The sequence below is a fragment of the Ciona intestinalis genome, chromosome 12, assembly GCF_000224145.3.
Source record: "Ciona intestinalis chromosome 12, KH, whole genome shotgun sequence".
Classification (NCBI taxonomy): Eukaryota; Metazoa; Chordata; class Ascidiacea; order Phlebobranchia; family Cionidae; genus Ciona; species Ciona intestinalis.
Genome location: NC_020177.2, coordinates 1,792,181 through 1,862,504, shown reverse-complemented (window position 1 = coordinate 1,862,504; position 70,324 = coordinate 1,792,181). Strand labels below are relative to the sequence as shown.

General features: G+C 34.5%; 7 protein-coding genes and 2 long non-coding RNA genes across 18 annotated transcripts in view; 7 read left to right on the top strand and 2 right to left on the bottom strand.

The window, feature by feature from the left end:
* LOC100175818 (bile acid-CoA:amino acid N-acyltransferase) overlaps positions 1-5,013 on the top strand; it is a 15,935-nt gene extending 10,922 nt beyond the window's left edge. Inside the window, exons 1-7 of one of the 3 annotated variants that reach the window (XM_018814333.2) lie at positions 421-626; positions 1,320-1,441; positions 1,726-1,824; positions 2,159-2,246; positions 2,444-2,544; positions 3,168-3,420; positions 3,764-5,013. In XM_018814333.2, coding sequence (XP_018669878.1) covers positions 2,482-2,544; positions 3,168-3,420; positions 3,764-4,578 — 1,131 coding nt within the window. In that variant the 5' untranslated portion in view covers positions 421-626; positions 1,320-1,441; positions 1,726-1,824; positions 2,159-2,246; positions 2,444-2,481 and the 3' untranslated portion in view covers positions 4,579-5,013. Of the gene's footprint in view, positions 44-356; positions 627-1,319; positions 1,442-1,725; positions 1,825-2,158; positions 2,247-2,443; positions 2,545-3,167; positions 3,421-3,763 lie in introns of those variants that run through there. The other 2 variants (XM_026837150.1, XR_003396457.1) reach the window with 2 other exon arrangements.
* Positions 4,972-8,410, top strand: LOC100184394 (bile acid-CoA:amino acid N-acyltransferase). 2 transcript variants are annotated; one of them, XM_002129170.4, is made up of 5 exons: positions 4,972-5,097; positions 5,344-5,442; positions 5,689-5,789; positions 6,197-6,443; positions 7,342-8,410. In XM_002129170.4, exons 1-5 carry the CDS (start codon positions 5,028-5,030, stop codon positions 8,157-8,159), a joined length of 1,335 nt encoding a protein of 444 aa, XP_002129206.1. In that variant the 5' UTR covers positions 4,972-5,027; the 3' UTR covers positions 8,160-8,410. The 2 variants fall into 2 exon arrangements, with proteins under 2 accessions (XP_002129206.1, XP_018669879.1); XM_018814334.2 differs by lacking the exons at positions 4,972-5,097; positions 5,344-5,442 and adding an exon at positions 6,043-6,097.
* An 81-nt stretch (positions 8,411-8,491) lies between these two features.
* LOC100182847 (bile acid-CoA:amino acid N-acyltransferase) lies at positions 8,492-15,838 on the top strand. 5 transcript variants are annotated; one of them, XM_026837149.1, is made up of 6 exons: positions 8,492-8,609; positions 9,094-9,192; positions 9,251-9,351; positions 9,402-9,648; positions 13,712-13,819; positions 14,427-15,838. In XM_026837149.1, exons 1-6 carry the CDS (start codon positions 8,531-8,533, stop codon positions 15,131-15,133), a joined length of 1,341 nt encoding a protein of 446 aa, XP_026692950.1. In that variant the 5' UTR covers positions 8,492-8,530; the 3' UTR covers positions 15,134-15,838. The 5 variants fall into 5 exon arrangements, with proteins under 5 accessions (XP_026692950.1, XP_018669875.1, XP_002129181.1 ...); XM_018814330.2 differs by lacking the exon at positions 13,712-13,819 and adding an exon at positions 9,868-10,439 and having other exon boundaries at positions 14,882-15,838; XM_002129221.4 differs by lacking the exons at positions 8,492-8,609; positions 9,094-9,192; positions 9,251-9,351; positions 9,402-9,648 and adding exons at positions 10,830-11,757; positions 11,941-12,039; positions 12,447-12,547; positions 13,017-13,263.
* A 541-nt stretch (positions 15,839-16,379) lies between these two features.
* On the top strand, positions 16,380-22,541 carry LOC100175018. Its single transcript, XM_002128943.5, has 10 exons — positions 16,380-16,516; positions 17,209-17,307; positions 17,863-17,963; positions 18,448-18,673; positions 19,068-19,828; positions 20,521-20,638; positions 20,692-20,787; positions 20,847-20,947; positions 21,000-21,234; positions 21,604-22,541. The coding sequence occupies exons 1-10, from the start codon at positions 16,381-16,383 to the stop codon at positions 22,416-22,418; spliced, it is 2,688 nt and encodes an 895-aa protein (XP_002128979.2). The 5' UTR covers position 16,380; the 3' UTR covers positions 22,419-22,541.
* A 2,386-nt stretch (positions 22,542-24,927) lies between these two features.
* Positions 24,928-54,055, top strand: LOC100186790 (histone acetyltransferase KAT6A). Its single transcript, XM_018814321.2, has 26 exons — positions 24,928-25,434; positions 25,876-26,013; positions 26,446-26,667; positions 26,888-26,998; positions 27,227-27,412; positions 34,337-34,445; positions 34,897-35,009; positions 38,130-38,211; positions 38,769-38,915; positions 40,176-40,284; positions 40,731-40,861; positions 41,330-41,415; positions 41,532-41,656; positions 41,972-42,134; positions 42,753-42,893; positions 43,334-43,427; positions 43,626-43,793; positions 44,267-44,366; positions 45,214-45,370; positions 46,082-46,603; positions 47,131-47,251; positions 47,933-50,193; positions 50,837-50,942; positions 51,078-51,742; positions 52,052-52,493; positions 52,577-54,055. Exons 1-26 carry the CDS (start codon positions 25,345-25,347, stop codon positions 53,650-53,652), a joined length of 7,665 nt encoding a protein of 2,554 aa, XP_018669866.1. The 5' UTR covers positions 24,928-25,344; the 3' UTR covers positions 53,653-54,055.
* Positions 48,927-56,232, bottom strand: LOC113474731. Its single transcript, XR_003396420.1, has 3 exons — positions 55,926-56,232; positions 54,949-54,955; positions 48,927-48,938 (listed from the first exon to the last, which is right to left on the bottom strand). It is a non-coding gene; the product is annotated as an uncharacterized LOC113474731 (long non-coding RNA).
* On the top strand, positions 54,816-67,845 carry LOC113474730. The gene is made up of 3 exons (XR_003396419.1): positions 54,816-54,826; positions 62,878-62,886; positions 67,071-67,845. It is a non-coding gene; the product is annotated as an uncharacterized LOC113474730 (long non-coding RNA).
* LOC100177357 (S-adenosylmethionine synthase) lies at positions 56,259-62,809 on the top strand. Of its 3 annotated transcripts, none has more exons than XM_018814336.2 (10): positions 56,264-56,459; positions 57,085-57,162; positions 57,241-57,363; positions 57,866-58,122; positions 58,247-58,372; positions 58,665-58,757; positions 59,701-59,770; positions 61,205-61,317; positions 61,661-61,794; positions 62,129-62,809. In XM_018814336.2, exons 1-10 carry the CDS (start codon positions 56,360-56,362, stop codon positions 62,307-62,309), a joined length of 1,275 nt encoding a protein of 424 aa, XP_018669881.1. In that variant the 5' UTR covers positions 56,264-56,359; the 3' UTR covers positions 62,310-62,809. The 3 variants fall into 3 exon arrangements, with proteins under 3 accessions (XP_009860450.1, XP_018669881.1, XP_026692795.1); XM_026836994.1 differs by having other exon boundaries at positions 59,701-59,782; positions 61,217-61,317; XM_009862148.3 differs by lacking the exons at positions 61,205-61,317; positions 61,661-61,794; positions 62,129-62,809 and adding exons at positions 59,943-60,076; positions 60,401-60,754 and having other exon boundaries at positions 56,259-56,459; positions 59,701-59,883.
* Positions 63,113-65,580, bottom strand: zf(cchc)-16 (zinc finger protein). The gene is given in 5 exon segments (NM_001078557.1): positions 63,113-63,915; positions 64,282-64,426; positions 64,655-64,770; positions 65,114-65,233; positions 65,475-65,580. Coding segments are annotated over 4 exon segments (669 nt in total). The 5' UTR covers positions 65,214-65,233; positions 65,475-65,580; the 3' UTR covers positions 63,113-63,607.
* Positions 67,846-70,324: the final 2,479 nt, after the last annotated feature.

The following is a 70,324-nucleotide window of genomic DNA, read 5'->3' as shown; positions in this document are numbered from 1 at the left end:
ATTAAAATAAAATTCTCTGTATGGACGAGCATCTACCGCCAGTGTAAGTTTTTACTATTATCTATTTTTGTCGTATGTGCATGCAACATGTGTGTATCGGGGTGCGCATGACCGGTAAGGCGCCGTAGCACTGTTGGTTAGAGCGCCTGCCTTGAAGAGATAATGGATTCAAGGCTCGTCGTTGCTACCATTGTGGCCTTGTGGGCGTATGTGTCCTTGAGCAAGACAGTTAATGGCAATTGCTCTAATCCAGTGGACACTAATGGGTTGTCTAAATTATCAGCCACACATAAAAAAATAAAAAAACTCACAAAAAAATAATCACCCACAAAGTAACATTCATAGTAACTCATTAGGCTGGCGCAAGGTCTATAAAATAGAAGGATGGTATTTAACGACTGCTATGTCCTTTTCCGGCTTCACGAGGACAATGTAAGTTCATTCCTTTCTCTGGTGGCCAGTGCTTCGTCAACATAATTTGCTGCAAACATGTGACATGAAGGAATGCTAATGTTGTATGGCAACACTTATACTCGCGTCATCTGTTTTGCATTGGATACGGATACGAAACCCATGATGCCAAACGTTTGTTCAATTCCGGCCTTTATGCATATAGATACGTACAGGTACAATGGATATTTTCCAAGTGGGCCTTTATGCATAGTATTTTTAAGCCACCAGGATTTAGTTTAGGCAGTAGGAATATCTTCTAATTTTTTATTATAAAATGTCATAAATGAAAAATGATTTTAATTGTTGTTAACTTTATTGTATTAAAAAAATGAAAACTGTTTAAGAATTGGTATTTTTGTGGGAAAATTAAAAAGTATGTTCAGAAAATGTTTTTGTTTCAGTTAAAATCTTTTAACTCCACTTAAAAATACTAGGCTGAAAATTAAGGAGCAACATTCCTTTATTAGTTGCATCATGCAACTTGCATGGTGGGAATTTAGAATGCCAGTTTATGTTTGTTTTTTCTTTGACTCCTAGTTTGTAAAATTTAAAATAAAGCACTTCAAGCCATTTAAAACTGCCACACTATGTAGGTGTTCAAACCAGCACCCGATTCTCCCAACCTAAAATGTTGAGTCACCAGATCTTTTTATTGTCTGCTTTGTGGTTAAACATTGACAAGGTTTGAGTTTAATGATTGTCTGCATAAAAGTATGTTAGCTAAAAGAGACTGTGGTTAAAAGCCACGAAGCAATATGTTATGTTAATAATTATAACCTAAGAATTTTGTCAATAAGAATGTTTAAACTGGAAGATTATGTTAATTAAACTAAAAATTTTGCTCCAATAAAGTGTTTTATTTGCAGGTTGCAATTTGTTTAGAGAAGTAGTGTAAATACAACGTATAACATGTGTGAAGATGGTGCAAAGTTCACTGTGAGTGAGGTGAATAGCATGTCTGACAAGCCCATTGTGATGTCACTATCAGGTTTGTCTCACTTCACTCTTTCTCACTCCTTTTAACAGAGCAATTATAAAATTAGTAAATGAATGAATGTAACTTACTTTATCCTTGCATGTATAAATGTGTATAACTAAACGTTTTTCTTCTATGTCTGACTTGACCATTGACAAACAACATCTATTAACTTGTATTAATAAACATTATAAACTGCATATAAAATTACAACAATTTTAAAACAGCAATACACATGGTATTAACCATGGTTTTTAATTTATGTATTTAGTATTTACTAACTTTGTGCTATGCAGGGCTTCCATCAAACAAAAAAGTGACGATTCATTCTTCATTAACAAGTGATAATAATATTGTTTTCGAATGTGTCGTCACATATTTATCAAACGAAAAAGGTAATATATTTATACTAAACACTATTAAAGGATTATTTTATAAGCCTAAATTTTGTAGCTAAGTGTTAAAGCTCGTACCAATTCTTGCACTGTAACGTTATTCCTATGACTTTGGATTTATTTGTCAAATAGTGTTTGGTAAAACTGGGCATTGATAGCAGGAGCAGGATTAGACTAAGCTGTTTTCAATATAAAACTTCAACAATAAAAGTTAAGTTTTGTATACGCCTTAAATTGACTGTAGTGTAGCCTCATCGCGTGGATGGTCTTGTGGGCCCGCTGTATAGCAGCCGTTTAAGCGTTAAATCCTTAACATGTTATTTGTATCTGCTAGATTTTAAGAAAAACCTGCATTTATGCTGTCACTGTGGCTTGGTGGTTATATCACCTGATACCTGGCTCGACACGCAATGCTGCCACCGGTATGGTTGTTATTGATACAACCTTAGTGAATCAGTATTTTGGGTACAGTGATAAGAGGCTTGTCTGGTAACATGGTGGTAGTGCACTTAAAAGAGCTACTATTTTGGATCTGAGTGTTCATAATATAGTTTATTAATTTATTATAGTTTCCCAGACTGCATAAAATTTCTTCAGCAAACCCCTAATTAAATTTCAGGATGCATTGAGATAGAAAAGGACTCTGCTATTGGTGGAATGTACACGGGTGTTGAGCCAATGGGATTGTTCTGGGCAATGGAATCTTCCCCCCTTAATAGAGTAAGTAAGAAACTATACCACTTATACCTCAATCTGTAATCCTTGTTGTTGTCTTAGGGCAAAATATGTTATGCCTGAGTTGGCCACCAGCAAAAACAAATAGATGTTTTTTTTTCTTACAAGTTTACACAGTGTGATTAAAAAATCTTCCATACATGTTAATGTTGTTGTTTGTTAAATACAGAAGATGCCTCCAAATACATAATAATTAAACTTGTTAGGGAACTATTGATCCAAGTACAAATAAATACAATTTGATCTATTTTTTTTGTTTTAAATGGGACCAAGTGTAAAACCATGGGTTAAAAAACACTGACATTTTTGTTACTGCCAAAAGCCCCATAAGAACGGTTGATATAATTTATTGTATGTCTTTTCAGTAACTGAGAGTTATGCAAAGAATGGGTAGTACTAGTATAAAACAACACTTGTTATGACATGCATAAGTTACCTAAGTTAATATAAGTGATTTATTAATGAGCCAAGTGGTACACCTGCTGTATAATATATATAAATCCAACAAAATAAGAGAAAATTATTTTATATAACAACAGTTTGAGGCCTGCATTAGTTTTATGTTGAGTTGAGCACAGTTTTCAATTTTTATCAATTTTAAATTTCAGAGACCTCATAACCGGCTTACCAAACTAAACGTTGAAACTCCACAAGTTTATTTCCTTACTGTTTATGATAATGAGATTCATAATTTGACAACCTTTCATCAAATAAAAAAAGAAAAAAACCTAAAGAAGCTCGCTTCTACTCACATCAAGCGATGGTTCATGGCAGCGGGAACAAAGAGAATCACTCTCACTGTAGAAAAGCATGGAATCCATGGTACTCTTTTCATTCCTCCTGGTCAAGGACCTTTTCCAGGTAACGCGTCATGGTTGTAAGTTTGAATTCTAATTCAAGATGGTAGCTTATAAAACATTTCTTTACCAAAACAGTTCATTTTGCCAAGATTCTGTAATAATAACTTTTTGTTTTTATCTTTAGTCCTGTAATGTTTCATCTGTTTGAATAGCCATAAAATAATTACCAAGAACTTTTCGATGAGGTAGTTGTTGCTTTTTATTGTAGTCTAAGTTTTGAAAAGTCAGGGCAAATTGCAACATACGTTCAAAAGGGTTTATTGTATTGTTTAAGGGTTAGGTATAAATGAAAAATAACTGAAATAGTATTGTAATTTCACTAACTTGTAAACACATTTTACTAGGAATTATTGTCATGTTTGGTGTTGTTCGTGCAACTTTAGAGTATAAGGCTTCACTCTTTGCTAGTCATGGGTTTGCTGCGCTTGCTCTGGCCTTTGTTGATGCCAATGGTTTGCCAAAGTTTGACTACGGAAATCTCGGTAATAATGTGGAATTGCAGTTCGAATACTTTGAAATGGCTGTCAAGTTTATGAGCAATCATAAGGATGTGAATTCCAAGAATTTAGCTGTATTTGGCTCATCTATGAGTGGACCAATTGCATTGGCTATTGGCACACACTTACGTGGAATTACGTGTGTTGTTTGGGTAAACAGTACCATTATTCTTCAATCTATAAGCCTAATGTATAAAGGAAAGAAATTACTTTCTACTGCGACCTATGATATGGAGAAATGGGAGGAAGAAAAAATGTACCGTCTTATGTTACGTAGAACACAACAAACACCTGATGATATTATGAACCAAACATTCAAAGATAGTTTAATCAAATTCTATGAAAAAAAGGATGTTGCTTTCTTGTTCGTTGCTGGGTTAGAGGATGCAAATGTTCCATCAGAATATCACATTAACCAAGCAGAGAATTTGTTGAAGTTGGCCAACCACCCAAACTATAAGATTGTACGTTGTATGGGAACTGGGCATCTTATTGAACCACCGTACACAATATGCAACAAATCTCATGGCAGTTTTGGGACACCTTACTTTTCAAACTTTGGTGGCTCAAAGATTCCACACTGTAGGAACCAGGAAAATGTTTGGAAGGGTATATTGCAGTTTCTTCAGCAGAATTTGACGAAACCTTTGAACAAATTATAAATTATTGACTTCAAAATGCCTGTTTATATTTAGAAAGTTCAATCATTCTTATTTTGTAACTAATTCACATGGTAATTCACAAGACACAATTTTCCAACTATACAAGGATAAAGCGAGGTATATGCATTCGCCCAGTCTATTGCATGATCTTATTAAGTGATGAATTGTTTCAAAACTTTTGTAACTTAGTTTTAACTATTATTTAATACAAAAAGTAAAACAAACCACTGTAATTGTCTAATCAAATAAGACCGTACTGTTAGCTCAGCATCAGCACTTAAAAGATTAAAAAGATTTTATAATATTACTATCTTCCTAGATTTTTATGTGAACTTCCATTTGTTTGGGTGTTTTGTTGATTAAGTTGTAAAATTTTGGTGCAAAATTGTTTTTTTATGCATTAGAAAATAATTTCACATTAATATTTTTAAAAGACGTGTAGAATAATTATGGTTGTTAAGCTTCAGGTTAAGGAAACCAACTGCAGCTTTGATGTACCAATTCGTATATCTGTGTCAGGTAATAAAAAGCATTTTTAATTTTCCATATTTAACAATAGAATTTGTCACCTGTTTACCTGCTTATCCAATCATTTATCTCTAGTTTGTTTTCTTGCAATCTGAAATTATATCATACTTCTAACGCCTGCCTTTCTGTGTTGGTGATAGAATATATTGTAGTATATTTTCTGATTTATTAGAAATTTAAGTCATGTATTACGTATTATATTTGTAATTTTGTAGTATGTTTATGTTTGTTCCCCAGGTCTACAATCACAGCAAAAGGTGACTTTACACTCATACACAACTGTGGAAAGTGGTGCCATATTCGAATGTGTTGCTGTATATGCTGCCAACTGCGAAGGTTAATTTAAACAAAACAGAATTTTAATCTTCCTTATTGCTCACAATAAAACATGATGCAACCCCTACAGAACTTAAAAAATAATGTAGATTATAAATTTGTTTTACTATTTCACTATAAAAATTTGTTAAAAACATATACCAGTCTAATTTAGTTTTATCACATTTAAGACAACTACCTACAAAGTTTAAATACAAACTCTTGCATAAGTTAACAATGGATTAAATGCAACTACAAATATTGCAGGTGTAATTGACACTTCTTGTGATGAAGCCAGTGGTGGATGTTATACTGGTGTTGATGGAATGGGATTGTTCTGGTCCATGACCTCATCATCTTTGAACAGGGTACCGCAATTTTTTCAAGTTTGGCTGATAATTTAGGCAACCCATTAGTGACCACTGGTTTGGAGCAATTGTTATTGACACATACACCTACAATGGTAGCAGCGGGGAGCCCCGAACCCATTACCTCTGGGTTAAGAAGCAGGCACGCTAACCACTTTGCCTAGGCGTATTAATTCTTATACTTGATCTGTGTAAGTAGGTCTTATTTGAGTACAATAAAAAACCTGTGGCAACAAAACTTGACTTATCTTAGATTTATGTGAAACCTAAATGAGACATGTCAACTATGCAGAAGCATGTTAATCCAGGTAATAAAGGTTAATATTTTTGCTGTATTTTATAATTTAAACTTCTATTGCACATTTATTTCAGAATAAAATTTGTTAATTATTTTTAAAAAATTTCAGAGTGTTTATCCACGTTTTATAAAATTGGATGTCACAACTCCTCTAGTGGTGAAATTGAATGTATATGAAGAGTTGATCTTCACATTGGAGGAGCTGGACTCGAGAAGGAAGAATTTAAAGAAGCTCGCTTCAACTCACATCAAGCGATGGTTCATGGCAGCGGGAACAAAGAGGATCACTCTCACTGTAGAAAAACATGGAATTCATGGGACTCTTTTCATTCCTCCTGGTCAAGGACCTTTTCCAGGTAACTTTTCTGTTTCCTTTTTAGGACTTAAAAAAAAACAACAAATTAAATTTTACTATATGAAACTGTAAGAACTGTATTAGGTAGTGAATCTATCTTTGTTACTCACTGAAAATAACAAAAGCCATATCTATATCCGCAAGAACTTGTATTAATATAAAATGGTAACGGGTTAAAGGAGAAATGAAGTCAAATTTCATAATTAGTGTACAGACAATCTTTATTGATTATAATCTACAATTCTAAGAAATTAAGTAGTAAATTGTGACTGCTCGTCATGTGTGTGTGCGCCAAAGCATACCCGAGTGCCTTTTTCATACTGTTGTCGGTATAATGACTGCGTCTTGTGTTTATTCGCTCTCTTAGTTTAACGCTCGCAATAAAACATGATGCAACCCTTACAGAATATACTTTTGTAATATAACAAGATTAGCTTAAATGCTATTGTTTATTTCATATAAAAAGTTATTCAATCTTAATGCATTACAATGAAAACAAGCTTTCAACCATTTTTGAATTCAGATGTACGGTAATTATAAATTAAGCAAGCAAATTATAGCCCAACTTAAAAGCGACATAAAAAAATGATGTATCCGCTTCTAGAACTACTCAAAGCCTTATCTGTGCAAATATAAGTGATCATAACGCTAAAACGGCATCATTTTAATAGGAAAAAGGGAAATGTAGGTCAGTAAACACTATTTGTACACCAATTATAAAATTTGACTTCAGTGAGACTGTTTGTTGGGTGTAGCAGTTCATACATAAAAGTAGTGTAAACATAATTGAATAGGAAAATAGATATATGTTGTTTCAAATAGGCATTATTTCTTTAAAATGTATTGATGTGTGTGCTATTTACTTTGTTCATATTTAATATAAAATATATTTTTCTTAGCGGTTGTGACCATATTTGGAGGTCATCCTGGCACCTTCGAGTTCAAAGCAGCTTTGCTTGCAAGACATGGTTTTGTAACGATGGCTCTTGCCTTTTTCGGATCTCCAGGCTTGGCCCAAATCAAGCAACCTGTCGATGACTGGGATTTTGATTTAGACTACTTTGATAAAGCATTTGATTTTTTATCGAGCCTATCATCTGTAGACAGCAGTAGAGGCTTTGGTGTAATTTGTATCTCTTTCAGCACTATGCTTGTAATGGCTGCGGCGTCTTGTGTTGACAGAATAAGATGCGTTGTGTGGATAAATGGTTTTATTCATGTTAATTGTATGAGGATTACATACAAAGGTAAAAAGTTTGGTCGCTGTGGGGATAAATATCCCTTCAATTACGATTACCAATCAATGATTACGAATGATGGCTTAAGCACTCGTAAGTTTTTTCCATATTTCAGTAACCCATTTGATAGCTCAGAATCTTTGCCCGATTTTTTCCGTCGCAAAGATGTTTCATATCTTTTTATCGTTGGGCTGGCAGATGAAAGTGTTATAGCTGAAACATGGGCGAACCAAGCAGAACAGTTGTTTCAAATGACCGGCCACCCAAGTTATAAAATCCTGCGATACCCAGGAGCAGGTCACCTGATTGAGCCCCCCTATTCCCCCCTTAATGCTGTGACATTTCAAAAGTCATACAAAGGACCTATAAACTGGGGAGGCAAGAAATTACCACACTGTAGAGCACAGGAGCACTCATGGATCGAACAGATCAAATTCTTGAAGGAAAATCTTCCAGCCAAACTTTATTCTAAGATGTAATACTCTTTATTAATCTAACAACATTTTTTATGGTATTTATTATTGTTATTTTTAGAAATGTAATGGTTTTATCATAGCAATGTGAACTATACAATTAGACTTTTCTAACTCAAAAACCAAAACTCAAATTGTTTGTTATTTTATAATTACTCTGCTTTTATGTTGCTTTTTATAATGAACCTCTGTATGTTTAATTTAACTAATGATTCTTACAATAACAAGGCACTGCACGTTTATTCAAACGTTGTTTTGCATTTCTAAGTGTTTTTGAGGTGCAGTTTTGATAATTTTATGCATTTATTTTTTGTATTAAATATATGCATCAATTTTACAGTTGTTAGGAAATTTTTGTTTTTTGTATTTTTTATACCATGTCTGCTATGGTAGCTGAAATACATGTTGACAAGAAAAATAGTCTTTCTGATGAAAAAGTCAAGATTTCTGTGACAGGTAAGCCCTTGATGATTGGTTTTGCAGATGGGCAACGCAGTGAAAAACCATTTTCATGTAATAATATTTTAACATTTATCTTCCTATACACATTATACAGTTAAAGTATTTTATGTTTTTTTACTGAAAAGTAAATCAAATTTAATATGTTTAAACTGTTTGTAACTGAATGAAGACCAAACATAAATATAGATTGAGATAAATAGTTAAATGAACTTTGCTTTATTGAAAAACAATCAACACAAAAGCATATGCACTGTATAATAAACATAGGTGTTAAGCATAATGAAATTGTATAAGAACAGAACTTTAATATACCTGGAAATAAAAATATTAAAAACAACAACACATTTCATTGAGTGAGGGACACTGAAACTTGTCAAAATTAGGCCACTCAAAAAAGTTAGGTATGAAATTGCAAACTTGATGTGCATGATGCCAGTTGTTCCGTCTAGCAATAAAATTAATATTTGTTTCTTTTCAGGATTAAATCCATTTCAAAAAGTCACTTTGCATTCTTACGCAACAATTGATAATGGAAGTTGTTTTGATTGTGTGGTTATCTACCAAGCAGATGGAAATGGTATTTTAGTCACAAAATTAGGCATCCAATTTTTTGAGCTAAGTTGAGCATTTTATAGGAAGAATTGATGTGTCCAGTAGTGAAGCTTGCGGTGGGTTTTACTCTGGTGTTGAAGAAATGGGATTATTTTGGGGAATGAAGCAATCTTTGCATAATGAGGTAGAACATATTTTCTAATCTTTATCACTTTTTATTCCTTTTTTTACTAGCGCAAGCATGCACGGTTTAGTAAATTGGACATCACAACTCCTCTAGTGGTGAAATTGAACGTATATGAAGAGTTGATCTTCACATTGGAGGAGCTGGACTCGAGAAGGAAGAATTTAAAGAAGCTCGCTTCAACTCACATCAAGCGATGGTTCATGGCAGCGGGAACAAAGAGGATCACTCTCACTGTAGAAAAACATGGGATCCATGGAACTCTTTTCATTCCTCCTGGTCAAGGACCTTTTCCAGGTAGTAAAACCGAAAACAATAAAGATTTTTTTCTACATGAGGTTTTGGTTTCATGTATAAACATACTGTTATTATATATGTTAACCTTTTTTTATTTTATACTTACAAATGGTTGTGATAAAATAATGAAACTACCGCCAAAAGTATTAATTACTTGTGCCTAATATTTTATTATAAGTGTATAAGCAATTTTACTTAACATAAACAAATTTGTTACAGCTGTCGTCACCTTGTTTGGTGGTGTACCGGGCACTATGGAATACAAAGCAGCAATTCTGTCTTCTCATGGTTTTGTCACTTTTGCCCTGGCATATTATGGATCACCTGGATTGCAAACTTCATTGGATTTGACTGAAAACGGCCTTGACTTGTCTTATTTTGATAAAGTTTTTGATTTTCTGTCATCATTACCCTCAGTAGATTCTAGCAGAGGTTTTGGGTTGATTTGTATTTCATTCAGCACGTTTATCTGTCTTGCTGCAGCTGCATGGTTGAGTAGAATTAGCTGCGTAGTTTGGATAAATGGCTTCTTGCACACCACCATGCTAGACTTGGTCTACAAAGAGAAAAAAATATGTTCTTTTCCACTAAATCTGTTGCGCTATTCTGATATAAACATTGGAGAAGATAACATCTGGAAAGGTCGGGATTTATATACCGTATTTCATGATCCATTTGATCCCAATGCTAAAGCAAGCTTAAGTGGGTTTTACCGTCGCAAAGATGTTTCGTATTTATTTATAAGCGGCTTGTCTGATGAAAATGTACCCTCAGAGTTAATGGCAAACCAGGCTGAAAAACTCTTCAAACTGGCTGGCCATCCAAGTTATAAAATCCTTCGATACCCAGGCGCAGGTCACCTGATTGAGCCCCCCTATACCCCCCATAATGCTGTGACAGCTCAAAAGGGTCAGTCATCGATAATGGATTGGGGAGGCAAGACATTACCACACTGTAGAGCACAGGAGCACTCATGGATCGAACAGATCAAATTCTTGAAGAAAAACCTTGCTGGTAAACCTACATCCAAGATGTAACATTTATTTCAAAAATATAATTACTCTGCAGCATCATATATTCGATTAATTTAAACCTAGTTTCATAGATGTATGTTCTAAAGTTTTGTAATTTTCAAGCATATCATTATTTTTTTTTTATTTAGAATACTTTAAGAATACCAATGCTGTTTTTAAGTATGTTGCTTATAGCAAGACCAACAAAAATGTAGCAAATGAAAAAGCATCTTAAGAGATATTAAATTTTATTACCTAATTTTATAAAATTGCTTGTTGCCATTTTGTTATTTTAATTATTTTCTATTTGTGATATCATTGTGTTGCCGCCAATTAAAAGTGTCAAGCAAAGAAAAATGATGGCACCCAACTTTAAATACAATCTATTTTGTATTTATTATCGTACCAAACCGGTTATTTTCAAGTAAAAAACGTATTATTTGCAACATTACTAATGTAAGTGAAAGTCGTTACATCTGCTTAATATCGGGATAAGCAAATTTGGGCACTTATAAATGTGCATAAGTAAAATATAAGTATGCGTTGTTAAGTAAAAACATATTATTTGCCACATTACCAATGTAAGTTGAAGTCATCTACCATTGGAAATTATACTAAAAATATGTTTGGTATTCTTTAATAAGATGCACTACCTTTTAAGCTGTTATATCTGCTTAATATCGGGATAAGTGTTTTTGTTCTAAAATAAAAATGTTAGCTATTCTTTGAACGCTGTTTCTCCTTTGTAATTTATAGTTCCTAATTGAATCTTAAGTTATTCGCTAAGGATAACCCATTGTTGCATTTTGAATTATTGTAGTATCAAGGCTATATACTTACTGTAGCATAGCTAATGTGAATGTTATTGTTGCAATGATTTCAGATAAAACTGTTTTTGCATTTCTTTTTTGTGCAATCTGTAATGGTTTGAAATTAAGTCTGCTTATGAAGCTTTTCTTTATACAAATGCTAACTAAATCAAATTCTGCAGAGTTAAGGTTTTAAATAAATTAAAATATGTTTAAACACTCTGTTAAAATCAATATCAATGAGACGGATAGCATCTCTGACCAACCAATCACTATATCTGTTGCAGGTAAGAAAACAAATGTTGTATGCAAACATTTCATGGGGTAGGACACTTAATGGTCATTGATCTAACCAAACTGTAAATTTTGAGTTGTCTAAGTTAACAGCAATACACTAAAATGGAAGAAAATAAAAACAAATTCCAATAACCCATAAAGTTGTACTATGGTTAATAGTTACTCATCATCAGGTTTACGTCCACTGCAGAAGGTAACCTTACATTCTCATACAACAATTGATAATGGGAACTCATTTGAATGTGTTGCAGTTTATAAGTCAGATCATCAAGGTTTGTTTTTTTATATTTATCTAATGTTGTAAAAACATAATGTTAAAGCAAACATTATGTTTAATGATTGAAATGTATGTTGTTGTTGCCTTTTACAGGTAATTAATAAAAATCTGTAGTATTCAAAATATGTGATTTTGTAAAAAATAATCTTCTACAAAGTAACATACTTGGTAACTCGGCTGTCACGAGGTGTATAAAACGGATGAACCATGTTTAACTACTGTCACTTTCTGGCCACGCGAGGATAAAGGAAGTTACATTCATTCAATTCAGGTTGCGTGGTTATTTGCTCTGGGTAGGGTTATAGGGTTATCAGTAGAGTATATTTACTTTTTTTAATTTGTTATATATTTCGGCCACCTTTAATGCATAATAAGATTTTAGCCAATTGTTTGTTTTTTTAGGAAGCATAAATCTATCAACTGATGAATCCATTGGAGGGAGCTACAGAGGTGTTGAGCCAATGGGATTAATTTGGGCAATGAAGGAATCACCTATGAATAAAGTTGGTTTGCATATTTTTGTAAAAATTTCTCTCTTTTTAAAACTGTTTTCCCGAGTTTAAAACAAGTATGAATAAAACTTACTTTATTCTTGCGTGGCCGGAAATGACAGTAGTTATCACATGGGTTTAACACTTCGTGCAAGCTTGCCTTGAACCCATTACCTCTGGTTTACAGGCAGGCGCGCTAACCACTTTGCCACCCGCCAGACTTATAAAAAACAGACGGATTGCTTTTTTAGATTATGTAAGTTTTTCCACTTAAGTAGCAACCAAATAAAAAGGCCTAAATGATTCATGAAACATATCCAGCATTGTGTGATTTCCATTGTAATTTTATGTTAAAATGTATGCATAAAACTTAGTGTTGTAAAACTTAGTTTTCGTATTTATGTAGATATAGCAAATTCTTTTTTCTTTTTTAACAATACACTTATGCTTGAGCAATATAACCATAATCCATCAAATATAGCATGCCCATGCACGATTCGTCAAAATGGACATCACAACTCCTCTAGTGGTGATGTTGAACGTATATGAAGAGTTGATCTTCACATTGGAGGAGTTGGACTCGAGAAGGAAGAATTTAAAGAAGCTCGCTTCAACTCACATCAAGCGATGGTTCATGGCAGCGGGAACAAAGAGAATCACTCTCACTGTAGAAAAACATGGAATTCATGGGACTCTTTTCATTCCTCCTGGTCAAGGACCTTTTCCAGGTATATACCACTTGTTAACTGGTGTAAATCTCAATTTTAACTGTAACCAACACAGTTCTACTGAAAGGTATTACAGATGCTGGTAGTGGACAATACTTTAGTGCAGGTGTTATGTCTGCATTGGGCACAATGTTTATAACCGCATACTTTCATGTTAAACTAGATACTTTATGTTTTGAGATTTTTCGCACTTTTTGTATCTTGTTATGCATACTCAACATAGGCGACAGTTCAAAGAGCGCAACAGGTTCAATCCAAAAACATTCCTTATAGATCAGTCTTAAACTAAAAAAAAAAAAAAAAACATTGTAGAATTACGCTGGTGATACCATTTACCGCATGTGACCTATTTTATAGCATTTAAATTTGGACTTTAGGTTGAACTTTATAAATTTGGACTTTAAGTCTTTTTTTAATTTTTTAATTTATGTATTACTTCAATTTACAGCTGTGCTCACATTGTTTGGTAGTTACCCAGGAACAATGGAATTCAAAGCAGCTCTTCTTTCATCCTACGGTTTTGTAACACTTGCTCTAGCTTTTTATGGAGTACCAGGTGTGAATATAAAAATTCATATTGGTATTTAGATTGCAAATTAACTTTTACTTATAATGCAGGAAAAATATTCTAATAATAACAGTGCAGTTCATCATAATTTCAGATTTTGGTGTGTTTAACCTAAGTTATTTGAATGAATGTAAATTGCCTTATCCACGCGTGGCCGGTAAATGGCAGGCAGTATAACGTGGATGTTCGTTTCATACACCCCATGCCAGGCTACAAGTTACCACGAACTTTATGGGTGATTGTTTTTTGGAGGGCTTTTCGTTGTGTTTTTTATGTATTATGGACGACAATTAAGACCACCCATTAGTGACCACTGGGTTTCAGAAAATGTCAAGACCCCACAATAGTAGAAGCGCCGAGGTTTGAACCCCTCTGGGTTGGAGGTGTGCATTTTACAATGTTGCAAACCAAATATAGCATTAAATGTGTTTGGTGTGGTAAGAGGATAGAGCATTGCCTCTTAATCATAAGATACCGGTTTCAGTCCGATGCATGTTGGCCTTTGTGTTTTTTCTTTCATTCAGATATCCAAGTGTAAATTATAATAATAAAATACAATCTACGAATCATAATATATATTTTAATATTTCTTTAGGTCTTCCAAGCTTGGAAAGTTTCCATAGCTGGAAAGTTGACTTGGGGTATTTCGAAAAAGCTTTTGAATATTTGTCCAACATTCAGGAAGTCGATGACACAAAGGGTTTTGGTGTAATTTGCATTTCTTTTAGTACACAAATTATGCTTGCTGCTGCCTCTTTCTTGCCAAAAATTAGATGTGTGGTTTGGATAAATGGGACTATTCATACCAGTTATATAAATCTAATGTATAAAGGACAGGAAATGCCAATTTCTCAAGCTCATTCGGAGCCGGGAAATTTTATATTGAATGGAGTTGTGAAAGGTAGACAGTTGTTTTTAACATTCCAAGACCCTTTTTGCCCAGAAGCAGTCGCTGGTCTTACAGATTTCTACAAGAGAAAAGGTATCTCTTACTTGTTTGTTGTTGGTCTTAGTGATGAAAGTTTACATTCTGAATTGTGGGCAAATCAGGCTGAAAAACTCTTCAAACTGGCTGGCCATCCAAGTTATAAAATCCTTCGATACCCAGGCGCAGGTCACCTGATTGAGCCCCCCTATACCCCCCATATTGCCGTGACAGCTCAAAAGGGTCAAACAGTAAAAATGGATTGGGGAGGCAAGACATTACCACACTGTAGAGCACAGGAGCACTCATGGATTGAACAGATCAAATTCCTGAAGGAAAATCTTCTGAATCAATTATTTCAAGGTCACAAACTATAATCAAAAATGTAACTTTGCTTAGAACCTGATTTTGAAACAACTGTTTTAAATAATTAGTTAGGCTATAATTCATATGTAGGAATCTACCTTAAAATTTTAAAACAACATATATTCTTTGTGTTTTGAACCTGCTTTTAAAAGATTCCTGCTAGAGTTTAAATTCATATTTTTGTTGCCAAACTTTTTTGTCTGTTTTTGTTGATTGTAAATAATTTTAGTTTATTATTTTATTTTACAACATATGTAACATAATATATGCAACGCGTGTTTAATAGACATGATTTTTTTATTTATATATGCATTTTCTACTGTTGTTTTGGTGCTGATAATCTGTTAATATTAAACATCATTTTTAAATTTGTTTTTTTGTGTGTTTATTAGGATAACCTTGTATATTGATTTTATTATAATGTCTCTAAATGAAAATGAGCTATTTTGAACCATTTAGCATTAAAAAGTATAAACTGTTCTATTGAAAAAATGATTATTTAAACATTAGTATGTCAGAATCATTATAAATAATATTGCATTTATTATGACTTTTTTTTATTTCTTCAATTTTTTACCATTATTATTCTTAATTTATACTTTTTTCATACTTACTTGTTTAGTTAGGTTGTTTTGTTTAGGAAGCCTAATGTTTGATATTGCATTGAAAATTTATTGCATTGATTTCATATAACTACCTATTTCAATTTTTAACAGGCAATGTGGTTAAGGTTAGGTAATAACTGCACAACAGCTTTCTGCTCTAACTATGGAAATGACTAGAATTTGAACTGTAAGTTTATTGCATTAGTGGTTGAACTTGATTTTTGTTAGTTACGTTTTCGTAACACCAGATCTTTACTGTAAGTTTAATATAAAATTGTTTAGCCTTTTTATTGAAAAAGCAATCCTTGAAAATGGGTAAAACTTACAAATGATAAGGGAGAGTAATTTACTTGTAAATAGTTGTGTGCTTTTTCGTTGGAAAATGTTTAAAAAGCAAAACATTTAATACAACGTAATAACTAGGTACTACCAGGAGCCAAGTAACGAATGATTATAGCCCAAACCCGATAGTCAATAATGAGTTGTCCAAATTGACAGCCATACCAAAAGAAACAGAATAATACAATTACCCATACCGTAGTGTAATTCATAAGCCGCATAAGATGTATAAAATAGCACATCTGTGTTAACTTTGTAAAGTCACCATTGCGCATATCACTTGCTGAACAGACTTTTCATATTCATGTTTAAGAATGCTAAGAAAGTTGTATACAATTAAACTTAGCAACACGAGATTGTTCTGCTGCTCCACTATTTGCAGATCAGCTACAATCAATGTAACGCCAAATCCAAGTATTTCTGATGAAAAAATCAAGATTTCTATTCAAGGTAGATTGTTACGCTACATTGTTTAAATGTAATACAGACCATTTTTTCACTTGTATAAAAGACTATTGTCTGTTATGCATAAGTTTTAGCTTGTACAAATGTCACAGTGGTTGGTGCACCTGCCTTTATCCCAGGGCTACTGGTTCGAGGCATGATGTTGCTAGCTTTGTGGGCATGTAAATCATTGGGCGAAAGCTTAACAGCAAATAAACGAATGTAACTTGCTTTATTCTTGCCTGACCAGAAAACAAAAGTCGTTATAACACAGTTGATATGTTTCATACACCTCATGTTAGGTTTTGAGAATGCTACTTTGTTGTTTGGTTTTGGGGATTTTTTCTTTATGTGGCTGATAAATGACAAACCATTAGTGACAACTGGGTTGAAGCAATTGTCATTAGGTGTTTACCCAAAGACACTTACCCCAACAATTGTAGCAACGTCAGGTCTTAAACCCACTACCTCTCTGGGTTAAAAGCAGACACGCTAACCACTTTGCCACGGTGCCAAAATTGGTCTAACCAAGTGGTCTCTTTGGTTCTTTAAATTTTTGTTTCGACAGAATGTTACAAACTGTGTCCCAACATTTTAAAGTTCTGCTTTCCTATAGTGGGTGTATTGCAAATAATGATAAACTGCAATATCGTTTTAGGCACCAATACCCAGTTAAAACAAACTGCTGCATTTTGTAGGTTTGACTCCATCTGAAGATGTTTCATTACACGCTTTCACCCGTGTAACGAAAAAATGTTTTTATGAAAGTTTTGCTCAATACAAAGTCCCATCTTCAGGTAATTGATGTTTGATGTTAGCTAACCGCAGCTATTTTATTCTTTTTAAACACATAGCTTTTGTATTGAAGTAATTTTCCTTATCACTAGTAATAATCTTGGACTAGTAAACAATGCTTGGATTGTTTGAATTGCATCAGGATAACACTTCCCAATTATTGCAGCATTTCAATTTAAAAATAAACATCATTTAGGACTGGCGGGTTCTTGTAGTTATACTTATTAAAATGGTTGACAATACATGCAAGACATTAAAGATTGATTACTATAAACATTGGCTTGTACAAACATTGGTAAACAACTTACTATAAATAGGCAAGGTACATTATGCCCATCCGCAGTGGCGACCCCCCTTTTAACAAAAAAAAATTAATAAATTTTTTTTTTAATGAAACCCCCTCCTTATTATTGTTTTGCTTTTCCACTGCTCATACTAGAATTATGACCCAAACAAGGGTTAATTTAAATGTATATAAAAAATAGGAATGATGTTTTTTGATTCTATAGTAAACCTAAAATCAACTTTTGTATCAACAAAAAGATTGTTTTCACCAGGTATAGTTGATTTAACAAAAGATGCATCAGTGGATGGAATGTATACAGGTGTTGAACCAATGGGGTTGATTTGGTCAATGGAGGGAAGAGCTGACAGAGAGGTTAGTCACACATTTATATATATAGTAGCGTAGGAAAAGATAGGACACCTTTACTTTCTTTTTCCTTGTTCCATTTGGTAGTAAATATAGAACATTTAAAGAATTATACAACTATATCCACTATCCTCACAACTCCCATAGACTGTTGTTAATTGTTTAAAACACCATCAGGATATTTGGATTTATGTGCTAAAGGTCTGGTCACTCTGGTGTTCCATCTTACCCGACAGTACCACATTTTAACAGTTCATTCTTATGTGGACTTCTGTATGCAATATTAAATTTGTGCAACATTGAACACATTGGGCATGTCAGTTGAGTTTAGCTAATTACTAAACACTATTTTGTAACAATCACCAATAGTGTTTTGTCGCTAAAAATATTCTAAATCTTCGCTAGCGTAAGCGTAGAGACAACTATAAGTTATTAGTATTATTATTATTATTATTATGATCAATTTTAACTATGAATTTAAAATTTCTAGGAAGACATTGTTCGTCTAATTCACAGAGATGTGACCACACCACAAGAAGTATGCTTGAGGGTATATGATGGACCACTAGATAGACTCAGAGAAAAACAGGACAAAGTAATTGCTGAAACAACTGTTGAACGTCTGTATATGACACCTGGTGTGAAAAGAATGGATGTTCGAGATAATGGATTGGTAGCAACTTTGTTTCTTCCACCTGGAGATGGACCTTTTCCAGGTAGAATTAATTTGCTTGGTGTTGTATTGCTTGTTACAACTTTTTCAATCTATTTCTTTTATACATGTTTCTGGTTAAACTTGCAGCATAGCCTTTTTTCCGAAGTGATTATATTTCTTTACTCGTAAATAAAAAATAGCAGGTTTAAAGCTTGTTGCAGCTACCATTTTTAGCTCGTGTGTTTTTGGACATCCAAAAAAGGGTTTGGTCCAAAACAGGCCCCACCAATGGGTTGCCCAAGGCGCCAGCCGTACTAATAAAGGAACAATTACCAACAAACATACTTGATAACTCATAATGGAAAATGTTTTCCTTAAAATAGAATAAATTAAACTCTCGGATGCACCTATTCATGCTGACAAATAGGTTATATTTATTGATTTTAAATTCCTAGGTGTCATAACTTTGTTTGGGGGATATCCTGGCATTGCTGAGTTCAAGGCAGCTTTACTTGCAACAAGGGGATTTGCATCTCTTGCTTTGGCTTACTTTGGAACGGAACATTTGTCAAAGCAATTTGCACAGCCACTTGAACTACAGTACTTCTCCAATGCAGTTGAGTTTTTACGAAATCATGATTCTGTGGTGAAAAAGGGTGTTGGAATCTTGGCCATATGTAAAGGAGCACAGCTTGCTGTAGCAATGGCAGCTTGTTTGGATCATATAAGATGTGTGGTTTCAATCAACAACACTCTAACTAATGTCATGGGTTCTTTAACATACAAAGGCCAAGTGTGGCAACCACTGCCCTTTAATGTAACCAAACCATGCAAAATGCTTAATTTAAGAGACTATTGCAAGTTACCTGATGGTTCTAAATTAGATGATGCACAAGGTTTTCTTCCATTCCACAAAAGAAAGAATGTGTCGTATCTTTTAATTGGAGGAATGGATGATAAATGTATTCCAAATGAAATGTGTTTAAACGAAGCACAAAGATTGTTAGCAGAGGAAAACCATCCGGATTACGAAATAACTCGATACTCCAATGCTGGACATCTGTTTGAACCACCATATGCCGTTCATTCACCATACACATTCCAACAAGGATTTCCTTTTAACACTTTTTTAAATTGGGGTGGTGAAAAAGTTAATCACTGTAAAGCACAAGAGGACTCCTGGCCAAAGCAACTTCATTTTCTAAAAACTAGATTATCATGAGTAGAAGTTAGATATTGGAAAAATTGCTGTAATGCCTAATATAAAGGTTTAGTTTAAATAAATAAACAGTAGTTCTGTTTTGCTAATTGGGCATCAGTTACCTGTGTGTTATCTTTGAACAAAAACTGTTAACAAAAATTAACATTAACTTGTTTATGATATATTCAACAGCAATTTATTTGTGTTAGGCAGGTTAACAACGAGTTACAAGAATTCATATTGTCGGCAAATCTAAGCTGTATTAAAAACAATAGCCTTAGGTTTTCCCAACTTTAACTTCTGTCTGTTTATTTAAATCATAACCACATAAATATATGTTGCATTGCATCAAATTTTTTTGGATATTGCTACAGTTTTTCTATGCTGACATTTTTTTACTTGTGGTGTTACTACAACACTTTCTGCTAAAAAGTGAGTAGCACCTCAATAATTAAGTTAATTACAAGTGGAAATTCAGCAACAATATGATAGAATTTTAGCCAATTACAATAACATAAGTTTAATTTTTATCTTTACATTACTTTGCATGGTCAGACAAATTTAATGTATTTTGTTTTCTCATTTTTTTATTCCACTGTTTAAGCATTTACAACTATTATTTTAATATAACTTAAATATTTACAAAATCCATTTAAAATTTTATAAACATATATATATATATATATGTTAGTTTTATGCAGAAATAGGTTTTCTTAAACTTAACCATTTCTGTGGCTAATTTAATGGAAGTTTCCACATCTTCTGGTTTTTCAATCTCAACAGAGCCAAGTTTGGTTGATGAAAAGATTAAAATTAATATTTCAGGTGATATATTTGTCTATACATATAAATATTTTGAACTAACCTTTATCTTTAAGATCTTCCAGCGAACATAATCATCACATTGCATTCAAGAACCAGAACTCAGAAATTGGAATTCGATTGTCTTGCTCAATATATGACAGATAAGAATGGTATCATACTACTTATAATATATCCATGAGAAATTGTTAATTGCGTGTAAATGATGTAGGTTGTATTGACTTGAACAAGGATCCTTCAGTTGGCGGATACTATGATGGGGTTAAACCAATGGGATTTATTTGGGCCATGAAGCATTCACCGAAAAACAAGGTATTTAATTATTTCACATGTTACATTGTATAAACACACGCATTTTTTACAGTCAGTTGGGGGTAGAATGGTTCTTTTTGATGTCACAAAACCTATCATCGTAACAATCAATATATATGACCGACCAATTGAGGATCTTATGGAACTTGAACGTTTAAACATGGAAAGTTTACTTGAGTTCAAAGTAACCCGCGTGTACATGGCTCCTAGTGTAAAAAGAATAGTGATTAGGGAAAATGGAATTCATGGAACTTTGTTTTTACCACCAGGAGATGGACCCTTTCCAGGTTATAAACTTTATATATCTAATATATGACTATCTATTAAAACTTACTTTATCCTCGCGTGGCCATAAACCACAGTTGTTATAACTCAAGTGTTCCGTTTCATACACCTTGTGCCAGCTTACCAGTTACCATGTGTCTTACTTTGTGGGTGATTATTTTTCTGAATTTTTCTATTTATGTATGGCTAATAATATGGACAACCAGTTAGTGACCACTGGGTTGGAGCATTTGCCGCTAAAGGTCTGCAAAAATACCTGTACCTAGAACGGTAGCTGTGAAGAGGCTTAAATCCATTACCTATGGGTTACAGGCAGGCGTGCCAACCACTTTTCCACGGTGCCAGTATTAACTAAACCAAACATTCTGTAGGTATTATTACTATGATGGGTGGTATTCCTGGTACTTTGGAATTCAAAGCAGCATTATTTGCTTCTCATGGATTTGCTTCACTTGCTTTGGTTTATTGTGGAGTTGATGGATTTCCAACACCATTAGAGACAATGGATATGCAATATTTTCAAAAAGCTGTTAATTTTATGTTAAATCACAAAAAGGTGGATGCTCCTCATGGCATTGGTGTTGTAGGCATTTGTAAAGGTGCACAGATTGCTTATTGCATGGCTGACTGTTTGAGTGGTATTAGATGTGTTGTGGGAGTCAACGGCGCTCCTTTTTCTTTACATTCACCTCATTCACATTGTGGCCGTCATTGGCCCGCATCTAAATTTGTTCAGTCCTCCTCATTTAACACAGAAGAGTATATAAATAAAGACAGATTTGTAATTGGTAGAAAGATTTATCCTTTTGTAAAAAGTCAAGATGATCCGGAATTATTATCTCGCTTGTTTGATATTCACAAACGCCCCCACATTTCTTACTTGGTGATTGCTTCTTTAGATGATCAAAACATAACTGCAGAATATTTTGCCAATCTTTGTGAAAAATTATTTAAATCAACCAGACATCCTGATTACAAAATCTTGCGTTATCCTGGTACAGGTCATTTACTTGACCCTCCCTATTCTGCTCCGTGCATTGTCGCAAAGTTTGAATTGATGAATGCAGTGTGTGCTTGGGGTGGAACTACTAAGCCACATGCAAAAGCCCAAGAAGACAGCTGGAATGAAATAATGTCATTCCTTCGTTTAAAACTTTGTAACCCTTACTTAAGAAGTCATTTGTAAACATGATGATCAGCAATACTTATATATATTTCATAATAATAATTTCTGCCACTGACAATAACAACTTTCTTTGTTGCGAATCTTTAATGTACATTTAATAAAATACTAACCTTTATTGTATAATTTTCCGTTTCCATAACTGTTTACAGTTAATTTGTAAATACATTATTGAGAAAGTTAGGTTAAAAGATTAAAGATCTGATAAGTCAAATCTAAAAAATGGGGATACGGGATGACAGTACAGGTTTGGCAGGAGTCAGGACCTTGTAGAATTTAGCCTACTTGTTTAGGATTTTTTTATGTTAGATCATTGTTTTCCAATCGTATTTTTCATCTAGAACACCCCATTTTCGACCTCGATTCGCATATCTTGGTACAACTACCCTGATTTACTCTTAGCAATAAACTTGCTGAAACAAAAACCAAAAAAACCTTGTCGATTCCGCATCAGGTCAAGTAATGTAAGAAAACTAGCTATGCAAACAAGTGAACACAGTGCGAGTTTTAAACATATAGGATGTAGTTTAAGTTAAGGATTTCAAGGAAAGTTTTAGCAATGTCATTTACATTATAGGGAAATAGTTTAGCAATGTTATTTACATTATAGATTACTAGATTACATGCATTTTGTTCTGGTGAATAACTTAGATGATTCCCGGCCGAAATTAGAAAGGTTTTTGACTTCTTAGGGATATGTTGTTTTTGTAATGTTATGATACCGCCATTGCCATTTCCGTTTCCTTAAAGTGTCATTTCTGTCAGAAATCATCCTTCGAAAAATTTCTGTCGGAAAATCAAATATTGAATGATTAGTGGTATCCTCTGTCCTTCTTTGTGGTGGGACATGAACTAAGCACAATGTCACTGTTTGCCACGGTTACTGGGTAGAGTAAATGTAACTAATTTAAACATCAAAGTTGTCTGTCTTCTTTACAAGAGCTGTTAAATCTTTCAGCGGTGCTGTTGCTAATTTCGAAATCAAATAAAAATCAAATCCTACTTACAGTGCGACATGACGCACTGGATTAATTAGGTTGGAAAATGCTTAATTTTTTGACGGTAATGTATCATGTTACAACGAAAATGTTTACAATTCGTTTCCCATCAGAAGAGGCAGTTTTTCGCAGTGCCTTCGGTATACGATCTATTACAGGTAAAAACTATAAGTGGGGAAATACATAAAATGTTTCAACTGGATTTTCAAAGCACAATATGATTTTGTGTTATAAGGTGTAGCCCTAATATTTATTCTCGCTATTAACCAAACTTTTAAAGTGTCTCATCTTACCCCGTCTAATTGGTAAATAGCACTGGTTGTGCGAATCGCCCATTGGCTCGTGGTGTGTTTGCAGTTTTTTACCTGTTCAAAAACTATTGTTTCTTTTTTATATAGGCTATCTTTTTTAATATTTTAAAATAGTAATCAGCTTTGACGCGAATTTTATAAAGTCGTGATATTACTGTCGAATAATGCTGTAACACTATTTTTCCGATTATCATTAAATGGGGGTTCGTAAAAAAGAAAAAAGTCTCATTTGACAAAGTGTCCCATCTTCCCCCATCCTACTATATTAATAAAGGTATGGTATATTTCTTTTTCATTGTATCAATCAAAAGTCGTTACATACATATATTTTTTTAACATGAGGCAATATGTGCTTTATTACCCTATCTTGTCCGATGTCGTAATATATTTGTTCCGATATGTATATATTTGTACCGGGCGCTATTGCGCTTGCACCGAGACGCTCGCAGTACAGGTCGGAAAGTCGGACCAAATACAATGACCACCCGGTCCAAATTTATTACGACTCTCCGTTGAAAACGTTCCGGACACGACATTTAAATTTGGGGCATTGTACCCACTTGACCCCAGAGGTACCAATTCTAAAATAAAAATTTAAAAAATCGAAAAAAATATTAACTGTAGTAGGGTGGGAGAAGATGGGACACATTTTCATTATATTTTCTCGTCTCATTTGGTAGAAAACAAAGTAAACCCGCTTTCCTACGATTCCGATAAATTGTTTTTAACACGATCACGGTATTTGGATATTATGTGCTAAAGATGTTTTATCTTCCCCCACCACACTATATAAAAAATAATATTCGTCTTAAAAAAGTATTTATAGCATTTTCTACCAACCCAGCTTTGAAATATGTATAGCAGTACGAAATACCTAAAAACCAGCGACGCCAACAATACAGATGGTAAAAATCAGAGTCGGACTTAATACCGTGCAAAATTTGTTTATTAATATTTTTTTCCCGGAACCTTTTTCGGTAAGTACGTATTTATTAGAGCTTGTATTGTATTTGTTTTATTATTGTAAAGAAATGCATGTTACTCATGACATTCCCACTGAATACTCCCCTTTCAAGACAATTCATTCCGCAGAATATCACCATTTGTGGGCAACACTGTTACGAATTTCTTTTATCGCTTTGGACGATTTTTCTGTTTTGTGATTTGTTTGCAAGAAATGGCGGCGGTTTTTGGTAGATAAGGATGAAAGTGAAGATGATAGGAAAGTGGAAAAGAGATTGATTTTATAATTTACTTTAACGTATAAGGGTAAACCAGGAGTAGCTTAGACCGACAAATAGCGACAAATTTTAGCCAAGGATCTGCTGTAGTGCTATGTAATGTAATTCGATATTCCATCAAAAAAAAATGTTTTGATTTTGTTGCTACTTGTTACACAGTTATTAAAATATTCTGTTCTGTCTTTGTGGATTTACTTACCTGATATCAAAGTGAAATAACATAACATGGACATATTTATGTGGATTTACCTCAAGCTGTTCTGAAGAAAGTTTAAACAGAAGACTTTCAGCAAAAGTTATGTGTGTGAAAAATTCTCTTAGAATGAGCTGCGTTGACGTCACATGATATAAAAGGAGGAATAAATTAAAACTCGTAAAAATGCTTCGAAGTGCCTCCACGGCGGGTCCTAAAAGCCCAGACATTGATATAGGTGTTCTAAACGACTCAATTTTGGAAACAATTCGAAGGGTAATTCAAAACTATTGGTTCAAAATTTAATTTTTATTATGTAATAAGCCCATGTATAACATTGTTTTAAAAGCCAACACTTTATTTTACCATTTCTTCATTTATGCCTGTAGGTCCATACAAGTGCATTTACGCATAGCATGATACATTTTATTACATTGTATTTGTGTTTTACACTGCATAATTTACTCCCATTCATATTAAAAGGGTTACTATGTTTAATGTTTCAACTATGTTTAATGTTTGCATTATTATAGTAACATATCGTTATCTCTTTATAGTATAATAAATGGTAATTTTTTTCAGTCAATAGATCCAGTGGTACTTAACCTATGAATGCATGTATTTAGGTACCATTAGACTTATTTAAATTTTCTGTTGCTTAATAAAAAATTGCAAACAATTTTTTAACCTATTTAACTTGAGTGTATCTATTTTCAGATTCGTGCCCAGAAACAAAGACCTTCTCTTGAGCGAATATCAAAATGGGTGATGAATCGGACCCCCGCAAAAGGTTGCACATACGCTGAAGTTATTAATCAGCTTGAAGAACTGTCTTCAACTGGAAAAGTTTTGAAGGTATGTTTGTATTAAAACTTTAATTTTGTTTGGACTGTCAGTGTGGTAAATTTGCATAATTATCTATATGGCTGAAAATGCTTCATAACTTTTAGGTCATTGGTTTAGCAGTAAAATTCTAAAAGTGGTTTTAACAATAAGGCTTTTATTAATCTTTAAAACGTAAAGGCTAAAATGAATAACTGTAAACCTCGGTTTTATCCAATATTATAACAATGAAATACAGAATACACAACATAAATCTATTTTTTTCAGGTCAATTTTTTTATCTTTTAAGTCGGGTCTTTTTTATTTAAGTGCTTGTAGATTTGGAAAATTGAACAGAAATACTCTTAAGATCTTTACTGAAAACAAATCTAAAAGATCCATCTTTTTTAGCTTAAGGCTTTCTTTTTTTTAAGCCTGCGTAACATCATATGTTACATATTCCAGGTTTTTAACCAAGGTGAATATTCCTACCGTGACCCTGAAACTATGACACCAAGAGCTTGTGGTCGTGCTCCTAAATCTTTAACAAAAGTCGGTACTACTCCTAAATATGGGCGGGTAACCACCCCGAAAAGTCCCATTGGTTCACCATCATCACCCAAAATAGCAACACCTGAAATTACTCTCATTCCCCAAGATCAACTAAGAAGACATAAAACTATACAAGTGGGTTTCTTAATGTTAAATGATAGCTTAGTTTTTAAAAAGGTATTCAATTTTCAAATGATGTTACTTCTTAAAGTTTTTTTTTATAAAAGTATTTCAATACTATATTTCAAAAGTATTCCATATAGATAAAATAACAATTACTGCTAGTTATTGGCATTATAAGCTGAAATTTACTTTGAAATTTAAGATGATTTTTTGACCTTTTTTTGTACCACAGGTTTCCGACTACATTAAACTTGTACAAATCGTTTTGGATGGTTTGCAACAACCTGAGGGAGCTTCAATTAAAGACATGGAGAAATACCTTGAGACAACTTACTACATACAGGTAGAACATAAGAAACTGTTCAATATTTATTTTGTATTTCATTGAAAAGCATGGTTTCAATAAAATCAACTTTATAAACTGCATTTTCTCGCAACGAAAACAGTGTTTTGCTTTTCAAATTAAGAATTTTTTAAAGAACTGTCTCAGTGAAGGTTTTTTCATCTTTCCACTTTTGTGTCCGGCAATGTTTTTTTATATTTTTTGACACTTTTTATCTTTTTCCTTTAGGGAATCTCTCCTCTTGAGTTTAGTCGTCATTTGAGGTTAGCATGCAAACGCGGATTACATGCGGGTCGTCTCATCAAGGATGGTTTGCTCTTCCGATTATCTCCCAGTGCCCCATACAACAATAACAATAACGTGCAGGCATTGCAGTCTTCTCCCACTATCCTACAAGAAGAAAACAATGATTTGGTATGACGTATTGCTTGTCACACTATAGCCCTAAATTATACACATATAAAATATAATATTACTTATGATAGAATTATCTCTATAAGTTTATGCTTGATGATTAAATAGTTACGAATTAAAGCTTTTTTTAACATTTTGGGTAAATTGATGCAAAACTGGTATAAAAAGGTGTTGCAGGTGCATTAATGTTATTTTGAGTTTTAGCATATTAGCAATTGATTTGGATTTTGTTAAATAACGCTGTTGACTGTTAGTAAGTGTATTTTTAAAAGTGTTTTGCCCTTTTATTTAAAAGTTGATAATCCTAATCTAAAGTTGTAATTATCAGTTAATAACCACTTTGAAATTTGTATCTTGTTGTGGCAATTGTTCTTATTAATTAACACTGTTATAAAATGATTACAAGTGCTTTACAATTCAAACACAAGAGCTTTGATGAATCGTGATGTAACGATTTATGACCTTGTAGTTCCACCTCTAACCCATGCGTATTTTAGCTGTTCGGGTATTTTCGTTGCCTGCAATATTTGATGAATGGCCTCTCGCGATGTTATGTTAATCAGTATGTTGTAGTTGTATGAATACAAACTCACTGTAAGCATTAGAACTATCCAGCAGTCTGTGGTCGCTTCAGGGATTAGTTCAAGCTGTAGTTGTTCCAAATCAATTCTACTTTATCTCACTAACTGTCACAAAGCTATTAATTCTAGAAACCTTTTTTGCACATGCCTTTAACTTTTTTAGCTGCAACGAATCTTGCGGCCACTTTGCCTGTCTATGTTTACACTGCTTTATCTACATACATATTAAGATATATATATATATCATATACATAATAAATAGGTAAAAAGTGACGGCTGTTGTCTTGTGTAGTATATGTACTGTACATAGCATATTTACTTATCCATTTAACTGAATCAAAATCAATATTAGGGCTAAGATCAAGCTGAAACATGTATAAATTTGTTTTGTATGTTTCCAGTTTAAAATTCATTCTAAAGGTAATATTAACTTCTTCGTGCTAAAGGTCACTAGTAGTGTCTAATAGTGTATAGCTTTTGTGATGGTTTAACAAATATTTAATATATATATATATATACATATTTAATATTATAATTTATTATATAAAATGTAGTTCTTAATTCTTATAAAACAACATAATCATGGAGACAGACTTCTATTTTGGGTATTTCATCATGAATCATCAGTACTGCATTCATTTGACTTTTAGTTTGTTAAATTAACATCTTATATAGCCTATAATATAATATACGTGTAGCCTGTATTGTATATGTAAAATTGAAGTTCTTTTGTCCTGTAGTTTGGATTTTTTGTTTATTAGAATAAATGTTATGGAATTAATGAGAAGATTATATTTGGGACCTAGAATTAATTAGCATTAAATTAGGTGCTGGTGTTAATTTGGCAAATGTCACATAGAAAATGTTCTTATTCAAACAATATCATTTCAACAAATGAAACTTATTGCTTTGTGCAAGTATTAGTTGTAAACTAATACCAAACTTAACTGTAACTTAAGAACTGTGGTCCAACTCCACACAACCTGAATATAAAGTATCAATCCCACCAAAGCTTAACCATCTTAACACAAAAGGCAGTGCTTTTGTAATCTGATCTTTTTACGTTATGGTTCACTAAATTCTGTCCATTGTCTTGCTGTTACTTTTCCTCTTATAACTGACCACTGTTCATTCATGTGTGCTGCCACAAACCAACCTTGTGTATATAGTGCACTTCCAATATTGTGTCCTTTTAAGTAACCATACATATGTTTATAAACTGTTTTTTTCTGACATCAATATTTATACTTTATTTATATTGTTAATGGTAATTTGTTATTGCTACACAATGCTGCTCAAACCTGATTCTATTTGATCAGTGAAACTGGGAAGGATTATGTAGCTTATTGGACTTTAACATTACAAGTCGCTTATAGTTATAGACTTGTTTGTCATACCCCTGGCCCTGCAATGTCTGTAATTTACAATTTAAAAGTAAACAGTAAATGAAAAAGTATTTAAGGTATACAGTGAATGCTTATAAGTCATACCTAACTAACTTAAACATTCATACAAATGCACCATTTTTATGTAATTTAAGTTCTGTTTGTATGTATCTAAATAACGAAACCAGTTTAATGTTTAGGTGTAGTTTGTACACTCAATGTGTTTGTTTCTTGGTATTTTACTATTTTCTACATGTGTGTACAACTGCAACAGTTTTGAACTTGTAAATATTATTTATAGTAAAATATTCAATTATAAAACAAATATCAAACAAGTAAACAACTTATATAACAGTTATCTATAAAATCATGTTTATTGATAAACAGGCTACTAGTGTGTTTTCAGCATATTTTTTTATTTTTAACTTTAATAGCCTAGCAGTAGGTAGTAATGGTCTGGCAGGTGGTGCGTGGTGGTATATCTTTATTGATAAAAATGTCTTTTTTGTTCAAAAATTTCACTTTTTTTGGATATATTTATTATATAGGCCTATATCATTCCATTGTATTATTGTTCAATGGGTGTACTGTAGTTCTACTTATATTCAATGCCAGTCAAATCTATTATTGAAAATATATATCTACATCAAATAATATTTTTTTATATTCGGATCAAATTCTGTCCATTAAGATTATACCACAATACATTTTGGTCGTTTTTTTCCTAACGTCAGGAACTCGCGGCGGTTACGTCATTAGGTGAGGAGAATCGAACTTTTTATTGTGACGTTTATGTAGCCATCTCCGTGTTCCAACTCCTATAACCTCCTTCCTGGATATTTCCAAAAATTCCAAGCAAAACAGTTTTTGTCGTAATGGTAGTCTGGGATCAGACAAAGCGGGTCGTACTAACATGGTTGCTCTGCACAAAACATAATAACCACTAGCGACTAGCAAGTATATATATATAATATAGCGACTAGCAAGTATATATATATATATATAATACTTTTATTGGATAAGAATTGAAATTTCCATAGAAACGGAAACTATGTTTTAATTCGTTTTTAAAAAGCAATTTCATTGTATAGCCTACTATATTATATTGATTGCAATTAACGTGATTTGTGTGAAACTTTGTTATCTGAATGATTTTATATATATATATATATATATACTATTCATATATTTTTAAAATGTAAAACCCCCAAAAAGGTTTTGTTGATAATAATCAAGACATTGTTAATTGCGCATCGTATTTGTTTGTTTACCCCGTGTGAGTGAGCATGAAACTCGTAAATCGATCGCCAGAACTTACTTTACTTTAGCTGAACGTAATTGACCGAAACGACTTTCTCGTTCACTCATATCGCTACTATAGGAGCTACCTATTAACTATGGATCGATTACTTGCGACCAGCAGGAAAAATCGATAGTTTTACACTGACGAGGTGCAGGTTACGCTGGTGTATCTAAGCTTTCGTATTAAGAAAGATAATATTTCATGTTGCTATTTTGCCAAGGCCTATGGATTCGTTCATGTGCGCCTGTTTACTATGTCTTGCACGCCACCCTGGTCACATATGCGTTCGTATCTCTATACATTAATAATTCATATCTGCAGTTCCGCGGTCCGTTGCCAGTGCTCGGGCCAGGTGGTAGGAATGATATTAAAACAACGTTGACCCCTCTCAGTGCATTAGAACGTCGTGAAATAAAAATTGGCGAAACTGAAAATAACTGATGTTTACCCGCGGTCTACGTGACGTTGTTCGTGCCATCATTCCACTCGTATCGTCTGTGACGCACTCTCTGACGTCATGCGTCATAAGAGTCGCAGTCTTATCGTCAAACCTGAAAATCTATGCTACCAGAACAACAGATTAAAAGTCGTCTGCTATGTACAACGTCACAAAAATCACATCTTAATTTTATCTATATTGTGGTATTTTTAATGTATTTGGTGATTCGTGTGTTACATTTTCACAGCCAGTTAGCGATGCCTGTTTGTTAGTCGAGGTTCGGTAATTAATTTTATTCCTTGGTCGCCGCCGATGTCAGTTGGTTCAAATCGTAATAAGTTCATGACTACGAACACTGCGGGCCGAACCTGATTTATAATATAAAATACGTTGCTATGTCTCACGACCCGTGTTCTTGCGGGTTCCTTCGTCAATCGTGTTGAGCCACCCTCGAACTAGTTTTGGCCGCGAGCGGTGTCTGACATTTCGGCTCAGCTCCTGTTCTTGTTTGTATTGGCCGATTTGAAACGTTGTATTGATCTTTCTGCTTCGACACTTCGTCGTTGCTTCCTAAATCAACATTACAATTTCTAGTCCGTCTTAAACGTGTTTCACTTAAACGAGACTGGTGTGTACATAAAGCACTTGTGTACATTTATTTAGGAAACATAACCTTACGCCGGTTCTCTTCTATTGTTTATTATAGTTCGTACTTTAACGGCGCGTGTGTTTTTTGTATTAACACGCTGATATGCGCCGCCTAAATAAGCTCATTTGCTCAATATTAATGTATTGTTTTCTCTGCAAGGTGTAAATTATTTTTAGGTTCAAGCTGTCGAAATTTGTCATTTACCCTTTTATTTTATTACCGCACCGTAAAGTAAATGTTAGTATTGGCTTACGTTTGCAACATATTTGGTTGCAAAATTCATACTCCTTCGTCATGGGCGGTTTTTAAAGCCTGTTTTGATAAGACCCCCTGGAAACTCTATAGCGCGATAGATTATGCAGTAGTAAACAACAGACTCCAGCCCCTCCATACCGCAACCTCTGTTGACGTCTTTTTGAGAGACTTATTTCTCTCGTATTTTACAGCCATCTTTGTTTACTTGCGATTAGCGAAACGAATCCAAGTTTTCCAGGTATCGCATGACCTGACCATGACACTCCCGCCCCATGCGCTTAACTATTTAAAGTGTTTATTGTGTTGTGCTTATCGGCAATTTGAGACTTAATCGTGGTGGTTCAACCGTTTTAGTCGCGCGTGGTTGCTTTGTGCTCTTAAGCTTGAGTCAAACTGAATTGCCAGACACATGAAACGGGTATGGCACTCTCTCATTGTCGACGCCGCCACCTTAACGATATTAACTTACTATCGTAAACTTAATAGACCAGGCTGCGCGCGGACGCCACACCTTACCGTTTAACGCCTCATTACGTTTCCACGAGTTGCCCCCTCGCTCACTCGTATTGGGGCCACTCACGGTCAACAATGATTTGAATCGTTGTGAACAGAAGCAAGTAGATAAAATCTGCTGTCAGCCGCATCGTATGCTCGGTTTGGCTCGTACGTGTTTCCACACCACTCATAACAGTTATATTTAATTTAAGAAACACCGTCTTAATCTTTACAATATTTAACCAACAAATAATAAAATTTAAACCCTCTGGTTTTTAAATCTAAATATGTCAGTGTTTCCAGTTTTAATTTCACGCGGACTTTTATTCGCGGCATCACTGCACTTACCTGTTTGAATTTGATCGTGACAGGGCGCGCTAGAAATAAGCAAGTGATGATTGAGAGGCAGAAACACCATCCATATACGTACCACATACTACCCTCATTAACATATTTTGTTACGCATATCGTTGGTACAAGCTTTAGCCTTGTTATTTATATTCGAACATACGAAAAGCTGTGGTTATGTTATTGTCAACAATATGAATTGTCTTATCATTTTCAAACCAATCACAAGTTAATTAAGAAGAGCATTGTTGTAGTCTGTGGCCTGTCATGTGTCGGTTATCCGTATGTGGCTTTGGGCATAGCACTCCCATATCCACGGACCACGATATGTTTATAATATCGCCCGTTTGTATGTACTAACAAACTAAGTGGCGGCGACACGTTACGAGTCACACCCGATCCTTATCTACGGTTTATCTCTTATCTTAATCTTGGTTTAAATTTGTCCATGCAAATTCAACCAACTTAAAATGACGGCATTTCACGATAAAGTAGATACAAATGCGGATTAAGAGCGACAGATCGTAGCCCAGATAGTGCAGTCTTATCTTATTTATATGGGTGTATACAGAAAATGTGATAACGGACGCTTCCAAAATGATGTCCAAACGTCATATGTTTCATGTAGGACGTGTTAAAAGCGTCAAAATTCGCCGGTGTGATTCAGTTTATGTTGTTTGTGATGGTTATCTCGTCAACGACTAGGGATGCGTATGTCAGTGCCATACCCGAGTGCTGTTTATCAAACACACACACCGAGCTGGGAAGCGGTAAATTCGCTGTCTTTAGGGAATCAGAGCTTATGCCAAGCGCACTGTTGTTGCTGTTCAACCTACCGCTAACCAACTAAACATAGACGTGTCTTTGTAACAGCTGAATGTGACACGTCTCTGGCACTGTCTCTAAACCAAATCACGCATGTTGTTAAACACTGTCTCGCCAGGGGGTGGTTAGTCCAACCTCGTTTACACAATTTATGACAAACACAAACTCTTTATCAGAAGATGCTTGCCGTAGGTTCACTTCGGGTCATGCGGGTTCGCAGCGCATATGTTCCCCTTCTTAACTACCAAACAACCTTAGATCAATAGCTACACATAATACTTTGCACAGCGTGTTTGTATCCTTATACTGGGTAAACATCCTTTACAAATGTATTGATTTTAAAAGATCCAACCTTTATTCAGATCAATCTTTTACTTCTAACATATAAAAGCAAATATATAAATACATATTATAGAAAAAGTATTTAAATTGCAATTTTTAGTTATTTGTACCGGGTATGGGGTGTTAAAATGAAATTCTTTTTATTACAATAACTGTTTACTATAGCTTTCCCATAGCGCAATTTATTCAAGTAGTTACAAGTATCCTTGGCAATTACATTTCTTATTAGAATGAGTGTGGGCAGAATTTGGCCAATCAAATGCCAAGTGTTTGTTGATTACTTTACCTGGGTTTATTTTCAGCCGAGGGCGACACCAATGCCGATATGTAGCTACTGTTATGGAACTGCTGAGTGCAACAAGACTGGCAAGCAAGAGGAATTACTTTCTTGTGCAGATTGTGGAAGCAGTGGTGAGAAACCAATTATAAAAACACAGACCTTTGGTTCATGATTATGATATGAAATAAAATAAATAAGAGTCATGTTCATTTTAGATTGACAAACATACTAATATACAATAATTTGTTTGTTTTGGTAAATAATTTGGTCACTGGCTGCGTTGTACTACTTTTTAGGAAACCCCATAATCTATAGCTTAAAAATCATTGTCTGTGGTTGGTTAAGAGGGTAAAGGGTGAGATTTGGGGGGTATTGGTTACACATTTATATTTTAGGAGGTTTAAGTATGTGATTTTAACTGCAAACTAGACATGGAACCCATGTATAATAGTTGCCTTTTGTAATGTCTGTACTACGAAATGGGATTCATATAAATCTAAATTGGTCAGTAACCCTGCTGACATTTTAAGACTCAACATTTTCTTCCTTCTAAATTTGCTCCAATTTGTCCCATTACAACAGGACACCCAATATGTATGAAGCTCTCCAGTGACCTTGTGCCAAAAATTCGTGGTTCACGTTGGCAATGTATTGAATGCAAGAGTTGCAGGGTGTGTGGCTCCAAAGGAAATGCAGTAAGTGGTTTTATGCTGGTATTTTTATATTTTATTCTCCCCCATGAAACTGCCTTAATTAAAATTAGAACTGAATAATTGTTTATCCATCAAAAACGGTTTGATCAGAAAAGTTCCTTTGTATACTTTTCAGCACGTTTTTTAAAGGGCATAACAACGGAAAATTAAAAATTTAATGCTTTGCAAAACACATCTACAGGATATCTGCTCTTTTGAACATGTTAATGTCTGTTAATGTCTTCACTACTTCAAACCTGGGCATATTGACCTTTAAAAATTGTATTCAAATTCATATAAATAATCCATTAGCTACCAAAGTCTTTTTATTCATGATTGATTTAAGTCAAAATTTAATTTAACATTGCTTTATATACACCACCATCTTACTATATTAGTGAGTAAAGGCAACCTTTTTTCTGTTGTGAAAATAAGTTTGTGGTTTGAACTGTTATGATATCCGAGGGTACTGAGGTTTAAAACTATTCCTACTATGCGGTGATATGCTGTATGATGAACAGTGTATGTGGAACCATAATTACTGATTTGTTGTGTATTTTCAAACATTAGTCATTTAGTCAACTGTCGTTTCGGTAATTCTATTATAAAAAGCGTGTTATATTAGTAGACTGTAACACAATGACTCAGTAGTTATCATTGTCAACATCAGTTGTAGTTAAGACAAGTTCTTGTTGTGTTCATTAGTGATGATGGATCTCACTAAACCCTATGTTAACCCTCATAGGGATGTGTATAGCTTATGTGGTTGTGTGACCTACACTCGCTACTTAAGAGAATCTGAGTCTATTTGCACAACGCCGAGTAATTTTTTTCTAAACAAAGATAGCATCAGCCACGATCAATTATAGGCTACCCAAGTGGCAGAAAAGGCTGCCATGAATTGTCATTCCACCTACAAGAATCAATAATGACATAGCCGTTGAATAATACCACAGCTTTGCTTACCAATTGTCTACTGTGTGATGGCCAATATCCCGAGTAACAGTAATTGACTAAAATTCCCGTTCCTACCATGAGTCACACCCATCTGGATTAGTCTTCAAGACCCAAAGGATTACCATCACATCAGTGAATAAGCAATATTGATTTTCACACCTATGAAAATTTTTCACTAACGTTGGATAAATCAAAACTAGCTTACATAGTTAATAGTAATAATAAATTTTAACAATAATTTGCACCTACTCTTACCACGACTTTCGAAGTTTTTTACAATGTGGTTTAACCATTAAAAGTATAAATTAAGGTTATGTATTTCATATTTAAATGTTTACATTATCTTTACACTATCTGTTATTCTAATCCAAACAAAAAACCAAAATTGCTTTGAAATTGTAGTTGTGATTTGTAGTTGTGTCATATAGTGGGAATGATACCATGATATTTGTCATGCACAACTGAGTGTCTAGACCGCAAAGTCTTTATACAGCAGTGCTGCCGTTTTTAATTTTAACCAAAAGGATAAATTTAATCCATGAAAAACATGCAAAAATCATATATTTTTTAAAGTTGTTGTGTCAGTTTTTTACTTTTATCAATGGCAACACTGGTCTGACCCTGGCTGTGTTAACTACCAGTTCAGCACCACTTAAACCTGGGTGAATGTTGAAGCACAAAAGCACTATTCCAGCGCGGCTCACTTGGTGTTTATTTTATTCAGTATGTTGTTTGCGCAAGACACTCTGTTCAATTGACTTATAATATATCACTCAATATAAACGCTAAGCAACCAATACCATCATATTTTATGGTGGTAACTTACAAGCATTAATATTTACACTATGTTATTACATATCATTTTTTCTATTACAAAAAAAAGTTAAATTATTTTTCACTCATAGTTGTTATTAAATTACATGTTCACACTTTTTTGCCACATGATCGCATTGTGGTGGCTTGTGGTAGTGTAAATATTTACTTTGTTGGTACCATGGACTCCCATAAAACTTGGCACTGGTTTCAGTGTTAGTGGTACATTATCGTATATAGGCCGATGCCACGCTTCAAAACATTCTTGGTATGCTGCCATAATGTTTGTGGTAGTATATGCATTTAAGAGAAAGTTTTTTTGAGCAACATGTTTCACACTAATACAGTATCCAAATATAAAGTGTTTACATTTTTAAAGTTTATTTTTTTCAAGCAGCAAAAAACACAAAACTGAATAAATAAAAAAATGTGCAAATATTTTTATAAAGTGATCTATTAAATTAATATAACTGCTTATTTTTTTTTGTTTTAAAAGTTTACAGTAAAAAAATATTTTTTTATGGGTTTAGCTTTTCTTTTTTACTTGGTTTCTCCTTACCACACGTCCACACAGTCGCTTGGCAGAATTAGTGAAGCATACTTGAGACCAACCAATAATGTGATGACCGCTATTTAATTTGATGCTGTTCACTCTTCTAGTGCCAGCTCTTGTATAAATTCTAATTGTCCACAATTTTGTAGCATCAGAAGTGCCAGCTTAACTTCTGTGTGCGATTGCCACACCACACATGCCAATTCCTGATTATGAATATTTTATCAGGCGTTGCATCTCATGATAATAAATCCTTAAATATTTATAACTGCTCCCGAAAGATATTCTGTTTTCTTAAGTGCCTTGTGTGATTATCATACAAGTTCAATTTGCTCCCTCAATAATTTATAAAACCACCATGTTGGTGCAAGTGTCATTTTCACTGGTTAAAACCATTTTTAAACTTTTCCTTAGTCAAGAGCAGTTTAAACCACATTGTTCTTGAACTTTTATAAAGTTGGGTCTTTTGGATCATTTTGTAGCACATCAAATTTATGTTTTACAATTTTATCAAGCATATTCTGTTATTTTTTCAGAATCATTGATAATCTGGAAAAGTTTGCAAAACATCTGAGTCCATAGTTCAAGGAACTCTTTTAAACCCCCTTTTTATTACCACAAATATCTCAAAGTGTTTCAGCTAAAACCTAGGAATAATACTTTAACAAACAGTAGGGAGAGGAAAGATGAGACGCCTTTTCTTTCTATCATTATACATTATGTGCTAAAGGTGTCCCATCTTCCCTCACCTACTATATATTTATATATGTACATAAGTTTTAACTTTTGTTAATTTCCAGGACAACCTGCTTTTCTGCGATTCTTGTGACAGAGGATTCCACATGGAGTGTTGCAACCCACCTTTGCTTAAAATGCCAAAAGGTAACTTTTTGAATGATTGTGTAATTGAATGGAACTTGGGTGAATGTTCATATTCTTTAATTTTTGCTATGTGTGCTTGACAATTCCGACAAACCTCTTCGTTGGAGCAATTGCCGTTTACTGTCTTGACAAAGACTCCTGCGATTCGTCCACAGTAGTAGTCCCATTAGGCATTGAACCAGTATCCACTTAGGCCAGATGGCCTACTTTGCAATTCGTGGTTACATTTCTAACATAAAATTTACCGATTACTATGTTGTTTTAACTAACCGAGTGGTTAATTTTTTTCTAGAATTATTTTTTTTTAATTTTTAATGCAAACAACATAATATTTAGTATGCTATTAATTGCATTCGTATCACTTACAATTTAAGTCCACAGTTTAAAGCTGCAACTTTAAAGCTAATAAAATAACGGTTTGAGGTTAGTGGTTAACAGATATAGGGATTAGGGGCTTGGTTTGGGGTTACAATTGTCATCTTTATCATGAAGGGCCTTTGTAGGCTGTAAAATTGCGGCTTTAAATTGACATGATAATTCAAAGATATTTAATTTAGGATCATTCATATGTGAACTGTGCAATGAAAACTCAACTTCAAGTTCTGTATCAAAAATTCCACTTTCAAAATGCCGACGGACACCGGCAGCGCAAAGGAGGCTTATTTCCAGTGATAGTTCAACTGGACCAATGGCTCAATCCTTAGGTATGTGGTTATGTTGTCATTTATTTGTATGCCAAAATGCATTGCAATTTCAAAATAACTTTTGTTAGTCTGATAACTGTATCAAAGATGTTAGTTTCTGTTAAATCCAGGTTTATTAAAATTAATCAAAACATGACTTTTCTAAAAATCGGTGTGACCTTTGCAAAATTCGTTAAATGGAAAATAATCGTTTTGAGTGTTGATGTACACTTGTACTTTGAACAGCCCAAGGCTACAAGTGTCTGCATTATCCTTCTTATGTTTTGTGGTTAAATTCGCAGGGAGAATAAATAAAATAAAATTCCAATTTAATACAGTTTTCAATTCCAGTGCATTTAAAATCTCTAATTGCACATATAAAAAGCGGAATTTTTATTTTACTTTAATGTATGGAACAAATAACCCAGTTTTTTTAAACTGCAGATTTTAAAATGATGTAGAATAAGAATTTAAAAAGTGGATCTGTCTTATGGAATATAATTATATATAAAATATTCCAAAATAAAGTTGTTATAAAACATAAGAAATTTTAGTCCAATAATCACTTTATTATTTTGCCCAAACAGATTCATTTCAAAACTATTTTTTGCCGATTAAAAAATTTTTTCTTTTCTTATTTTCATTATTTTGTGATGAAACAATGGTTTGTTGTGACATCATAAAAGTGATTGAAATCTAAGAGATGGATAATTAATGTGGGTTCCTCATCTGATGTGAGATAAATTTTCAAACAACCAAAAACAGTCATACAACCGCATATTCAACCCAACCATTCAAGCCTGTCAATCAAAATAACCTCAAGTTTCTGATTTCATGTTTTTTTCCTTTCTCACCTGATGAGGAGATTAACTGAACAAACAAATCATCAAAAGATAGATTTTCAAACTTGTAAATACAGTAGATCATGACGAGAGCAAATAAATCTAAAACATTGGATACGCTAACCCAATTTATATCATTCCCTAGTTATCTTTAAGCATGTGCAATTTTGGTGTTTTTTTAATTATGGTAGGGGTTAGGGTTTTATTGTCACCCCTGCTGTCACTCCTGGGATGTCGACTAGAAAAAAAAAAGTTTTTTAGTCGGTAGACTTTAATTGACTAACTAGTGTAATAAGTATTGCACAGAAACTTAGTCGGCCGACTAAATATAAAAAAAACAACTGACTAACCGCACTCAAATTACCTGGTAGCAGGTGTAAATTTCTCAACTTATACCAAAACTATTTAAAACAAAATTAATAAAAAAATATTTTTAAAGGTTCTTCCCCACCAAGTACAACTTGTGAAGTTTTTGGAGACAACGGGAAACATTTCTTACAAGTTCCTTTCCATAAGAAACCTAAAGGTCTGATAGATGGAATGACAAGGTGAGCATGTGTGTTGATTATATGCGTCAAGTGTTTTTAAGCTTTGCCCTGAAGTCCACATTTGTTTGTATGGTAGTGCTTCTCAACCCCTGTGTTGTGGTTCGCCTACTGCCGTATTTCATATTGTGTTTTCGGTTGCAATGTTAAAGTTTGTTAATCCAAGTGTAATGTCAAATGATATTCTTGAAATTGGGTTACCAAAGTTTTGCCATTTATTCATTCCTATTTTTTGATAGATGTCGAAATTCTCTGAAAAGGGTAATTTCCAATGTGCGTTTTGGTGTATTACTTCAAAATCTACAAACTTTCCTCTAAAAACCCTGGTCTGAGATGATGAAATATTCCCTAACCAAATCCTATATTAATAATTTGGGGGGTTCGGACTTAAGATATTATCTTCAACGGTGACATACCTGTATTTGTATCTAATACACCGCACTTTCCAGGTTCTTTACCCCATCAGTAGGTCGACGTAAAACAATGACATCGCAAGCACGGACCACACAACTCATGATCATACACAACACAAGCAGTGATAACAACTCTAGTTCAAAAGAAGAAGACATTTTATCAAAAAGTTGGTTCACACATAAAATATTTATTCAAAGTAACAAAAAAGGTTTATTTAAAATTTAACTGAAACTATTCTGATATTTTAACACTTCAAAATAAACAAATTACATTTGAGAAATGATTTTTTTGTTTGTAATATTAACAATATACAATACAACTAATATAACTTATGTCATAGTGTGTCATAATTTATTATATAAAATGTTAATGGTATAGGTTGATTAGTTATGTGTTTCGGTATTCTTACTTTATAATTCAGTTTACTATTGAACTTTATAAGGTAAAGTTTTGTTCTTGCTTTTTGCATCAACATGTCTGTTAAAATCCATTTCCGCTTACTAAATTGTTAATTTACAAAAAAAGGTCCAATTTTTTAGAGCTATTGGATATACAAAAAAAATCACAGAATGTTTCATATTTTCCTTTTTTACATTAATGTTAATTTTCACATTAACCCCATGCTTTCCCACAGATTCAAGCAATGAGAAATCATGCAAAGCAAACATCACAGAACTTGATGAATCCATGTTTTTCAAAGCAAGAGAGGAATCTTTTCAGGTAACATAAAATGTATAGCTCTTTCTTTTTTAACTTGGGTTAAATTGAACCCCAACTTTAGTAGAAAGGATACAATTTTACTTAGAAATACAAGTTTAATAAATTTTTATTTTTAGCGCACTGGTATGGTAGAAGGGGAAACCCCCGATCCGTCAACCACTAGGTGTCCTGCTGCGATCGAGTTCGGAAAATATTCAATTGAAACTTGGTATTCGTCACCTTACCCACAAGAATATGCTAGGTTGGTGTTTGTGTTAATATTAATTTTAAACAAATTAAAATTTATATTATTTACGCTGATAAATTTGACCTGAATGAGATGTTGTTACTTGGCAGAAAAAATAAAGTTGATTAAACTTACACTTCCAATTTAATTACCCGATAAAATAGACTGCCTGCAAGTTTAAAAAAAAAACTATCAGAAATTAATTATCAAAAAAAAAATTGTAACTTGCAAGAGTTGATTTAGATTTACATCATAAATGGCAACAGCATTTCAGATATTTAATTGGCCATATTTTAAACATTTAATTAATATTGCTGATTTTGATTTTAGGTTACCAAAGCTGTTCCTGTGCGAGTTTTGTTTAAAATACATGAAATCCCACACCATACTTCAGCGACACGCTCGTAAATGTCCGTGGTTCCACCCACCTGCCAATGAGATTTATCGCTCAAATAATTTGTCAATCTTTGAGGTGGATGGGAATGTCAGTAAGGTGCCCAAAATTTACATACATAGTATGACTATTTTGACTTTATTGGTAAAAATATTAATATTTAAACATTTTTAAAGCTATAGAAACATTCAGTACACTTATTTACACGTTATGTTAAACTCTCAATGCAATCCAAGCTAAATTAAATAAACTAGGCCAATTTTCTGATATGCAACCTAGTTTACAGCAGAAAATGAGTATCAAGTAAAAGCTTTTGCTGCCTATCAATAATAACCTATTTATGTTGTGTTCTAAACATTTAGCATTCATAATTAGTAAAGTATTTTGGTGACCCAATTTACAATTACAAAAATGTTTGTAGGCTAAGAGTAAAAAAGTTTTAACGCCTACAATAATAACATATAGTAGGCTGGGAAAAGATGAGACACCTTTAGCACATAATATCCCAAATCCCTGATCATATTTTAAACAATTAACAACGGTCTTTGGTAGTGGGTTTACGGTTGTACAAATCTTTTAATGTTCTTGTTTAAAATCAAATGCAAGGATAAAATAGAATGAAAGTGTTAGTATACACTTTTTTTTTACTTTTTTTTTAAATAAATTAATTTAATTAATTTTTTTTTTCTTTTATTTAATTCATTTACACATTTGTAGATCTATTGTCAAAACCTTTGCCTGCTTGCCAAGTTGTTTCTTGACCACAAGACATTATATTACGATGTGGAACCTTTTTCATTCTACTGCCTAACCATTAATGATTCAAAGGGCTGTCATTTGGTTGGTTACTTTTCAAAGGTAAAAAGATAATATAGTATATGTTTGATTAAATAGCATATATTATAGTGGTTATAGTATAGGTATCAATGTATTACAGACTGTTTTATATGTTATATGTACATAAGTGTGATGTTTTGCATATTTGCAAATACAGTGCTTACTGCTTAGTATTTCATCTATACATTGTTTAGTTGGATTCAGATTGTTAATTAAGCAATTTAAGTATGTTCAAATACAATAACACAAAATATTTAGGTTTCATTCTTTTGCATTATCACCATTTCACCCAACACATTTATAATCCTAACCATAGCAGCTGATTAAAAAAAAATATAATAACTTAAATTAAAAAGTTTACACATTACACTTAAAAGTTTACACAAAAAAACTAAAACCAAAACAAACATTGTATATGTTTATCTAATCTTATCATAAAAACAAATATTTTTACCTTACAGGAAAAGCATTGTCAGCAGAAGTATAACGTGTCTTGTATAATGACCATGCCACAATACCAACGGCAGGGCTATGGGAGGTTCCTTATTGATTTCAGTAAGTTGCTCATTTAACGGTAACAGACTTCTCAATTGGAAGTTTTTACAACAAAAAACACAAAAAATGTTGTTTTCTGGCTGTGCGTGGATAAAGCAAGAAAATGCTGTTAAAACTAGTGAACTGTTTTTACTCTAACTAATTTTATATATTTATATGCATTAAAGTTATGAAATTTTCACATTCTATTCACCCCAGGTTATTTGCTTTCTCGCAAAGAAGGTCAAGCCGGTTCACCGGAGAAACCACTGTCTGATCTGGGTGAGGTTTCTTACAATGCCTACTGGAGGTCAACATTACTCGACTATTTCTCAAAACAACTCAATGAAAAAAATATTTCTCTTCGAGACATCAGCAAGAGCACAGGTACTACAAAAATATATGAAGAGATTTCTTGCCGAAATTAAGAAAAGAATTATTAAAATGAGATCTGCAGAAAATCATAAAGCTTGTGTTTTTTTAATATTTTAAATCAGGATTTTCTAAACTAAGGGAATGACTGTGTCCGGAATATTCATGCTAAACATATTAACTCAAGCATAATAACATATAGTAACATATAGTAGGCTGGGAAAAGATGGGACACCTTTAGCACATAATATCCCAAATCCCTGGTCATATTTTAAACAATTAACAACGGTCTTTGGTAGTGGGTTTACGGTTGTACAAATCTTATAATGTTCTTTGTTTAAAATCAAATGCAAGGGTAAAATAGAATGAAACGGTGTCCCATCTTTTCCCACCTAAGTGTTAGTATACACATTTTTTTACTTTTTTTTGAAAATCACAAATATTAGTAGCATTCTTTTATAATTTGTTGATAAACCTTTTTTTCACAGGTATATGTCCGCATGACATTGCGATGGTGTTGCAAAAGTTGGGTATGATCAGTGTAACACCGGGTGGCGCTAGTGAGGAAGAAGTTGTTGATGCAATCAAGTGAGGGGTCTTGTGTAATAAACATTCAATTAAATATAAATGTATTTTAAACTGTAAGCGTGTTTTAACAACTGTTGTTTTGTCGCTATATCCTGTCTTTTCGTTTAAAATATTTCTAAATCTTCACTACCGTAATTGAAAAGACAAATAATATTATTATCTATGTTTTAAAATAGTAGCAAAGATAGACATACCTTCGATATATTTGTTTATGAGTGATTGTTAAATCTTCACATATTATTTTACTTATACTCATACAATGCTCGATCATGTGCGCCAATGTGTGTATTCCACTGCTGGCATAAAATGAAATGAAAAATCTAACCCTGATTTGGTGGTCATAAAATTAAACAATTCTTGTTAAGTGAAATACAGTTTGGTGCTATGAAAATGTAACAAACAAAAATCACATGATAGTATTATGCTATGTACAATCTTTGAAGTTAAATCAACAGACAAGTATATTTAAAAGCACTGCATATTTTGAAGAGACTAGCTTTAACTTGTTAATTTTACTAAATGAAGTTAATGCTGTTTGCATGTATACAGTTATTTCACTGTATTCCGATACACCTGGTATTGCATATTTTTCCCATTGTTTTTGATGTTTTGGTTAGAATATGTTGAGCATGTGTAAAAACCCATCTCCCATGTTGATATACTTTACATATATATAGACTGTTAACCCTTGTTATGTACAACCTGTACAGTACAAGTATTTCTACCATGTTACATTTTCGTAGCTCTGACTATATTTCTTTACACAAGAATCATTTAACTCTATGAGCACCAGATCAGGGTCAGATTCGCGGAATTCATTACAAGTTAACTAAACCTTTTTCCTTAGATTCAATCTGAAAAGACGGAGAAAGATGGTGATGGAATATATCAAGAAGAAGCAACAGAGGGATAACGATTCAACGAGACCCCCAAGACCCACAGTTGATTCGGACTGCCTTCGTTGGACCCCTCTTATTTCAAGTAATAGCTGGGGCTCGGATGAGGTAAGTTTTACTTAGTTTTGTTAATATATTGACGAGTTGTCACATAAATTGATGAAGATCTTATTTAAATTCAACATAAACCTCAACACATAAATCGAGTTGTCCGGTATTTTTTTTTTTATTTATTCTGTTGTATGATCTAATTCAAATTAAAAAAAGGATTTTTAAAATTTTTTTTATGTGAAATGTATAATTTTGTCTAACATTTGTATTTTTTGTTGTCCTGATTAAAATACCCCTTTCAGGGCTGAATCTGTGTTAATGTAAGTTTTGTATAATATCTGACATATAAATTAATGTATTACCTACTTCTATATAAACCCAATCGGCAATGTCTCATAATATAAAATCAAAACTGTTTCATATGAATTTCACACATATTATAAAACTGGGATTAGGGCTGTAAATTTTCCCATTTTTTGTTTAACCGTTAACCGTTCAGTTTTAACCGATTAACCGATACAATTGTAATTCTAATAAAAGTGTCTTGTTTATCGCTTTTCTTTTGCGAATTTAAAGGAAACTTCACAGAGTAAATAAGACAGATATTATTATACGGGTATGCCCTATGACGTCATAGTTCGATTAACAACTAGAACTTTCTGTTAGCGGTTAACCGTAAACTTTTTCACAGCCCTATCTGTGATACAAGAGTAAAACTGAACAACAAATACCAATTTAGGTAAAACTTAATTTTATTTTCTGTTTTAGTCAGTTCTGAAGTCGCCTTCTACAACTCCAGAAAAGATCAGGCCATCAACCGAGCAAAAAACATCGATTAACGGAACATCTCATGTGGCTGAGGAGCATATTGAAGCTACGGAGGATGCTAATGTAGATCCTGAAGCACAAGAAGATGCTGAGGAAGATGGAGAACAACATCCTCATCAGGAAAACAATACAACAGAGAATGTAGCAAATGATGTAGACTTATGTGAGAGCATTGATTATTTTGAAGATAAAAATGAACCCGTTGAACAACATGATGATAAAATGAGTGATACAAGTTCTTCTAACGAGAAATCTGGGGCGAAGCGTCGTGGCAGACCTCGGAAATCATTTCCTTCCGATTCAGTGTTCCCGCTCACCAAAGATGTGTCTGTGACATCACAATGCGATGCAACATCATTAAGCTCTTCTTTCTCTCCCCTCCGGAAGAGAAGAAAGAGGAAAGTTAAGGGATATCCGTGGGGTAGGATTAAGTCAAGAAAAAAGAAAAAGAAAATTTCTGAAGTAAGTTTTTTATTTTAATCGCATTAAAAAAAATGCTGTTCCTGCAGTCTTTATATCCTACTGATTTGGGTAGCAGCACACTTGGGTCGTTTAAAAATCTGTTTTAAGTTTTGTTACAATTTTGTACGAATCCTACTTTTTGTATGTTTTGTTAATAAAGCAAGGTTTGGTAAAACAACTGACTACCCAAGCCATTTCCCAACATACACAGTTTGAATCTATCTAAAGGAAAAATGGCATTTTCTGACACTGGTATTCTGGCTGAGTATGATCAGTTTATCTGATATTAAAATGTGAACAAATCTGGGTGATTATTTATTTGCTACTTAACTTAAAATACAGCTTTTACATAAAGTGAAACCACAGCTGCCACATTATTGTTTTCTTGATTCATTAGTGATTTAAAAAGGTGAAAAACTTTGTGCTTTTACCCGATAAAAGCAACTTGAATGGGATGTTAAAAAATACCAACAGAATTTAATTCATAACATTTTCAACAGCAACAATTAATTTTTTTATTTTCGTAGAAATCTTCCGAGAAGACACAAAGTGATGCAGAGCCATCAGCTACAGGGAGTGGATGGAGGTTGGGAGGTCCTCATCTATCCTCCGAGTCGGAGACTGAAATTAATGATGCAGATGAACGAGGTATGATGTGTTTTAACTTTGATCAAAATACGGAATTTTACTCTATATCGGTGAGGTCATATAGTAGGGTGGGGAAAGACGGGACACCTTTAGCAAATAATATCCAAATATCCTGATTGTGTTATAAACCATTAACAATGGTGTTTGAAAGACATAAGGATACAGTTTTGTATTGCTTTAAATTTCTTTGTTTCATACTGATAAAATAAAAATGATAAAAAATTGGACGATAAAATAGAATAAAAGAGTTTCCCATCTTCCCCCACCCTACTATACATCGAGACATGTTAGGGGAATTGGGATTTAGACCTGCTTCAGTACACAAAATAATGAAACATTTTTAGATTTTTGCTTCTATATGCAGTAAAAATTTTCTAGTTACATTAATCACTTGTTTATACTAAACGTTCTTCAGTATGCGTCGCATTGTAGGGTTAATTAACAATAATGTCTACACTAACAACAATTAAATATGCAAAATATCCAAAGAACAAATTTTCTTTAAAGCAAACACAATTTTAATCCTTACATGTTGAATGCATTCAATCTTTATTTGTGAAAATAATCAACGCAACAAATGCTACAACACCCTACATAATTACCATTATCATTTTTTTGGTTTAAACATTGCAAAGTTACATGATTATTAAATAATAATTGTTTTATATATTTTTAATTTAGAATCTGAGGCAAACTCGGCACGAGCTGCTTCTCATGATGATACGTTGAGTTTCGAAACCACAAGTGCTTCTGGTGCAAGCAAAGATACGGAAAGTGACGACGAAACATTTGTTCCCATTGTGGCAAAAGGTCGGATTCTGCCGAGGAAAAAAGGCCGTCGACGAAAATCTAAAGGCTACCAGTGGGGGGCAATAAGGAGGAAGATTAAAAAACCTGTCTGCCAGAAATTAGGCAACGGATCTCCGGTCAAGTCTCCAAAGCGTCCTGGTAGGCCGCGTAAAATGCTGCTGTCACCTAAAGAGAGAGAGAATACACCACCCCAGCCATCTAAGTCACCAACACCTGCTTCTCCAGTTAAATCCACCAAACAAACTACCATGGATAGATTTTTTCGGCGGAAATGTGAACCGAAAGTAGCTGAAGGTAAAGAATCCCTGAAACAGCTTAACTGCAATGGAAACAACGTGAAGCAGCAAGATTCTGAAACCAAGTCCACAAACTTATACGATGCATTAAAAGATTCTACCCATGTGGTTGTAGCAAGCGTGACAGTCTCACCAGCCAAAAGACTCCGTAGTCCTTCATTTTCACAACCAACGTTAAGTTCATTGAAACAGCAAGAATATGAGTCACCGGAGCCAAAACGAAGACGACGCAGCGCAATTGCCGGCGAAAATTTTGTAGCAAGCTGTATTCTGTCTTCTCGCTCTCCCCGACGTCCACATGAGAGGTCCTCCAAAGATAACTCGAGTTCTGATGAAGATGCAGGACCTCAAGAAGAAGAGTCCAAATGTACTGACACCCAGTTAAACCAGGGCTTTCCTGTTCTGGGTGAGAATAAAGTGTTAAACAGAACTTTTTTAGGATTATGCCCCCAGGACCAAAGTAACAGTCTACTCAACCCACTAAACAAATCTGAAAACCAGGTTTCGACCGTCGCATTCGCTAAGCCATGGATCTCCACGTTGAGCTCAGGCACAGCAAACACGGCGCAGTCTCAACGCAGCTCGTTCTCTCTTCCCAATGAGGGAGGATTCAACATGATGTCTTTTCGTTCCGCTAACATCCAGCACCAACAGAAGAAATCCTCCGGTTCTAAAGTGACACTTCGTCCTTCGTCACTGACCGTGTACCGTGACATGACCCGGAGCAACTTGGATGAAGATAATGATCCAAGTTCATCATCTTCTTCCGATGCTGACTCATCATGTTCATCATCTGCTGAGTCATCGTCATCCGATGTTGAAGCGGATTTTGTCGCCACGGAGAATTTCGATCTGCAGTGGCGAGGTCAGGAGAAAGCGAAGAAACTTTCGAAACGAAAATCAAACACACAAAAATGTCACAAACTTAAATCACATCAATTACTTGACTCAAATTCTACAGATGACGTTGCAACAAGTGATCAGGTGAAGGAAAAAGACACCACAGAAATGAAAGACTATGGCCTGGGGGCAACAAATAGGGGGGGAGGGGAAGAAAAAAAGGTTGGGATGGTGAAGCGGGGTAGGGGGAGGCCCAGAAAGAACCCTGTTGCACCACTCAACCCTGAAAAATTGGCTGAAAAGCCAAAGCTGAAGAAGAGAGGGAGAAAACCAAAACAGGAGAAAGATCTTCCGTCGAAAGGTGGAATCAAGTTGACGGTGATGAGGACGGAAGACGGGTATCATACGACCAATTCTGTCTCTGGGAGCTCCTCTGAAAAGATCACGGAAGGTCCTCAAATAGATGAGGATGACCTTGTGGACCTAAAAGAAGTGAAAGAGATTGAAGAGGAGCAGAGGATAAAAGATGAATCTGAACCGGATGGTTTAGTAAAGAAGATGGGATCTCCGGGGCAAGATGACTCGAAATCTTGGTGTGATTACGAATCCACCGGTGGCAGTGCAGGGTCAGACAGCGAGGTGACAACAGAAAAGGAAGAGAAATTACTCAAGCGAAACGGAGACCCAACGTTACCTAAATGGGATCCCAACTCAACAAAAGGTAACCCTGATTCCTGGGATATAAACCCGGAGTCACCTGCCAAGGAATCCTCATTCAGTGACTCCCAACCAACCTCAATAGCTGATGTTATTGATGAAAGTAGTCTTGGCACAGTTTTCCCAGCTGTTGATGAAATTCGTCCTTCCTCTGCACTTGCTGCTGAGATTGCCATGAGAGCGGAAAATGAACAAAAAGCAGCGACTGGCTTTATTGAAGCAACTAACGATAATATGGTGGATAACGATGCACTACCAGATGTTAAAAATGATAGAATCGTAAGTTGTTTATTTTTTTTATTATAACCAAAAAATTTGCCACAATTGGTATGTAATCAGAACATTTGCCACTTATAGTAGGGTGGGGGAAGATGGGACTGCTTTAGCACATAATATCCAGATATCCTGATCGTGTGTTAAACAATTAACAACGGTCTATGAGAGTCATGAGGACATAGTTTCATATTTCTTTGAATGTTTTTTGTTTACTACTAAATGGGACAAGAAAATAAAGTTAAATAGTGTGCCATCTTCTCCCACCCTACTATATTATGTGTTTTTTGTACTGATTTAAACTGGTATATAGATAGGAAGTTAATGGACTAGTGGTAAAATGTTTTATGGGTGGGGCTTTAAGAACTTTGATTTAGGCAGATTTGGCCCATTACCCTTCACCCAGGTTGATTTTTAGTCGGTCTGAAAACGACGTGCTCGCGAATAAGCATTCCCGATTCTTAGGTTCCTTCCTACCAAGCCTTTTCCTGTTTTGCAGGACTACATCTGCGAAAGCTATCCACTATAAGTGTTGTAAATAAATTGTCTGCTATTAAAACTATAGGTTTGTGAAGTTATAAAATCATACAGGGCTGTTTATTAACCAATCAACATCATAAGCTTACTTTAAATTGCATTTGACTTTCAGATTCCTTTTCAAATGGATCGCAACATATCGACTACCAAGGAAGAACAACGAGAAATATCAGCAGCTGTTGCTTCAATTATTCCAGATAATCAAGATTCACCAATCGGTAAGTTAATGGTGGTTGAAAGTGTTTTTAATATTTGTGCTCTGCTAAAATAATCTAAAAATTCTTATTTAATTTAGCTTGTACGCAACAACAGTATATACAAACACAACAATAATCAATAATTAAAATTTCTAGATCTGGAATATAGCGAGGTTTTGGAAAACTATGAACAATCTTCCACTGATGTTGGGAATGAAGGGGAGACTAAGATTGAAGAAGAAGAGGAAGAGAGTGAAGTAGTCATGGAAAATAAGGAAAATGAATCTTCCAGCTCTGATATAACTCTTAACACAACATTAGTTGCCGATATAGGTGAAGATTTAAATCAAAATGTTCCGTCAAGTTTTCCCCAAGATTCAAACATTACATCATCCATACCAACTAATTTCACTGACTGCAATTTCTCAAAAAAATCTTTAGAAACTTTTGATATCCAATCAAATACAAGTAAACAACTCACTACGGAAGGGCAGTCCTACACAGACATTGAGCAAGATATTAACTCAAACTCCCAGTACAAGACCTGTAACAATACAGATGTGTCAACACCATTACTCCAGCAATGTCGGTACAACCAGGAATATAACGCACCAATTTCTGCACATGATACAACAACATTCCAATCCACAAATACAGGAACACAGTTTCAGAGCAACAGTTCGTACACAAACTCGTACCCACAACAGCAGATGTACCACGACAACATGCAGTATCAGAATAGTTACACCAACAATAGAGTGGCAATATATGATACATCATGTACATTGAATAAGGGGGCAAGGCAAGAACAACCAATGCAGGTGAAATATCCTATTTATTATATGTGAGCCAATGCATCAATAAGTTGTATTATTTTATGAATGGAACGTAAGCCGCATATTTTTTTCTAAATTTGCAAACCGAATTAGTAAGCGTTTTTAGTTTGAAACAATACCATTACTTGTTTTAAGCAATATAACATTAACATTTTATTAAAAAAATTAGGTTTACATTAGTTTACATAATACTTAAATTTGCAAACCGAATTCGAATTAGTAATAATTTTTAGTGTAAAACAAAAACGTTTTTGACCACTCTTTATGATTTTTCATACATATTATTTTCTTCAGATGGATCAGCCACACATGGTGGGTCAAACGCAAAAGGGAAATTACCAGGGTGTGATTCCCTGTCCCTCCACCCGTCTTGAGTACACCCATACTGGCGTAGACGTGGGGCAGATGCCAGCCCCTTGTCCCCCCGGTGCGGTCCAGGGACCAAGCAACCACACACATGGACACGTTTTCCCTAATGGTGCCGCTGGTGCAGACTTTGGCTCGTCGAGTGGATATGAGACTCTCAGCAATAATAGCTGTAGCCCATATACGTCACCAGACAGCATACCAAGTATCAACCCTAGCAGTTGCGACCACTCGGGACAGTCTATGGTTCCAAACCAGCACCCTGACCCAACGTACTCATCCCCGCAGTCCAGCGTTTCCGTGGTTGGTATGGGACAAAGTACGACTGCTGCACCACCAATTATATACTCGGCACCAAGCAACGACTCAGGTATGGTATTTTTTATTACACAAGCTTGAAAAATATTTTAATGGTAAAACCCACTGTTATAATTAAATCAATCATGTTTTCAGGTCACGGTAGCGAGTACCTCGCATCTCCCACCAACCACGGTTTATTATCATGCCAAGGAACTCCACCGAAGCCACCCAGCGGTACAGTACTTAGCCCGGATCCGTATTACGTGAACAAGAAGCAATCAACTTCACCGAATCGTCCCAGCTGCGCAGTGACGAGCAGCGCAGGTTTCGCGCATGTCAACCAGCGGATGTCGCCATGCGCACAACCCGCATGTAACAGTTACGACGAATCACGAACACAAGATCGCACGAAAGATCTAACCAGGGCAAACAGTCTCTTAGAGCTGCAGAAACTGACACATAAGGTATCTTGCCAACCCAACAAGACACCAACGTACCCGACCGGCTCCCCGGCGTTTCAGAAACCAGACAATTATGATTTAAATCAAAAAATGCCGCAATACTCTACCGGTGACCGACCCGCCAGCGTACAGTCTGTGCCGGGTGAAATGTGCCAGCCGCATACCACAGTTACAACTCCTTCACATCCTGCAGATAACTCAACCACACAAGCGACTTACCACGGGCATAGGCCTGAACAAAAGCAGCATGGGAGTTACAAAAACGAAGCATCATACCACCCGGGTTACAGAGCAGGTCCTGAACACGTACCCGGTCACCCGTGGCCGCCGCACTCACAAATTTGGCCGCGACAGCCAGGCGGATACGGCCCATTCACCCACCATGCTCCCACTTACGAGCAGTGGCACGGGGGCTTCGGGGGTTACCCTAGCTACCCTTCACAAGGCGCTTCATGTCAGTTTGAGTCCCAGTATCGTCTCAACCCTAACCCGACGAACGATCTAGCGGCCGGGTCGTCGGGTAGTTACCACACTTCGAACAAATTGACCCCGAACCCTTTACTGGTTCCGCGCTTACCGGGCCAGCCCTACCCACGAGAACCAGAGTCCTATCAACGACCTCCAGTCGGTTACGACCCGCTGGCCTCACGAAATGGGGTTTTTAATCCCAATGACACTTCTAACCGACGTATAGGCTATCATAACCAACCTTACAATGCCTATCCTCAAAACCCTGGAACCTACTATAACCCGTACATGTACGGGTAAAGTTCCAGCACGTTGGTTTATTTTCTTACTACATACTCCCTATTTCAAGCGTGCTTAGTCGTTGTGACAACATTTTTTCTACTAAACCTGAAAAATATGCTCCAAATTTTCTCGTACAAAAACCAACCCCGTATTAACTCCTTTTACCCAGATTTATAAGTGCGCTGTACAAGGTGTGTTTTTGCTCGTTGTTTACGCTTTTGCTTTTTTTAATCGATCGAAAAAGGTCACGTCTTTTGGGGCCACCAACATAGCATTTTACAATTTAGCACCGACTTTTGTCGCTTTTTTTGCACGTCTGGTTGCAGTTGCATCCTTCCCACGTTGAAACGCTGTTTGTTAATGACGTAACAACAGGTGTAGCTTTCAGACGAACGAATGTAAATAGAATTGGATCCATAAACACTGTTTGTTTTTCATTTGTTCTTTAACATGTAGCGGCATAAGGGAAATGTTCAGAGGTTATTCCATTAACCGTAAACAGCCAAGATTCCATGAAGGGTGATACGTCTATATGTTTTTCTTATCACGACGAATTGTTGATTGTCTGACCTATTGTTTGCCAACAATCGAGAGAGATAGAAGGCTTCTAAAACTGTACAGGTATTGTTTTTCCTTGATTGCACACCCTTGCGTGTTTGCTCACGGGTTGACGTTTTTATGATAATACTATCTTTTGAAAGCCCTCCTCCAGACAAAGTACAGCTTACGCTGATTGTTTATTACAAGTTGCTCTGTTTGTAGAGAAAGACTTTCAGTTTTTTTCCAACATCTATCCCAGATTAAAATGTCCACTTTTCGATTTTCGTCACTCAAGACATGCACAATTTTAATAAATCGGTAGAAATTTCGAAGTCGGTAATTAATAAAGCCGTATTAACATTCACAAACATTAATTAATTAACAACGGAAGTCTAGAGGATATTGGGTTTTTATAATTAATTGAATGTTCTTTGTTTACCACTTAATGGGACGAAAAAAACTAAATGAAAATATGTCCTATCTTGCCCCATCCCACTTTATTTTAGACAAAAATTACACAAAAGACATTATAAAAGTATTCTTCGTACATAAATTATACATTATAATGTCTCACTATATGGTACTATGTTATCCAAATATGATCGGTAGATTTAAAACGATTCTTTGTGGTCACATTTGCACTTGTTTTAAAGTGCGGTAGCCGTGATTGGTTGTCACCTATATATTGTAACATTGCGTAAGAAGCTCCTCGCATATATATGTGTCATATATCATTGGGATTCATTTAGCTAGACCATCCGTGTATCAGTATACAGACATGCTATAACGTACTGTTGTAGTAGGCCGTGGGCCATGCTTTAAGTTTATATATGATTTATTAATGTATAAACTCAGTGCTCGTGGTTATCTCAATATACCCGTAAGCACTGTGTAAATAAGTTATGTAATTATGAATTTACAGAGACAGTGTAATAAGTAAAGCAGTTTTGTTTACCAGTGTAATTGCGCGATATTTAAACACGTAACTTTATCATGCGTGCAACACATGCTGCTATGACCAAAGTGCATTGAATGATGTGGTACTCGTACCTACATTTTGTTCAGACATGAATGAAAGCCTCGTGTTGTTTGCACAAGACCAACGTGGCTTCTCGGCGCTTATAGCCCGTATAAAGAGCATGAAAAGTCATTTTACTATTCCTAAGTGAGGTGTTGCAATCTGGTGTGCATTCCCAAACCAAGGTGATACTTGTTGTGCTTTTGCATAACGAATTTTGCGAAAGTTTTAATTCAATCGAATCCAGGGCGTTTTTTTTATTTTTTTTCGTTTTTTGATTTAATATAAATTTATATAGAAAAACAACAATTTTCAAATATATTGATTTTTAACAAACCGTTTGTTTGAACGTTTTTAATTAAATTTATTAATCAATCAAATTTCCTAAACAAACGCTAAACTGTAAGAGTGTAAGATAACCCAGTAACCTACTAAATAACTAAACTGGTCCAACAAACTTAAATAGTTGGTGTAGTTTTTGAAATAAACAGCTAAAACCTCCTAAAAAACCACTGTGCGCCTATTTTTTAGAGCGGAGACTAAGCGAAATTCGGACGGAGTTGGCGGTCACGTGAATAGAAAAAAGAATGTATCACGGTTTTGGGAAGTTACTCCGTTTTATTTATGTGGGACAAACAAAAAAGCATATGAGTTTTCTATGCGTCTGCTCGTCTCACGCCAGTAACCACGGTATGACGTTCACGCGCTATAAAAGAGATCGATTCGCTGTGACTGCCTTCTCAGTTTCGCGAATGGTTGTGGCGAGTGGTTGGTAGCGCCGTGTGGGCGGTTGTTTCGCGGGAATTTCGAAATGTGAATCCGCGTACTGGTAGGACAGATGGGTTATTCAGCAACAGATGTAAACGCAGGAAGGAAGTTAGTTTAATCGCACAGCCACACATGTTACTTTCACATGATAGATAATAAATTTCAACAAATATATGTGAGGTTTCAACATTCATACCGTACATTTTTTGAATATATGATAGACCACTGTCGCACGCAGATTAATGATAAAACGCACTAAATATCCAAACAAGGTTCCAGTTTAACATGTAGTTCGGAAAACAAGGTGTTGACTGTTTTATTTTTTTAGGGAATCTCAGTTTCTTAAGCTCTTTACAAGTTTTAGTTCCAATTTTAGAATATTTATTCCACATCTTAATAATGCCAGAAACGATGATCAGTCAAAACGGTTTCAATGGTGATGGTCATGAAGAAGAAACATTTCTTTTCACATCTGAGTCTGTGGGGGAAGGTCACCCAGGTATAATGTTATTTTAACTTTAAATTCCACCTGAATTTCAACATTTATTCTAGCTATATATACCATATACCACATAGGCAGTTTGTTCAAAATAAGGTCAAATATATATATTTTTATGGTTAAACACCTTAAACTTATGTAGATTAGCCTATTCACTTTAAAAGCTGTAACGTTTTTTCACCTATATAAATAAATAATGTGTTATGAAAAATTAAATGGCCAACACAGCAGTTGGTATGTTGGATTATTGTAGTTTGGTCACTTGTGGATGAGTTGTGTTACTAAATTATTTAGATTTCTTAGTCTGTTCAGTTATACATGCTACTTTAATTATGTTCTTGTTGTATAGAGTGCATAGTTAAGCCTACTGTATGAGATAACTATAAATTAAATAAGGCTTAGTTCTTCAATAAAGCTTAAAGTCCCATAACACTAAAAGTGAAAGTTTCACCAAGCTTTCATGTTTAAGCCAATAATTCCAATTTTGCCTATTTTGTGGTGTGATAAAACTTACAACATATTTAAAGTTTTCCATATTACAGCAGCAGTAGGCTGTTTATCAGTGCTTGGTTAAAATATTGGAGAAATTTTCCATTTGGTCAACTAATAAAATCCATTGTTTCAGATAAACTATGTGACCAAGTGAGTGATGCTATACTTGATGCCCATTTAGCCATCGATCCAAATGCAAAAGTTGCATGTGGTAAGGAAAATAACATTTTATTAAATATTCACTAGCATTCAGCTGTACATAAATTTTATTATACAAACTTTTTTGCAGAAACCTTTGCAAAGACTGGCATGGTTTTAGTTGGTGGCGAAATCACATCAAAAGCGGTTATCGATTACCAAAAAGTCATTCGTGATACTATTAAACACATCGGTTATGATGACTCAAGCAAAGGTAAGTTTTAGAATGACCAACACAAACATATACAAAACAAAACCTGAAAGATAAACAGACTTGTTTATGTGAGATATTGCACAAACTCACTTCTGCTTATTGTTTATGGTTTTCACTAGTCTTGTTGTTACTCGAGAATTACTTAGTTTAGAATACTTGTAGTGGAGACAGACCAATACCAAACTAGATATGAAAATAATTTGTTATTTAAGATATTAAGAAGAAACAAACAAATAATATTATTTAGTTATGGACTTGAATTAAATATATAATTCATCAAGTGGTGATAAAGAGAAGTTGTTCTGCCTGTTCTCCAGTAGGTAACATTAAGGTTTTAAATTTTTATTAGTATTTTTTCCTCTGTGAACAAAAAAGATATGATCGACATTACATCGCATCAACGGTTTATATCTCACTTTTACATATATTGCTTATTGGTAGAGTGGTAGTCAAAAACACCTGCCTAATATATTGGTTGACCTCTACTTGTTTTGTGTTTCAGGCTTTGATTGCAAAACCTGCAACGTTCTCCTTGCTGTTGAGCAACAGAGTCCGGAGATTGCTGATGCTGTTCACATCGGGAAGAAAGAGGAAGACATAGGAGCCGGGGATCAGGGTCTTATGTTCGGTTATGCAACAGATGAGACAGAGGAATGCATGCCACTCACTGTCACATTAGCCCACCGACTCAATGAGAAACTTTCTGAACTAAGAAGAGATGGGACTCTGGCTTGGCTGAGGCCAGATTCGAAAACACAGGTAAGTTTTGTACTTTTCAAGCTTAAATTTAAAGCTTTTTTAAGCTTTAATGAAGAAGCCAAATGTTTGTCTTGCATTTTTATATTATGCCTTGACTTTTGCTAACCACTATTAAATCTTCCAGGTCACCATAGAGCATCGTTTGGAGCACGGAGCAGTCGTCCCGATTCGTGTCCACACCATTGTCATCTCCACACAACACGATGAACAAATCTCACTTGAAAAAATGAGGAAAGAAATTCTTGAAAAGGTCGGTAAAAATGACAAACCCTTTTTTCATTTTTATTAACCATTTATATTGTGATTGTAATAAAATCATACCTGTTACTTACTGTATAAAATATACATTCAAAGAAGAAAAATATTTTATTCAATGTTTTAACATGAAGAATCTAAATATACAACCTAGCTGTGACTTATTTTAAATCCCAAGAGTAAAAATGTATTTAAAAAAGATTAAAGTGTAACATGCAGTGAACCACCAACACATGGTTAAGGTGTTGCATACAAAACTTAACATTTTTTTATTCTAAATTACTCAGATCATAAAAGCTGTGGTTCCCTCTCAATATTTGGATGAAAATACAATTTATCATATTCAACCATCTGGAAAGTTTATCACAGGAGGACCTATGGTGAGTCTCATATATTTTTCACATACTTTACCCTTTGTTACCCATAAGATAATATATTGCATGTATCTTGTACTTGCTTGCATCTCTACAACACTAACTACCACTTAGAGTGTAATGTAACGTTTGTTTAACATTGAAGTCTCCAGTTCACTGCATGGGATTAACATTGTTTACAACAAGTTCAATTTATAAGTTCAACCATTTTTTTGTCACTTGTTTAAATTTCAGTTTTATTTTATTTACATTAAAGTTTGAAAGTAGTTTAATATGGAAAATCTTTTAGTTACCAGGGAAATTGGGCAAATTATTTTTAGGGTACTTACACTAGGAGTACTGGTTTTTATCACTTTTATAATTTTCTTATTATGATTCATCATTTTTTTTGCGGAGTCATCGCAAGAGCATGACATCAGCATGCTGTGTAATGTAGTTACGCAAAGTTGTTTTGTCACTGAGGTAGCTGAACAATGAAGTCCTTTGATAAGTAAGGTGTATGCTTAACATACATGAGCTATATTTAGTTGCCATGTTTTCCCTGGGCATATAGCCTTTGTTAGAAACTTGTGTAAAGAGCCAACCGGAGACATTCAAACCAATCGTGTGGTCAATCGTGCCAACTCAGCAACATGTGCAGATATTATCAGAAAGTTAAGCTTAGGTGCCAGTGAGGGTCTCACTATTTGCCTAGCACCCTATTGCGTAACAAATAAAGTTGATAACTGATATGTCCATGTTTAAATTTGGTCGTCAGCGAGTTCTTAGCAAATATTTTTCCTTAACTCGTGCTCGTGCAAGGCACATTGCTGCACTGGTGTCAACGAACCTGCAAGCTCTTATTAGGGCAAAGGCGCGAAGTTAGCCTTGTTATGGTGAAGGTTTTGGTGGTTTAGGTCACAGTAGCAGATGGTTGGGGTTCCACGCCTCTTAACACTTATTAACACAGGGGGATGCTGGTTTAACTGGGCGTAAGATTATTGTCGACACATATGGAGGGTGGGGTGCTCACGGGGGAGGTGCTTTCTCTGGTAAAGACCCATCCAAGGTCGACCGCTCTGCAGCATATGCTGCTCGTTGGGTGGCAAAGTCTTTTGTCAAGTCGGGGATTTGCCGACGTGTCCTTGTACAGGTGCTGCGTGTATTACTCGAATGACAAGATTAGGAATTCTTAATTGTTGAATCTCCCAGGTTTCCTATGCTATCGGTATCGCTGAACCCATGGCTGTATACGTGCATAGTTATGGCACGAGCAAGTACACCAATCCACAGTTGCACGATATAGCAATGCATAATTTTGACCTCAGACCAGGCATTATCACAAAGTGAGTAAAGTTTAGAAAAGCAGCAGCCGCGTCCCAAGGGCAATTGTTGGTTCTGTAGCTCGCCTGTTTACTGAACAAATTCTGTTTAAAAGGAGTCGAACTTTACGACTTTACTTTAGTGTACCTCACAGAAGAACTAGCTTGCAAGAAATATATTCAATATGTGATGTTAAAGAACATATCAAATACAATCGCATAAAACATAAGAAAGCCATTGTTACACTAGAAACTTAAATACTCAGTGCAACCTTGCCCTTGGGACAGATGCTGTTTTAAAACTTCAAACTAAACACTACACCTAAATAACTTGCACCAATCTTGAAGGTCCCTCAACCTCAAAACACCAATCTACTTTAAAACAAGCGTGAACGGTCATTTTGGTAGCAGCGAGTTTTCTTGGGAAGTTCCAAAAAAAATTGTCATTCCAAATCTCAGTTAAAACTGTCACCCTGAAATAGGTTTTAAGAGTTCCATCCTCTCTTTGTGGAACTCCAAGCTTCAATAACCTATTCCATACTCAGTCATAACCGATCCTTATTTCTATCTCGATAAGTTCTTGTTCTTTGTAGGCACCTCTGTGTTGGTAGTGATTTCTACATAAACAAATCTTGTGGTTTTGATCGCCAGTCTTAATTCTCTTGGTATTTAATTACTCGTAATAAACAAAACAAAAAAGAATCTTGTGTATGCGTATCGCACGCAGTTATTAGTTCAAATCTCACAGTTTTAGTCAGAAACAGGTGGAAAAATTTCCATCAACCTAAAAACGTACTACCTGCAAGAATCTGTTGTATACAGGTACACTGTGTGTTGCGCTAATTCATTGCATGCTCATGATTTGACTTACACTTTCATTTCCGCAATATTTTGTTTTGCTTTTCTGTTATCTCATTTGTTTACGTGAAATGTTGTAATTTTGTGTCATTACTGTAATTTCGTGTCATGAAATACCTAATTTGATATTTAATTTCAGATATAAGTATTTTTTATATTTGGCAATTATTTCTTGTTATTTTAGGTACGAAAAAGCGAAAAATTTAATCTTTATTTTAACACAGGGGGATGCTGGTTTAACTGGGCGTAAGATTATTGTCGACACATATGGAGGGTGGGGTGCTCACGGGGGAGGTGCTTTCTCTGGTAAAGACTTTTCTAAAGTTGATCGATCTGCCGCTTATGCTGCACGATGGGTGGCAAAGTCCCTTATAAAAGCTGGACTATGCAGACGTGTTCTTGTACAGGTAAATATTGCATTTATTAAAGGCATGGATGTACATTTATTAAAGCGTTCACTGTTATCACTGTGGGCCTGCCAATTCGCAGGCAAAACATTTTATGCTAATTGCTCCAACCAAGTTGTCGCTACATCGAGAATACTATTAACTTACAATTGGGGATAAATTTTATTGTCACACATTTAAATGGTCCAGCAACTCACGTGCACAAGACACCAGTATTAAAACTGTCCAGTTACCGTGCTACTCTGTGCGCGTATGAATAAATGATGATTATGCCATGACTCAACAGACTAGCCACTTGCTCATTTTATATCAATTTGCAAAACGTATTCAACCAATTTCTCAGGTATCTTATGCAATTGGAATTTCTGAACCTCTGTCTGTTTATGTGAGCTCATACGGCACTTCCAAACTTCATGATAAAGAATTACTGCAAGTAATCAACGATAACTTTGACCTCAGGCCTGGAATCATTGTCAGGTGTGTAGTGTTGAAATTCTTAACAAGTTTCCTCTGAAATTTTTTTTTATTTTTTTGAACATATTTATTGTTCATGTAAGGTTTAAAAATGTTGACACTAGAATCATCAACAAAACGACAGTCGCTAAAACACAAAGCAAGACTATGTATACCGTATGTGGACAATTGTTCAATATTATTTAATAAAAAAGTTAATATTGGTTTTCCGGTACCTCGAAAGTCATTGCTAACCTTATTCAAAGGCATAATTGTTAATGGTAGTTTGAGAATATCTACATGTACTAACAGACTAGATCACACATTTAGCAACCATATATTCATTTCATCATTTCAGAGAATTAAACCTTCGTCGTCCCATCTACCATGAAACAGCTTGTTATGGTCATTTTGGCCGCAAACAGTTCAGTTGGGAAACCCCGAAAACTTTAGTTATTCGCCCCGAGATTCAATCTACTCTTAAAGAAGCTGGAGATTCCCCGATAACAAAGCGATCCAGGCACGGAAATACACATTAGTAAAGCCTCAACTCCGTTGTACGCAAAATTTTATCATTTTTTAAAGCAACTGATTTTATCCGAACAGTACAACAATCGCCCCTTGGCAATTTTTTACATGCAGTCACATTCCCGATAGTATAAGCTTTCTCAATCCAAGGTTTGTTTTTATTTTCCGTGATGAAGTTGGGCATGTTAAGTCATCTTACCTACACGGAATATGTGTGTTACTTTTTACGCTTAACACGAGTACGTTGGAACTAGGGGTCTTGATTGTTTTTCATATTATTCATTTAATCAATTCCCATTTTTGTTGGCCCTTTCTCATCTCCAGCTGCTTTGCAACAAGTTGTACATATAATATTTTGTTTGCTTTCATGTATCGCGATTTATAGTTTTGGTTGTACAGTACATTAAACTGGTGGTATAATCGCTTCCAGGTGAATTAACATTATGGTTTGCTTATACGCAGCAACAGTGTATGTTCGACTCCAATAGAAAATAAATGTTAAATCGTTGCACTCAATGTATTGATACTAGACTAGTTGCTTATTTATTTATACGCAGCAGTAAAGGGTAGTAGTAGTAGATATCAAATGTTCTGGGGCAAGACGGTTAACGGCAATTGTTCCAACCCAAGGTTTCGTTATAGATTGAATAAAATGGTAAGCCACACAGAAAAATTCCCAAAAAGTTGGCACCCGCAAATTCACGTATGATGGCTATAGCAGAATGGGCTACGATGCCGCCCACGAATCTGTGTCTTGATTTGAAGGTAAACTAAAAGCTGTTTCAGTGTTTTTTCGATAGTATTCTTAAAGTCCTGCAAGGTGCAACCAAAGCTGATTATTGTTGGTAAGTATTAAACATATTTTGTTTGTTGTCTGATAAAAATATATGTGAGAAAAACAGTTACATGATAGATTATATTATGGTGGGGCAGAGTGGGACACTAGGCACATATTGTCCCACATTTCAATATTCAAAATATATCAAGTTTTTGAGATGATATGATAAATTTATATTTTACACCTTTATTCGTTGACAACACAAAATATATTGAAACACAAAAAGAGTTAATTAAAAATTGGTACACCAGGTGCCTTTTAACATTCCTATTATTTACAGTAATAAATGAATTTATTATTAGTAATACATGTAAATTACACAAAATAATATTATATGCTTTGAAACAGAACACCTGTGCTTTAACTACTGTTGTTTCCCAGTTTTATTCATTCATTTCCAATGTATGTACCACAACAATAAAAAACAAACACACAAAACAACACGGTTTATATTGAAGTTTTATTGCAATGTTAAAACTTGACAATTTTATGCGTTTTTAATTTAGTTTTCTTAATCGTATCAGTATCCTCATATAAACTCATTTCTTCATCAATGCTAATGTGTTGCTTGTTTGCATGACGACCAATGATATGTCTATAAACTGTAATTTCATCTTTTACCGGACGGTCGGGACAGTCCTTCTTATAATGTTCAACAGAGCCACACAGCTGACAACTGCCGCCATCAGGGTACAACCCCCTTGGGTTATCTGGACATGCCTTTGAAAGATGGCCAGTTTCTCCACACACGAAACACTTCGCAAATAAAAATTCTTTTCCTAAAATGATCAAGGAACAGACTCAAAATTTTTTTAATTTTTAGTAAAAAAACCAAACAATACAACTTTGAAAAAAATAGAATGCAAGTCATATTTTATTTAGTGAGAAGATAGTTCTCCTAAATTAATCTAGAATACCATAGTACAAAAAATTGATATTTTAGATTCAACCTAATCACAACATGAATCTAACAAATGACCTCAGTTTCTCTTTAAGCAGTAAAGAAAATTGAAAACCAACATAAGGGTGTACCTTAAAAAGCCTAGAAAACATTTAAAATGTATATAACTTAATATTCAAAAATAATTTAGTTTTATATATAAGTTAGATGTTTATTTTTTACAGTAAGGAATTACAAACCACACCTGCTGGTACTTTTACAGAGCACACGTTTGATAAATGTTCAGTTGACCCACATTTAAAGCAGATATCGGTTCCCTGTTCCATGTCATTCTTCACAGCAGGACAATCAGCCATTCCATGTCCTGGCATGCGACAATGGAAGCACACCTAAAAGGCTTCATCAGTTTATGGTGTTTTCAAATTCAACATAATGTTTAAAAAATGGCATATTGACAACTGTAACGTATGTGCACACTTTTATTCTAACAAATTTCTTTTAAATTATCAATTATAAAGTGAGGTCACTAAATAGAACTATAAAGAACTTCTTAATAGTAAAAATTGAAAGCCTAATTACAAACATGCATAAAATAAAATTTTGAATTATTGGTTTACCTTTTTCGCTTCTTTTTTTCGAATTCTCTTTATTCTCCGATTATCTCTCCTTTTATCTTTTTTCACCGCCACATCCATGGCAAGGTTTTGTTGTGATGAATATTGAAAATTTTTATCTGTATGTATTACATTAACTAGTTTAGTGCTGGTTTAATTATTTGTTTACAATTGCAGTAAATTTGTTTCACCATACGTCATGACTCATGTCAGATTGCATATATATATATCATTCAGATTCAGTTGATTTGATTTATAAAATAATAACTAATGGTTAATTTCAGAATCCTAAAAGTTGTATGATTAAATGAAGTAATTATTTACAGCTGTTCTGAGTTTGGCCAGTTTTCATTTAAATGCAACTATATACAAATACCAAACAGTAAACATAGGCATTGTATACTACATGAAGTAAAGTGCAGTCTTTAAATATTTGAACAGTAATTCAATAATAGTTTTTACCATCATGTTGATTTGACTGAGCTTGTTTTTGTATATCTTTCCACGCTGATGCTTCATGCAGTGTCTTTTGATGCGGACCTCCTCTCGCAAAACGAGTCATGTTGTCCTTGCTATGTGTTTCTGTTTAAAATACTAATGAATCATTTTTGTATGGCACATATTTTGCATACAGGCATTATAGGAAACTACTATGGGCATTCATAGTATATATAGGCATGTCCTATTTTATATATATATCCCGAAACAGTAATAATATGCAGTATGCAAATACAGTGTTTGTTGATAAATGACAGGCACCATGGACGTTATAAGTAAAACTTAACATCACAAAGCCTTGTAAACAAAATAAACACGGCATTACCTTTTTACTTCACCAAAATCACTCTTCTCTTCATACAGTATCAAAATAATTTATACAAAATTAAGGAAGTTATAACACTATGTTGTACCACCAGTCACTACTAAACTTAAAAATGAAAGATTTTAAATATTATGAATGCATAGATATTTTAAACATAAGCGAAAAATAGCAGCCACATGAATCTAAAACCATTCTTTCATTAATCATTATTTTTACTAACAATTCAATGTCCTAGCCAAATTGCTTTTGCCATAACTTTTTGTATATCAAATATTGATGTGAAAAAATTAAAAATAAATTGCTCAAAGAGATGTCCTGGATTTAATTTAATGTGCTGCCTGGAAACAACACTTTGTATAAAAGCCATAAAACATTTAAGTGTATAATGCCGAGTGACAGTACAATTCACCAAATTAAAAAAAAGTTACACAAAAAATAATGCCTAGTAAACTGTTGTATTTTATATGAATAAAATCAACTAATCATTATATTTATTCTAACATACAAAACAAGAAAATTAAACATTAAAATGTCATTCAACTTTGTCAAGCCATAGCTTCAGTGCATATTTAGTTCCTGTACTTATTCTTTCATTATTTCCTGATTCTGTTTTGTTCTTTGAAAAATCCGCAAGCAAATGGTTTATTACCATTTGTTTTTCTACTGTCCCACCATTAACCAATTGCGAACAAGTGATTATTTCATGATCATTGCATTTGTGTGTGTCCGATTTCGTATTAGAAATTTCTGAACTATAAGAAACAATTTTTTGTGCGATTTCTCTTGAAACCCAGATACAAGAATCAGTTTCTTCAATTTGAAGTTTAATATTTTTGTTAATTTCCCTTGAATGCTCAGAGTGGTTACAGTGCATGTAAATCACAATGTGATGTCTTTTAGGGAGTCCCCATTCTAAGCATGGAGGATAAGTAGACTCCCATAATCCAAGCACATCAATACTTGAATCTTTTACCACAACTCCTGTTTCTTCTTTTAACTCACGACAAACAGCATCTGTAAGTGTCTCATTTTTATCAATATGGCCACCAGGAGGGACCCAAACACCAGGAAAAGTTCTCATGTGTTGACTCCGTCTTGTAAGAAGTACTTTATGATCCATACTTTCAAGAAGCAATGCAACGCCAACATCTACTCCTTGGCATTTTATTTCTTGTGGAATCTCTGAAGCCATGTTTTTTGGCAAACATCGAAATGGGCAAAATGATGGGCGTTTTAAATTCACTGCCCTGTAGTAATCGGAACTTATTTTAGATATTGTGTTGCATGAAATGAGAAGACGCTCATTTTTCAAACATAAATCAACTTTTACTTCGTTGTCGGATACCACACCTTTTGGGTCATCCGTTTGTAAAATGTCAACAAGACTTGGAAGGAATTCTAAACGACTACCATTTCTGTAAACTTTGACCCTAAACCCAGACATGCCTGAAAGGATTAAAAGCACTGGTCAGGAAGCGGCAATTGTGTCCGCCAATAGATCCCACAGAGCATGAATTGCCCATACAAATGGCATAGTCGGTGTGTGTTTATTTGGTTCTTGTAAGGAAGCGATACAAAGCTAGAAAACATGTATAGTTAATGTGAAAGAATTAATGTGGAGTAAATGAGTATTTTGTCTGGTCTTTAGCGTACAGTGTGATTTAACAGGCTACTTTACGTTGGCGATTGATACTAGCAGCAATCAGCTTAGTTTAGTTGGTGTTTTTTATTTTAACTAAGTTCTTTTAAGTTTTTGGTTAGTATACTTAGTATCGTGCTTTTTAACACTTTAATCGATTGACTGTTGAATAAAAGTGGATTATTTATGTGAGGTTTATTGTTGTGATAGAATATAACGTTAGTAGAAAGCCATTTTTACGCGCAGAAGTGCTTGTTTCTTAAAAAATCGTAATATTTAGACAAAAACATCATCCAGCAATGATAAAATGCTATGCTTTGGGATTCATAATGGCGGCAACCATGACGTCATAGGCCCGGAGAGAGTAGAAAACCAACCCCAAGTTTTACAATCTGTTTCCTAACTTGGTCTCCACTAACTTTGGCACGTCGTCCATCATTTTAATATTGCCATTCCGATGGGCTTAAAATTAAAATCAACTAAATATTTTCCATGTTGTGGTAAAAATGTTATTTCTATACTGCATGGTTGTGGATATTGGGCACGAGATATGTCTATAGGAAAATTAGGCAAAGGTCATTATGGCTTGAACTAGGAATAAAATCAGCAGAAAAATGACGTTTTAAAGTGATACGTAATTAGTTTGTGCGGCAAAGTAACTTTGTTCCATATTACCCCATTATTTAGTTTAGTAGGTTTTTAGTGCCAAACTTTAAAAAGTTTGTTTTAATACAAAAAATTATACCTCAGAGATAATTCAAATATAATAAACTGACATAATAAAAACACATTGAATGGAGATATAATCGAAATTCTATCACAGACAGTAAGCAATACCGAACTTGTGGCAAAATTAAAATCCCTATAAATAGTTATAAGCAATTTCTATTATTACGAGTTAATATAAATTAATACGAAATATTATTTATTAACTATCGTTTTAAATATGATTTCATGTTATTTTCGTGTATTCCTTATACTAGTTAATTTATTAATTAAAACATTATAACGATATAAACTGTCCCGTCTTACCCCAACTGCTGTTTTGAATAGCTAAAATGACACCTTGTGCGCGAATGGCTTAATTACTTCTCGTGTGTTTTAATATATTCCCTTGAACGTCAGTTAATAAAGGTATGATAGTACTAATTCTTGGTATTAACCAAAAGACGTCATATATTTTAAGTTCGGAAATACTGGGCAATATATATGCTTAAGTGACCCATTTTACCCCACTTCCCAAATATATTCATTACTTGCTAACTATACGCGCTTAAAACTCATGAATTTATACTGTTATTTGACAACAGTCAGAATGTTTATTAAGTGGAATTGAAGGAAAATACTCTCGGAAAGCTTTTTTTTAAATATAGGTGCGAATATGTATATAGCTTATATTTATAAAGCCGTTGAACGAAAGTATCAAAAATCGATTATAAAGTCGAATCAAAGTATTAAAAACTGAACTATCAAACTTTATTATTCAATTTTGGAATTTGTTACAACTAATGTTTCTTCTTGTAAAATATACACCGTGGTTTAAAATGGGACTCAAGGCAAAAAATTATACAGTAATATTCGACATCACTCTGACGGGCCGATTACTGTTGTTAAGTTAAGTATTAACATTCGGTGATGAACGAATATAACATTTTTTTCAATCGGTGCAAAAAGAAGTATGTTGTTAATTAACTAAGGTATCGTATGATATATAAGTGTTGTCCGGCACTGTGGCTTACTGGTTTAAGCGCCTGCATCCTAATCAAAGTGTCAGCGGTTCGATGATCGACCGCGATATTAATACTGACCGGCGTATGTGTCTTTGAGCAAGACACTTAACGGACCTTGCTCCAATCCGCTGGGTTGACAATAATATAAGCTATAACACAGGAAAAACCATACACAAGGTTAAAAGTGTGGTCACACGAGAATACAAAAGTGGAACGAAAAATACTTTTTCGACTGCGATGCGGTGTCGCATAGTTGATGGCTGGAGTCTATATGACATGAGGTGAAAACTTGGTCCAGGATGCTCCCACCAGATTTAATCCAAAACTGTAACGAGACTTGACTCGAGGTGGATGGAGTTGGTTGGATTGTTTTGGATTGGAACTGGTAGGACTATGTGTGGCGGATAGAGTTGGAGACTGTGTTGTCGATCGAGTCCGATAGATGGAGCGGCACCGGTCGCATGGAAGACTTAAAATGGGCTTCCGGGTGTCGGGGCAATGGGCCAAACCTGGCCCATGGCTTACTAATGATATCTTTAAGTAGGTCATGCCTGGCCTAAATCCCAAGTCGTTGACAAGGACCTCATCCTCAAAAAATAGAATATAAAGTGATTCGTGTTTACTTAATAAAAGTGTAATAGTACAAAATTTTGATACAATTTTTTTGAAATATTGGACAATGTGTGCTTGAATGTCCTATCTTACCCCACCCTACTATATCAAAAATTGTTCTTGACCATCCTTAGCATTTTTACCGTCCGTAGTGTGAAACCATAGTATACTCAGGTGAAACAGAGTTAAGAACACCCAATAACTGGTAGATGAAAAATATTCATGAGGCTAACAACATGTTCTAAATGTATTTACCACATCGTGCTCAACAAGAATAAGCGTTTAATCAAACAGAGGGTTTTAATAACAAGAGATCACAGATCTAATGCATGAGCACGGTATAAACTAATTAGCATGGTATTAATTAACGCTATTACTCTAATGGTCGACTGAGATCGGTCAAAAACAAATCAAAAGGAACCAACAAAGCGGATTTCAGTCGCCATTGGCGACTGTGAAGCAGTAGAAAGAATGCATTTATTCGTGCATTATAACTCATTAAACTTAAGACGTACACGAATCGAAAGTTTGGTAAAGAATATGGGTAAATACGCTTTGTACATCCTGTACCATGTGCTGACATGTAAACTTACACTATAGTTAACCATGTCGTCGTCGCTTAAAGACGTTTGTTTTTGTGAATTTAAATAAACCGTAATCACGCAGTATTATAGGTAATGTTAGAACATAACTAATACATATATATGTATTATCTAGCTATATATGTATTATCTATGGTTAGAAGTTAATATTATTCATATTGTGGCGGCTGCATAATGAATTATTGCGAGCAGTAAACTAAAAGAGCGAAGAAACGAGAGACGCGGTGTTTATACCGAAGATAACGATAAGAAAAAGGCACTCGTCTA

What these genes read in the sequence shown, in the direction of transcription:
- LOC100175018 (XM_002128943.5), top strand. Translation starts at nt 16,381, where the DNA reads ATGCTAAGAAAGTTGTATACAATTAAACTTAGCAACACGAGATTGTTC. An exon ending in TGGAGATGGACCTTTTCCAG is followed by an intron (nt 18,674 to 19,067) that starts GTAGAATTAATT and finishes TTAAATTCCTAG; the next exon opens with GTGTCATAACTTTGTTTGGG. An exon ending in GATTAAAATTAATATTTCAG is followed by an intron (nt 20,639 to 20,691) that starts GTGATATATTTG and finishes TTTATCTTTAAG; the next exon opens with ATCTTCCAGCGAACATAATC.
- LOC100186790 (XM_018814321.2), top strand. Translation starts at nt 25,345, where the DNA reads ATGCTTCGAAGTGCCTCCACGGCGGGTCCTAAAAGCCCAGACATTGAT. An exon ending in GAAGACATAAAACTATACAA is followed by an intron (nt 26,668 to 26,887) that starts GTGGGTTTCTTA and finishes TTTGTACCACAG; the next exon opens with GTTTCCGACTACATTAAACT. An exon ending in AAGAAGAAAACAATGATTTG is followed by an intron (nt 27,413 to 34,336) that starts GTATGACGTATT and finishes GTTTATTTTCAG; the next exon opens with CCGAGGGCGACACCAATGCC.
- LOC100177357 (XM_018814336.2), top strand. Translation starts at nt 56,360, where the DNA reads ATGCCAGAAACGATGATCAGTCAAAACGGTTTCAATGGTGATGGTCAT. An exon ending in GTGGGGTGCTCACGGGGGAG is followed by an intron (nt 59,771 to 61,204) that starts GTGCTTTCTCTG and finishes CTCACGGGGGAG; the next exon opens with GTGCTTTCTCTGGTAAAGAC. An exon ending in GCAGACGTGTTCTTGTACAG is followed by an intron (nt 61,318 to 61,660) that starts GTAAATATTGCA and finishes CCAATTTCTCAG; the next exon opens with GTATCTTATGCAATTGGAAT.
- LOC100182847 (XM_018814330.2), top strand. Translation starts at nt 8,531, where the DNA reads ATGTCTGCTATGGTAGCTGAAATACATGTTGACAAGAAAAATAGTCTT. An exon ending in CTACCAAGCAGATGGAAATG is followed by an intron (nt 9,193 to 9,250) that starts GTATTTTAGTCA and finishes AGCATTTTATAG; the next exon opens with GAAGAATTGATGTGTCCAGT. An exon ending in AGCAATCTTTGCATAATGAG is followed by an intron (nt 9,352 to 9,401) that starts GTAGAACATATT and finishes TTTTTTTACTAG; the next exon opens with CGCAAGCATGCACGGTTTAG.
- LOC100184394 (XM_002129170.4), top strand. Translation starts at nt 5,028, where the DNA reads ATGGTTGTTAAGCTTCAGGTTAAGGAAACCAACTGCAGCTTTGATGTA. An exon ending in AATTCGTATATCTGTGTCAG is followed by an intron (nt 5,098 to 5,343) that starts GTAATAAAAAGC and finishes TTTGTTCCCCAG; the next exon opens with GTCTACAATCACAGCAAAAG. An exon ending in CCTCATCATCTTTGAACAGG is followed by an intron (nt 5,790 to 6,196) that starts GTACCGCAATTT and finishes AAAAAATTTCAG; the next exon opens with AGTGTTTATCCACGTTTTAT.